The sequence below is a fragment of the Silurus aristotelis genome, assembly GCF_946808225.1.
Source record: "Silurus aristotelis genome assembly, chromosome: 6".
Classification (NCBI taxonomy): Eukaryota; Metazoa; Chordata; class Actinopteri; order Siluriformes; family Siluridae; genus Silurus; species Silurus aristotelis.
The window spans coordinates 2,531,331-2,598,304 of record NC_139579.1 but is presented as its reverse complement, the minus strand read 5'-3'; the positions used below and the strand labels follow the sequence as shown (position 1 = coordinate 2,598,304).

Below are 66,974 nucleotides of genomic sequence, written 5' to 3'. Positions count from 1 at the left end.
TGTAAGGGTGATGCTGATGTAGAAAGAATACAATTCTACAGCACCTAATTCTTTCATCATAATTGATTAACATCTCTGGACGAGAACGCAGCGCTCCTTTGCATTTAAAAAAGACTGTAATTCGGTAATTAGCTCCTCGGAGAACGCGCGAGGATCTATTTCTCCGGCGCGGAGAAGAAAGTTCAGCAACGCTTCTTCGACTCGAATGAAAGTTTGAAGTTCTTCTCAATTAGGGAAAGTGCGCCTTTGATGGTTTGAGATGTGGCCCGTGGAGAGGAGCGTAAAAGCCAGAGCTGGGTCTGATGAGGATCACGACGCGTTAAAGCCATTGGCAGCAAGGTTGGCACCTTTAGACAGACTTAAAAGAGAATATTAACAGGACGTCTCTTTGAAACGAGCGTTTTATTTTTTCTTTCCTGGAGGAAACGAAGATCCAGACGGCTTCACATTTTAATCCTACTTTATATTAGGAACGTCTAATAATTACGAGGAGATCGTAGGGGATGTGTTAGTGTTGCAGCTGAATTACAGCAGGAAAGCTCGTGGAGGTCTCTGTCTTCATTAGGACGTCAGGAGGTCTCTGTGACGTGGTTTTCCATAATAGATTTGCTTTCTGAATTTGGAAAGGTCTATAAAATGTAATCTTTTAATAGATCTGATATAAATAGACTTGACATGATCAGTAACTCTGTAGCTAGTAGGTAATAAATGTCAAATTCTAGTTATATAGTATAGTAAATCTTGAGCTTGTTAAATATATGTTCTGTTTTGGGGGAAACACTGAATGCTGTTGTGTCTGATTTCTGTCCAACAGCCAATAATATACTTTCAAATAAATTCACTATATGGACAAACGTATTGTAACACCTGAATTTTCCAGGCATATGTGGTTCTTACCAAAACTGTTACCACACAGTTCGAGGCACACAAATGTACAGGACGTCTAAGGATGCAGTAGACTGAAATTTTCTCTTTACTTCCCTTCACACAAACACGGAACCTGTTCCAGCATGACAATGCCCCTGTGCACAAAGCCAGCACCATGAAGATACGCTTTATATGGGATGGAGTGAAAGATCTCATTCTATAGAGCTCTCACTTCAACCCTTTTGAACACCTTTCTAGCTGAATGAGCGAAATCTGTCCACAAGCACATCCCAACATCTAGAGGAACATCTTCCCCAGAAGAGTGACGGTTATTCTAACAGCAAAACAGCAATCTTCTGGTCAGTTGTCCACAAACTTTTGTCCATAGAGTGTTGGTGTTAGTATCAGTGCACACAAAAGTCACTGCTGTGATCACGATCATGATTTGCTCATGAATTGTTTAAGTGAGTAAAGGGATTATTGAGTAAATAAGTAAAGATCCATATTTGAGTAAAGAGACAAGGCTCATGTTTATTTTTTTTTAAACCAGAACTAACCAATGATTACAATTACTTTTTTTTATGGAAAAAAAATGTTGTTATTCTTTTATCTATTTTATTTCATTTAGGATTTGTAGCTACACTATTGCCAAAGCTGCTGCTCTAGAAAAATTACACTTCATGAGAAATCACAAGCCAAAACTTATCATGCAATTTACATAAAATTGCCATGTGCCCTAAAGCAATAGGTTCATAAAGTCCAGGTTTTCGGGGAGTTTTTTGTTTGTATGCAGAAATATAGGAGAAGTAGAACACAAATAAAAAAAACGGTTACAATTTGAAGAGTTACAGTGAACTTTCTCTCTACATCAGCATCAAATAAATGCTTGTAACACTAACACACATTTTATATACTGTATGTGCAATCAATTCACAAGCAGCTTCCTTCAGGAAAACACACCACAGCCTCTTAAAAAGTGGGAAGTGCTAGCTAGGATATTGGACTTCTGATTGTAAGGGCCTTCCAACCCCGGGGCCCCTGAGCAAGGCCCTTAACTGCAAAAAGAAGTAAATGTGAAAAAAAAATTCCTGAGATTACCCTCTTCAGGAAGGAAAGTAGTGAGGAAGGAGAAGGAAGGCATTTTTCGCCGTTATCACTCTGACTGCCCCCCCTCTTTTTTCATCTTTGATGTTGCAGGCTAGCCTCTGCCGAGGAGCGTACAGTCGCTTCACGCCCTACTAAAGCCGAGACAAACGCACCGGCCACAATAAATTAAAGCGAGCAAACCCCTTCTTGTCTGACAGGCGAAACGACCAGCTCCCGACGGCCTCGTCACACCACAACACTAACGCACTGTTACGCCTGCTTGTGTGTGTGTGTGTGTGTGTGTGTGTGTGTGTGTGTGTGTGTGTGTGGGTGTGTGTGTCTGGTTTAATATGATGTCACTGGTTATATTGGTATACATCTAAATCAAACACAGTCCTTACACACCTGTTATTTCTATGACGACTTGCTCATTGGCTGTATATTTGATCTATAACACCATATTTAGAACTTCTGTTGTTTTTGTTTTCTAAAAAGTTTTTCTTGTAAACATTTTTTAGTCCAAATTTATTTGTAATACATGCATATATATATATATATATATATATATATATATATATATATATATATATATATATATATATATATATATATATATATATATATATGGGAAAGAGAGAAAGAGAGAAACTATCATTAGAGAGTCCAAAATAGTCAGATTATTTATAAAAAGTTAGAATTCAAAATTTGTAATCTTGCATTTGTTCTTAAAGAAAATGCAACGAATCATTAATAATTTGATATAATAGAGGTAAAGCTAAGAGAGCAAACCTATTGTTGAAACGGCAAAAAAATGGAGAAGGAAGAGAAATACTGAGCAGGGCAGTTCTTATTACTATAACATGCACAAAAACAAGAACTTTCTCCAGGTATTCCTTTTTTTAGCATATTTATTTTGAGAATAATCATCTGACAAGCTGACGTCCAGGTATTTCTTAAGCTCTATCATTTAATACATAATTATCACGAGTCATGTGTTATATTTCCATAAGGAGATTTCTGCTGTAATGTTCAGCAAAAAAAAAACAAAAAAAAAAAACGTGTTGCCAATTTGGGGATCGAAAAAAGCAGCCACACATCAGATGATTCTACTTTGTCTCATTAATTTATTAATTGATTGATTTTTTGTTTACTTTGTTTGTTTTATTTATTTATGTATCTTAAAACAAACCCTGCCTGTTGGCGTTGAGATATGCACATACATACAGTATCTAGAGTAGTTTAGCATGTAGAAAGTATAGTTTAGAATATGAATTACTGTAGGGTTCTAATTATATAAAACCAAAAGCATAACTAGTCATTAACAAAAGCGGTTATTAGCCACTACTTACTGACTAATTTCTGATCTCTAAAATAAAGTGTTACCAGCATTTCCTTAAAGATTTTTTCTATGCATTTTGTCTACAAAAAATTCAAAACTCACCGGAATCTTACCTCTGAGATTTTTCCTTGATCTTCTTTAGTATATTCCCATATCTCCCATTTTAAAATTCTTTTCAATTCTTTACCTAATCAAACCTTTCGATCATGCAAAAGATTGTATTACACTTAAATTACGAATACAAATCCTAAACAAGTTCCCAAATCGTTTTATTGAAGTATTTCTAGGATATTATTCAAACTGCTTTCAAGTATTTAAGCGAAAAAATATAAATAAGAGCTCAAAAAAAACATTCAAATGGCAGCTTATCTTAATCTACACTATCTGGACTTTATGGACACCTCTCCATAAAATTAGTATGTGCTTTTTTAACATCCCATTCCACATTTAGTTCCCATTTACTGTTATAATAACCTCCACTCTTCTAGATGTTCCACTAGATTTTGGATTGTGCTTGTGGAGATTTGTGTTTATTCAGCCACAAGGGAACACAAGCCACACCTACATTGATGTAGGTGAGGTGAGGAGGCCTGTGGTGCAATCAGAGTTCACATTCATCCCGAAGGTGCTCACTAGGGTTGAGGTCAGAGCTCTATAGCAGGAGATCTTCCACTAGAACTCATGTAAAATATATCTTCATGGAGCTGGCGTTGTACATGGGGATATTGTCAGGTTTTGTATCTTATAGTTCAAGTGAAAGGGAAATTTCATGTTCCCACATCCAATATCTTCCTACACAAATGCATGCCTCCATTTTTATGGAAACAGTTTGGAGAAGAACCACATATGGCTGGAAAAGTCAGGTGTTCCAATACTTTTGTCTGTTTAATATATGTTAATTTATCTGTACATTGAGGTTGGAGCACATTTTTGTGGAGAGGTTTCTTATTTGAGATGAAACAAAAAAGACAATCTTAAAGGGTTTTTTGTTTATGCAACATCATATCGCAGACACAAGATGGATTTTTGCGTCTCCATATACAGGATTATATATTACAATTTTCCAGCTGCGGTATTAGTTGTTCCCATTCTGGTCTTTATTCAAAGAACTGTGTGTGTGTGTGTGTGTGTGTGTGTGTGTGTGTGTGTGTGTGTGTGTGTGTGTGTGTGTGTGTGTGTGTGTGTGTGTGTGTGTGTTGCTGACCTAATGCAGTTTGATGTTTGATTAGAAAGGTCTCTTTTATATCTGCCAAGAAAAACACACACACACACAAACACACACACACACACACACACACACACACAAGCACAGAAGTGAATCAATGTGAGTCCAAACAGCGTACAGCTCCCAAAAGCCACTCAACTTCTGATTTAATTAGGCATTAATTCTTAACGGGCTAATCAATGCACTGAAGTGCTCAGTGTAGCAAAACTCCTGCATCTGTCAACCAGTGAGGAAAAAAAGGGAAAAAAGAGTAGATATGTATCAAATAAGCGCACTTTACACCTACATGTGGGATGCGTACATTAAATACAGAATTCCTTTTTTTTTCACTTTTAAGATGTCGAAGAGTCTTAAAAGTGAGATTTATGTTAATTTATGTTAACAAATATGTGGATCACAACAGATGGCAAGAAAAATTTTGTATTTCTCCAAAGTGTGTATTGGAGACCCAAAACTGTTCCAGCATGACAAGGCCACAAAACCAGCTCTATGAGATACAGTTTACATGGTTTGGAGTGGAAGATCTCCTGCTATAGAGCTCTGACCTTAACCCTGAACACCTTGGGGATGAATGTGAATGTTGACTGCACTCCAGGCCTCCTCACCTCACCTACATCACTTCCCAAATTTACTAACATCCTGGTAGCTGAATGAGCACAAATCTCCCCAAAATCTAGTGAAACATCTCAAAGAAAAGTGGAGGTTATTATAACAGCAACGGGGCCTAAATATGGAATGGACTGTTCAAAAAGCTGATACCAATTTAATGACCAGGTGTCATTAAATGTGTACAATAGAGTTAATTTTTAATGAAAATATTTCATTATAATTTTCACTTTATTATTTTAGTAGACAGTCTTCACAAGAAAATAAAATTTTTTTTCTTTCTGGTTTCATATATTCAGCATATATAGATGACTTCATATATTCAGAAAGAGAAAGAAAGAAAGAAAGAAAGAAAGAAAGAAAGAAAGAAAGAAAGAAAGAAAGAAAGAAAGAAAGAAAGAAAGAAAGAAAGAAAGAAAGAAGTATTTTGTAGTTTCCAGGTAACAGCTTATGCAACTAAAAAATAATTAAAGTTTGAAAAAAATCTTAATGAAGTCAGCATTTTGAAAACACACTCAGACGCACTGTGTACAGCCAACGCTGGAGAGGGTCCCAGAAAGCTGGGAATCATAGAAAGACACATTATTGTCCAAAATTGTTTACATAATGGCACACAATGGATCAGAAACAGAAATCAGAAGTAGATTCAGATCCTAATAAACGATTCCTGAGAGCGGTGAGAAGAATTTACCTGAGACAACATCAGAAAGAAACCTTGCATATCAGAGTGTATATCAGGGTGAATATGAGTTATAATAATTGTAAATCATTATAAAGTGTTTTATACTGTGAATAAGTCCTAACTCCTTCAGGATAAGAAATGAGATCCTGTTTATGAACACAGCAGCAGTTTTTAGCTTCAAACCAATAATATCCAGCTCAGATTAAACACTGAATCAATAATAAAATTTGTTTTACTAAAGGAACCAGTTGAGACAGGTTTCTATTACTTTGCAGCTCTTACAGAAACGAACAGGACTATATTGACTGAATATATAGTACATGGCAGGTTCAATATTATGTAGTTTTTGGCCGTACCCTTTAATCACCAATCATCCAAAACAATAAAGGGGCCTCTGGAGCATCAATAGATGATGTGACCATCCACAGAGTCAGGGATATACACACTCGAAACACAACTCCATCCCTAACAGCACACCTTTCTTCCGATATTTAATGCACTACAGATTCTGATGAGTAAAGACATTTAAAATCTGCTGGGTTTTATTTCTTAATCAGAGTCAGCATTTCTCCTCCACCAGTGCAGTGATCGCAGGCACTTCCCAAACGAACCCTTCATAATTCAGCAGCATCATTTAGTTACGGCCAAATTTCATTTTTTTCTGTACTGTTTTTTTTTTTTTCTGTTGACCGAGGAGTTAAATCATTCAAGACGTTTTCTCCACCTCAATTTATTTTTCTGTCTTTTTTACATGGAAGAAAATGGCAGGGTTAGGGTTACAAAAAGAATCCTGTTTTTTTTCAGTGTATATCACTACTACATTCTGTCTGTTCACTCGTACATCTGTGCAAAAACGAAGGCTGCTATTGTATTGAGCCATGGAAAAAAACCTAAATAAACAATGTATTAATGTTTTATTTTGATACCTGACCATTAAATTCAGTCATGTACATTTTACTGTCCAATGAACCAGCAAACGGGTTTAGTTTTTTTTATTTATTCAGGTACATCTAAAAGTATATATTTCACAGCTATATCTGACTCTGTTATAAAGTCTACATATCAGCACAGGTATAACGTATCTACTAATCACCTCCTATGTAAAAAGAGATGTATAAACTCTGGGTCTTTTGAAAAAAGCACTGCAGGCTATCGTGTTTACTTCACTGTTATCAAAAAAAAGTTAGGAAAAAACATTATTTGAAGCTTGTATTCATAAACCATTAACATCCATTCTTGGAATTTTTTAGGGTTGGATAAACAATGTAGAATATGTACTTCTAATAATCTTAAAAACATTTGAGCTTCTTTTTCCATCCTTTTGTTTTTTTGTTGTTTTTTTTTTTTGGGGGGGGGGTCTCCTTCTTTCATTTATTTGCTGGTTTATTTATCTATTTTTTCTTTCTTTTCCATTTTATAAAAAATTCCGTAATCCTTTCTTCCATCATTTTTTTAAATAATTGTAAATCTATTTTTTTTTTTTTATTCAAACCCTACAAAGAATTATTAATGATTTATTGATACATGATTCAAAGAGAGATTCAGGAAGAAAACTTTCTTGAAAAAGCAAAAAGATGACGATTAAACAAAAGCCCATCGTGTTGTGTATATAGAGTTCTGTGTACATGCTGCATATACTGCTAATTCTATTATCAATCTTTTATATGTCTCTATTTATTCTATTATGGATGTATTCAAATATTTTTTTTTATCTGATATACAGGACACACATCTTGATTAAGGTGTCGTTTACATTTTTTTTTTTTAAGCAGATGAAAATTCTGAAATTCTGTTTTCAAAACAAATCTACTATTTTTATTTTTATTTTTTGGGAGTTGTGATTGATTTAATTTACATATGGTTGTAAAATTCTGTTACACCTTCTGCATTTTGTTTATCTTAAGGATTGTGATGTTTCTACAGTATATGTCTCATATAAAAGTAAACTGGATGGATTTCATGTGAATAAAGAGGTTAAGGGACAGAGTCGTCACTCGTTAGTGTTTCATTAATGATGCTTTTATGGAGGGTTATTTTGACAAATGAAGTAATTTAACATTAAAAAAAGTTTGTCTAGAAAATATTTTTGATGAAAATTTGTTTGAATGTTTGAAACCCAAGTTTAAGATGCGTCCATGTGGATGGTATATGGCTGTTCAAAGTCTGGATTCCTGAGCATTGGGGAGCTGGTGAGTGCTCTCTTGAGGGTCCGAAACAACTGCTTTGTTGGACCATAGCACCCAATCCAGATTGGATTTCCTGGTGAGATATGTTTGGAATATACCTCCAAACATAACCTAGTCAACCTCAAAACATACCTGCTTTTTGTAGTGGAACAGGACCCTTTGACCACTTCAGATTCATGGATTGGTCATCAGTAGATGATGATTTTGACCAATATACATGTAGTTGTGAGCATTCTGTGAAGCCTGAAGGAGAGAACCTGGTACGTCCAATGGCCAATGGCAGTGCAAAAGACTTGTCTGGTATCACCTGGCCACATAACTTTGGACTGCGTGTTTTGGGAAACACAGGGAAAGTTTTTTTCTGTGAAGCAGGCGCACCAGTAGTTTGGGTATCAGTCCCTCCAACAGCGATTACTCCCAAAGAAACTTTCAATCCAGATCTAGCATCTCCACAAGTGCAGGAGACTCACACATCTTGACCAGGAAAAAGACCGGTAAGGGTAACTGTGCTCTTTCAAATCGAAGAAAGCTGGAAACGTTGTGCGATTTACCACCAGAATTTGGGGAAAATCATGTATTTTTTGGATGGAGAATGAAGGACAAATAAAGCAAGCTAAGATCTATTATGTGATGTGGAGCAACAAAACCACACACCCCTGACCTCCAGTGATTGTAGTGACTGTCTATTTATCTGTTTCTTTTACTTTGTTTCTTAAAAGTATTTTTTTATAATTTTTTTCCTTCCAAGATTCAAACTTATTTCAGCTGATGTTCATTTAAGCATTTCATTTTTTTTAAGTTTTAATGCAGTATAGAATTCTCTGTAAATATGTAAAATTCTCAGCTTCACCTGATGTGTATTCTATTTTTCAGTAAAAAAAAAATGCAGAGGAAAAGAGAGAGAGAGAGAATATGTGCAGCGCTCGGCAACAGACGGTGACAGAAGAATGATGGACACATCACAACCAGAAAGCCAGAAATGACCGAAAAGCAGATGGGTGTGAAGAAAGAAAAAAAAAAGAAAAAATAACAGTAATGTGAAGATGAAACAGCCTGAACGAGAAAACAGAGTCCGGTTTCACAAAGCATTTTATTTTTCTATATTTTTCTTGATGCAGAAAAGTGTGTTTGAGAGATATAAATATCTGCGTACACATATATACACATAAAATATATGCTGAACAACAAAATGCCATCAGAACACAGCTGAGAGAACAATGGCAAGCTTTTGGCTCCGCCCACACCATCGATGTGAAAATGGATCACAGCATTCAGACCCACAGCCAAGGTCTTGTGTGGAGTTTTGATCAGTCCATTTCCTGTGCCGTGATGTCACTCTGTCCTGTGCTTTTAATCCTATAGCACTTCCTGGATGCAATTCTGTGCCCTTTTTCTTACACTGATCTAAGAAATTCTCAAAATAATCATCGAGTTGTGCTTCCACAAGGTTCAGAAAAAAAAAAACCTGCACAATAAGACAGTCATTAAATGGACTTTAAGGAGTGACATTAACTTCATTCTGGCTGAAACTCTTGCTCATGTCAATGTTTCTACTGTATGACAAGAAAATCAACATGGAGATATCACATTTTTTTCTAACTTTGTCTCCCATAATGCAACAGTGGTTGTTTCTTCTAAAAAAAAATGGCTGCCCATTGCCTGCCATGCCACATCTCCTTTGCAAAAGCTGCCCCGCCCTTTCTTCCTTCTTCCCAATGAGCAAAGATCCGGACCCACTTCCTGTTGCTGATGTCATGACAATCTTCCTGTTTGCAAACCTGCTGACTTCCTGTTGAAAAAGAAGGTTAGAACACTGGAAAACTCACTCTGTGTTCCAGCACTGTTTTGAAACACACTTAAGGTCTTAATGTTAATATATATACAAAATCTTTTCGTATACATGTAGGCATTTTGAACAAAATTGTGTCTTCACCTTACTATGAGGTTGTGTGTGCTTTTTATTTTTAGGATCCCATTTCACATTTAGTTCCCATTTGCTGTAATAATATTCTCCACTCTTTTGGAACGATGTTCCACTAGATTTTGGAGTGTGCTTGGGGAGATTTTTGGTCATATAGACACAAGTGTGTTAGTAAAGTCAGGTATTGATGTAGGTGAGGGTGAGGGTGAGGACTTCTGGGGTGCAGTCAGCGTTCACAATCATCCCAAAGCTATTCAATAGGTTTGAAGTCTGGGCTCTATAGCAGGAGATCTTCCACTCTAATCCATGTAAAGCATATCTTCATGGAGCTTGCTTTGTGTACAGGGGCATCGTCATGCAGGTTTGGGTCTCCAAAATCAAGTGCTACCACATCCAAAGACTTCCTATACTATTTGTGTTACCTGTTTGAGGAAGAACCACATATGGCTGGAAATGTCAGGTGTTTCAATACTTTTTTTTTTTTTTATATAGTGTATATTATTTCAAGTTTAAATGCATTCAGATGTCTATGATGACTCAGCAATTTATTAGCAGTTGGGTTTTTTTTAGGTAGGAGGGGCTTATTCTGTCTCCCCTGTCAATCATATTCTTACTATCCAATCATGCAATATTGTGGGTTGGTGTGTGTTAGATAGGGGCAGACAGCACTTTCCTCTGTGGGTCTGTCTTCCAGCATGCGTGGGTCTGTCCTCCAGCATGTAAGATTTGTCTGGTTTCATGTGTCTTGAGAAAGCATTTGTACACCTCACCCTCACTAGTTGTAGGCTGTCAGATAGTGAAAAACTGGTGGAACAAATTGGACTGACATCTATTGTGACACAATGAGTCAATAAAAAAAAGACCTCGAATATCCTAAAAGGTCTGAAATGCCTGCATGTCTGGAAAAGAAAGGTTTGAAATACAGTGTGATGCCAAGAATACACAGTCCACATTGTGAGGAAAAAAACAGATAAAAGTGTGTTTTGAAGGGGGGAAAAAAACAGTGCTTGAACGCAGAACTGGATTGTGCTCTTCATTGAGACCGTAACCTTGAGATCTGACGAGGCTTTACTTCTGCTGTCGCTGTTTACTCTCTCTTTCAACAAACCAGGTACTTCCAGCCAGAAGCTAAGCTACACCGTGTAAACGATGACGTTTTTTTTTTCCCCAGTGTAAACAAAATAAATAAAAATGAGCCCTGATATTAGTATTATTATTAAATATATCTATGACTTCTGATGACTTTTATTAACTATTATTCAAAATTAAAAACCTCGTATATACAAGATGCTTCCACACAGTAACGTAAACAAACACACACACACACACACACACACACACACACACACAGCTGACTGTTACGACGTTTTGTCGTTTTTATCCAAAATGAATTGTATTAAAGCATTTATGGGGGTTTAATCGATGTAAAGTTTGGGGTGAAAAAATGTGTTACAATAAGATTAAGAAAAATGATGTGGGAAAACTGACATTTGTGTGTTTTGAGTTTTTGAATATGGCGATCTGAAGAACGTTTGCTGTGTGTATGTAGATACAGTGTACACTGATGTGTGTGTGTGTGTGTGTGTGTGTGTGTGTGTGTGTGTGTGTGTGTGGGTCTGTTCCTGATAATCTCCATATCTCACTCGTATAGATGTCATACATATATAAGCACACACTCATGCTTTTTTGGTTGCAGTTTTCCCTAATATCCTCACACACACACACACACACACACACACACACACACACAAAAGAGTGTGAGAAAAAGTTGTGAGAGAGAGATTTTTAGTTTTAAGTCAGCTGTATTATAAGTGTAATATAAACTGTACCTGGTTCACTGACCCTTTCTTCTCTTGATATTTAACGCCACTTATTCATATGTAAATTCAAATTTATTGAGTCCCTGTTCTGTACTTTTTTTTTCTGACTGAAGTAGATATCAACATTTAAATCATTGACTTTTTTTTTTTGTTGATAGAATAAATAATCATACATGTAGCAGAAAATCCATATTTAACATCTGATATTTGAGTGCTGAGTGATTTATTTATATTTCAGGTTCATTTCTTCTTTCTTGATATTTAACCTACATGGATTTACAAAAGGGTTACACTCGTGTTATTGGAATTAAATCAAATTTGAGAATTGATTTGACCTTCATGCCCTGAAAATGTCATTCGTTAAAGATTTAGAGATGAAAATGTAACAGTCTCAGTTATTCACTTTATCTGGATTCTAGAATCTTTTACATCACAGCTCTAAAAAGAAAAATATCTACATTAATGTATAAATGTGTTTTTTTTTTGTTTTTTCTTTACTTACTTTCTAACTTCTCCTTTTGCAGTGTTGATGTTGAGTAAAGAGCTTTAACACTACGGCTCAGAAAGTAGTTTGAGTTTCTTTAGCAGCAGCTGCACATCAAACACTTGTACTGAGGATCATTTACATCATTATTCTGATTATTTCAATATCTATTTTTTTTTTTTTATATAGTCATTTTTTAAGTTAAATTAAATATTGTTCTTCAATTGATAGATGAGATTAGAGATGTGAAGTTTGGCCCGGTGTCAGGACATTGTTTGGAATAATTGGGACAAATTGTAAAAATGTGTATTTATTCCTGACTTAATTGTTAATTTATGGTCTAGTTTACTGTATACGAAGTGCAGCAAGTGTTTTTAATATTTATGCAAAAATTTTAAACCCCTTTTAGTGTCTATGTAAAGCTCAGGAAATGCTCTGAGTGTCCATAGAATTAAATATGGTTTCATTATGAGAGAGAGAGAGAGAGAGAGAGAGAGAGAGAGAGAGAGAGAGAGAGAGCAAGAGCGAGAGAGAGAGAGAGAGAGAGAGAGAGAGAGAGAGAGAGAGAGAGAGAGAGCAAGAGCGAGAGAGAGAGAGAGAGAGAGAGAGAGAGAGAGAGAGAGAGAGAGAGAGAGAGAGAGAGAGAGAGACCGCATTCCCCTCTGGTTCTCCTGTACAGTCTGTTCTTTTGTATTTATCATAAAAAAAAATTATTCTGTAAATAACACTCTTTTCTCCCCCTCTTTCTGTCCTTCTCAAATTCTGTATTTTGTTCTATATTAATAAAGTTTATTTATAAAGATTTATAAATAAAGTTCTCTCTTTTGTAAATTGTTCCTGTTAAATAAAAAGGTTTTAAAATTCAAAATATGTAAAAATGGATATATAATGAAAAGAAATATTTCTTCCTTTCAGCCTTTTTTTTCTCTCTGTGCTTCAAACTTTGTGTTATTCCTCTTTCTGTAAAGATTTATCAAGATGCATATTATTATTATTATTATTATTATTATTATTATTATTATTATTATTATTATTATTATTATTATTATTGACATTAAATACGCTTGTCTACTTCATGCTCAGGTGTGCTGTTTGTCACTCCAATATTTACTGTATAGTTAAACAAAAAACAAAGTAAAACAGGATATCCTGATATACTGTAGGGTTAAATTTTTTGCATGAAATTATTTAAAAATGTTAAGATTATTGAAGACTGACATGTATCTGTGTCACATCTCAGATCAGCTGCACGAGCTTCAGACTGGTGGACTGGAAAAATAAAAGACAATTTTACGACACTTTTACTGTAATATCCGCTGTAACAGCTCATTGCATACCAATAGTCTGTCCTAATCATGGTGTAACAGTGAGAGGAAGCAGAGGCAGAGGGTACACAATTTCCTGTAGACAAGTTTTATAAAAGACCAAAAAAAAAAAAAAAAAAAAAAGAACCCGGGAAACTGCGACCTCTGCTGCCGAGAAAGAGAAATGTCCCGCGTTCACACAAAATTCACAATATGTAATTTAATACACAAACGAAGCTCATTTTACACAAATAAAATTAGCTACTTATCCGACGGCGTGTATCTGGAAAAATAGGAGTTGCTTATTTTATTCTGTTGACGATGAATTTTATATATATTAATTCATGTAACTTCTACATTGTGCAGTTTTGTTTGGGGTTTTTCGGGTAGTTACACACCCTGTCCAGCAGATGTCAGTATGTGGCGTTCATGCATTCATTTTCAAAAGGCTTTCGTTTTGTTGTTTTTTTAATAAAGGGATTTATTTATTCATTCATTCATTCATTCATTCATTCATTTATTCCTCTAAATATTACACAAACAATTAATGGCCCCTAAAACAATTGCAGTCATTGTTAATTATTATTAGTACTTTAAATTTTTTTTTTTGCTGAATTAGGAAACCCACATTTTTTTAGAGAATATCTACATGCAGTTACACTATTTCTCTACAGTAAATATCACATGCTATTCCTGCATTTGCTTTTAATCGTGGTGAGATTTTCTCCCTTCATGTCCACTGAATCTAAGCTGTTTTGCACTTTTTTCTTCTTTTTTTTCTCAACACAATCTTTATTAAAATTATAGAGTGAAATAAACAGCAATGGTTGAAAAAAATAAATATTTTATTTGTATAGCGCTTTTTACAATGAACATTGAAAAGCAGCTTTACACAGAACATGTGGTGATAATAAATTAGTATGTTCTTTATTAGTAAGTTTGTGCCTGATGAGTGAGCCGCTGGCGACTGTGGCAAGGAAAAACTCCCCGAGATGGCAAGAGGAAGGAAGAACCCATCCTCATCTGGGTTGCACCGAATGTCCATTTGTTGCAGCTATACAATGTTGCAGGGTGCAGTGATTGTGATCAGAAGCAAACTTTCCCCTCTGGTTCTACGGTGTCTGTTCTTTTGTATTTCTCGTACAAATAATTTTCTGGATTATAAAGAAGAGTGAAATCATGAAACTGGTCCACAGCCGTCATCAGATCTCAAAGCGTTTGTCTTTTTGGAAATGTTCTTTACGAGTAATTCTGTTGTTGAAAAGTCTGAAGATACAAAACGAAATTGAAAATGTTAATAAAAAGGTCGGACATCACATACATTAGTACATACACACCATTTCCATACAAATCTGTAAATATAGTGTATGTTGTGTATGTATAAACAAACAACACAAACACACACGATCTTACCGAACTGTCTGCATGTTACTGCTGGTGGAGACGATTGTGTAGATTCTTCCTGCTAAATTATCGTCTATAGCATTGTGACTCAGGCTAAAGAACAGAACAAACATATATATAAATACAATGAGCATAATACTGTAGATACACACACACACACACACACACACACACACACACACACACACACACGCACACACGCACACAAACACACAAACACACACACACACACACACACACACACACACACACACACACTGCAAACTCACTCCAGGACAGCTGTTTTATGCAGGTGTGGGAACAGCAGCTCCAGGCCGTGCTCAGAGAGCTTACAGTGGCTGAGGTCCAGTTCTGAAAGACCTTCAGTAAATTCCAGAAACAATGTGAGTGATCTACAGGCCTGGAGGTCCAGAGGGGTCTTACTGAGGTCCAGCTCTCCATCCAGAGCCTGAGAGAGGGATCTAACATGCCTCACACACTCTGACTCATTTACCACACGAAGAAGAGCCAAGAACTGAAGCAACAAGGGTTTACTACAGCTGTGTTAGAACAAGAGAGAGAGAGAGAGAGAGAGAGAGAGAGAGAGAGAGAGAGAGAGAGAGAGAGAGAGAGAGATTAGTCCAGTGACATTAAAAAATAAAGATTCTACTTGACCTGGTTACAAATAAAAACTTAATAAAAGTAAATCATGAAAACTCATGTGTGTCTCACCGCAGTCTCACAGTATGTAGAATGGGGAAGAACAGGTCCAGTGTTGCATCTTCTATCTGACAGTCCTTCAGAATGAGTTCTGTAAGATGGTGAGAATTCTGGATGGCTGTGCTGATATCTATGCAGTCCTCAGTGGTCAGAGGCAGAACATTATCCTGTGTTTCTGTGGTCAGATCTAAACCAGTGCTATAAGAGAAGTCCAGTCTGTTCTTCAGAGCAGAGAAAACTGCTGTTGCTGCCCCCCTCTGGAGCTCAGAGTTACTGCAGCAGTGAAGCAACTTCAGCAGCAGGACCCTGTCAACACTGACAACAAAGAAGTATTTTTAATGTTACAATGTTTGTTTCTTTTATTAACAAGATTACAATCACTTATGTAGATCTTTTCCCTAGGTATTGTCCTTGTGAACACCTGAGTTACCTTAGCTGAGAAACTTTGTTGAACAGAGGCAGAATCTTCATTAGGTCCTCCTCCTGTATGGAGGTCCACAGCAGGTTCAGACAGACAGATGTAGAGTGTTGGAGAGTGAAGTGCAGGGCAGTAGAGTGGTAGGAGTCCAGCTCTATATTGCTCAGGTTGATACAGCTGTGTGTTGAACTCAAAAGACCGGACACAGAGTCAGCAGATCGAGTCACATAGATCTCTCTGATGACTGACAGCAAAACCCTGGGGTTCAATCTGTGGAGGTTACAAACACATCCATCCATACATAAGCCTTCACCAACTCTGTATCTCTCGCATTCTCAATAACAGCTTTACTTAAACGTGCAGTTAACTTTTTACCGCATCTAAAATAGACAGATTTCATGTAAAAAAAAAAAAAACAAGAAAAAAAAAAAACAAGATGAACAGGACAAATTGGCTTATTACTATATAATGTTTAAAAGACAAAGATATATTTTATTGAATAATTTTACTTAATAATTATTTGTAAATACTATAGTGTTTTTGTATCATTTGATTAACTGAATCTCTCTCTCAAGATCCAAGGCTTGATATGGTTATATTTTAGATCAGAATTATACAGAAATACAGAAAATTATAAAGGGTTCACTAACATTTAAGCAGCACTTTATGTATTAGACACAAAATCCTCACTTTCAGTCGCATGTTGTATAAATAAATCTGTACATAATGTATGTATAAGAAGAAATTAAAGATTTTGTTTCTTAATAAAAGTGACTAAGATTAGCCTAAAAAATCCGTAACATTTTAAATTTAAACTCTTTATTTTTCTAATTAACCCAAGCAATTTCACATTTTATACTTAAAAATTTTAATTATATTAATTAAACTGTACGACTACACAAGTGGTTGATGTTTAAAACTAGAACCATTTAAAATTCTATTTAAAACTGAATACAAAAATATGGACAAATTATTATTATTATTATTATTAAATTAGCTTTCAAAATTACAAATGACCTTTCAATAATAATAATAGGGCACTTAGGACAATTAATTTTCATTCTCTGCTTATTAACATGTTTAGTATATAACAGGAAACATTAATAAACAAGGGATGAGGGTTAAAATGAAAAGATTCAATATTCAACAGTATTCAAAACAAACCTGAGCTGTGAGATGTAGGGCAGACACTGAAGGAAACTCCTCACTTTAGTCTCATGAACAAAAGAGTTTCTCAGCTCCACTGGTTTTTTCACGACCAGGAAAATACAAAGAGCACATGTGGTGGAGCCAATGCCAGCTTCTGTTTGTTCAGGTAAGTGCTCTGTGACTCTGTGCAAGCATGAGCAAGAGCAAACAAAACTTTCAGCTGTGTGTCCTACATTGTCCCTGTTTCATTACTGGGGGAATACACACAGCCTGTGTGTCGTTTGCTTGGAAGAGGAGCATGCTCGGTCGGCTCTCAAGGGAGTCGACTGCTCGCATTGTAGCCGCATGTCTATGCAGACTCTCCGCTCCCAGAGAGCACTCTTCAAGGACAGTGCGCCCGCTGTTCCCGAGGCAAAGCCTGGAGATGGGAAACCCCCTTTCTCACGCCTCACCTGCTGGTTCTAGCGCTCGTCCCCCGGCTTCCAATGCACGCCGGCGGTTTCTTCCCCCGGCACGTGCAGTGCAGTGCTCCACCTTTCATCCAATGAGAAGGGAGAAATCATGGAGACTAGCGTGCCTACGGATTCCTCCCAGCCTGTGCTGTATGAGGAGCTCCTGGAGGTAGTGACGCATGCCATGTCCAAGCTCAAGCTAGCTTGGCCAATTGAGAGACGGAAGCAGCGTGCACCCAGTAAGCTGAATGAGTGCTTCCTGCGCTTCACACTGGGCCTGCCTTTCTTCCCGGATCTGCACACTGAGGTATCCAGGTCCTGGGACAGCCCATATGCGGCCCGCCTCTTTACCTTTAGTCTTGCTGTATGCGAACGTAGATGGCATGGATGGAAGAGATGCTTGCTTTGCTATCTCTCCCTGCATGCAGCGCCGTCGCTTATGGCCCCGGTGCTGCCCACTAAGCTGTTGCGCTCCACTTCGGCTCTGGTGGGCAAGGTTTACGCGGCAGCGGGTCAGGCTGTGGATTGCCTCCACACGATGGCTGTGTTGCAGGCATACCAGGCTGAGACACGTCTGGCAGGCTTTCCCAGATGTGTCTTAGTGGGTTCTGCACACGGTAGAGATGGGCTACTCAATTCAGTTCAGGTCCTCTCCCCCTCGCTTCAACAGGGTGTATCCCACTCTGAGCAGGCTCTGGTCCTGGAACAAGAAGCACTCACTCTCTTAAGGAAGGAGACAATCGAGGTGGTCTCTCCTTTACACAGAGAGTCTGGTACTCCGTGGTTCCAAAGAAGGATGGCGGGTTGCGTCCATTCCTAGATCTACGCTCCTTGAACTGCTCGCTAATAAGGCTCAGGTTCAGGATGCTCAAGCAGGTCGTGTCTCAAAACAGTTTCGAGGACTGGTTTGTCACAATAGATCTAAAGGATGCATGCTTCCACATATCCATCCTTCCGGTTTACAGGAGGTTCCTGAGGCTTGCTTGCTTATCAAAACCGGGGCTTCCCATTCGGCCTTGCGCTCTCACTCCGCACCTTCACAAAGTGTATAGATGCGGCCTTGACCCCGCTGAGACTCCGGGGGCATCCGCATTCTAAACTATATCGATGATTGGTTGATTTTAGCTTGATCAGAGCTCCTGGCAGTCCGGCATCAAGATGTCCTTCTCACCTGTATGAAGTAGCTGGGCTCTAAAGACTAAACGCCAAGAATAGTATGCTTTCTCCAGTACAGAGAACCACCTTCTATAGTATGGGTTAGGGTTAGGGTTAACCCTAACCCTAACCCTAACCCTAACCCTAACCCTCTCTTAGTATGGGACTCGACCGTCATGCGAGTACAGCTGTCTCCCGCATGGATTGAAGCTATCCTCACGGCAGTCAAGAGAGTGAGAGAAGGCCAGTCACTTACTGTGAAGCAGTTCCAGAGGCTGCTCGGGCTCATGGCAGAAGCATGCAGTGTGATTCCATTTGGCCTCCTGCACATGAGACCCCTCCAGTGGTGGCTCAGAGACAGAGGGTTCTCCCGCAAGGGCAACCTACTCCGCACTATCAAGGTCTCGCGGCGAGCCCTTCGAGCCTTAGATATATGGAAAGAACCTGCGTTCCTGTGCTCCTTGTCATTGCGTAATGACCTAATTCTTATGTCTCTCACGTGGCACATAAACTGGCTGGAGATGCTGGCCATGTTTCTGGCTCTGGAACACTTACTTCCAGACCTGAAAGTTCACCATGTGCTAGTCCATCTCTTCCCGGTGGCCCCCTGGATGAACGGGCAGACCATGGTTAGTAGACCTAGTGTCCCTACTCTAGGGAGTTTACCCCTGGCATGGACAGTGCCTTTCTCTACCCCAGACTGGGGTATGTACCTAAAGTGCCCTCGGTTCCCCCACAACCCGTCGTGTTACAGGCATTCTATCCTCCTCCCTTTTAAGCCCCTGACCAGAAGAAGCAAAACCGACTGTACGTTCATGGAGGAAGTCGGAGCAGCTGTTTGTCTGCTATGACCCCTATAAAAAAAGGGCTACCTGCCAACAAGCAGACTCTCAGTAGGTGGATTGTGGATGCTTTTCTAATGAGTCCTCTGGTCTTCCCACTCCTTTTGGGGTCAAGACTCACTCCACTCGGAGTGTGTCAGCTTCTACGGCCTGGTACGCTTGAGTCCCACTTCAGGACATCTGCAATGCTGTGGGCTGGTCCACCCTGCTGACCTTTATCAGGTTCTATAACCTTGACCTTAGAGCCACTCCCGGCTCCTCTGTACTGAGCTCTGGTTGTGCTCTTTCACACTAGGCAGGGACTGGTCAGTGCGGCATGAATGGACTCTCATTCACAAAGCTTTGTGATGCAGCTCGAGTTCCTGAAAGGGAACTCAGGGAACTAGGGTTACATACGTAACCTAGAGACGATCTGAACCCAGGACCTCTCGCACCAGCCAGAAGCCAGAATCATACCCCTAGACCATTCTAATAGACACCAGAGCAGCCCAGTTGTTTATTTTAGCTGATATATTGCCATTTTCGAGCGCTTCATTCTGTGGGTCGAATGCTGTTTGTCCTTTCCACAGCTGCCTGTGGAGGATTTAAAAGAATACCCTGAGGTGTTTTCAGCATGTGTATTTACTAGAGCCCAAGTATGTAAGTTTGAAAACTTTATTGATCGTTCCAACTCGTTTTTATGATCTCCTGAGTTATCTGAAAAATCACTGTCTGTGCTAGTTCTGAACAGAAAGTAAGGAATGTATGCAGACTATGAAGTCTTTGAAGACTTTCAAAGTCCATATCATTTAGTGTTTCAGGGTGCTTGTTAGTGTTTTCACTACTCATTTAAATAAATGTTGCGAAAGTACTGTTTGGACACTGGCAAAGATTGGGATGGAGGCGTACCCCTAGTTTTATTTGTGGCATGTGAAGTGGTACAAGAATCTCTTTCATTTAGTCCTGTGGAGCTGGTTTTTGACATGCGGTACATGGACCTTTACAGGTTCTTAAACAATCTTTTACAGAGTTTAGGAGGGAATGTTATAGACTTGTATTAGTCTAAAAATGTAGAAAGTGTGGATTATGATCAAGAAAGAGGACAATAAATATGCCAAGTTAATACTCACAAAGCAAAACAAATAATATGAAACCTAATAGAAATATAAATTCATCAGTTAAAAACAGATCAATATTTTTTTTTTCATTGCTATTGCTCTTTCTTGGTCACAATTGCCATCAGGTAATTTGAGGAAATGATTACAGACTATAAAAACACTTAAGTGTAAGTCTATGGAGATTTGAGAAATTGCATAATTTTAACTGTTTAAAAACAAAACAAACCCAGGAGTCCAGGAGGATGTGACATAAATCATAACAGTATTTTATATCACACAAACACCTGATAAAAAAATTACTGAACATTGGTATATTAAAAAAATATGTTACATGCCCTACCCTTAAAAAGGGGAATGAAACACTAGCTAACAATAACAGTTCAGATTAATAATCGAGGTTGAATCTCAATGTAGAGCCATATTCCTGTCAAGAAACAGAATTTTACAGCAAACTAATCACAAATAATAGTCCTCCAATAATCCATTAAATTAGCAGCAGGTGGCATTTTACTGCTACAGGGTTTTATCAGTTGTGTTTATAGATAATAAGTATAGCCACGGGTGAGACTTTACTGGGTGTTTGTATTCTTCTTGTGGAGAAAATGTTCTACATATTGCAGTAAATTGATAACTGAAATTTTTTTTTAGATTTATTATTCAGATAGATTAAGGTTTAAGATCCATTCGACAAATGCTATTTTTCTTTCCTAAAAACCTCAAATAAAATTTTTTTAATATACCAATGTTCAGTAATTTTTTCATCAGGTGTTAAATTATGCAATTTCTCAAATCTCCATAGACTTACACTTAAGTGTTTTTTATAGTCTGTAATCATTTCCTCAAATTATCTGATGGCAATTGTGACCAAGAGAGAGCAATAGCAATGAAAAAAAAATATATTGATCTGTTTTTAACTGATTAATTTATATTTCTATTAGGTTTCATATTATTTGTTTTGCTTTGTGAGTATTAACTTGGCATATTTATTGTCCTCTTCTTGATCATAATCCACACTTTCTACATTTTTAGACTAATACAAGTCTATAAAATTCTCTCCTAAACTCTGTTTTTAATAACCAAACAGTAAAATTTAGAATAGTTTTAGAAAAATAGTTTACCTGAATTCTGAGATTTCCAGGAAAATATTTTGTGTAGAAAAACGTGGGCATTGTAAAATTATACATACAAATTGAAAATATTCATTACCTGAGCTGTGAGATGTAGGGCAGACACTGAAGGAAACTCATCACTTTACTTTTATCATCTGAGCAGTTTCTCAGCTCCAATGGTTTCTTCTGTGTTTGGAGTTTCATCACTTCTAGGAGGAGGGAGATGTTTATCTCTGAGAGAGTTATGGACCAGACATCAGGACCTGGTTGGTAAACTGGCAGCAATGCTGGAAGGACACTTCTGCCTGTTTCACTCTCATACTGCTTCACATGGCAGTAAAGATCCAGCAGGAAATCACTTTGTTCTTCGTTATTTGGCATAATTTTCTTCACTGTCTGCTGGATGTGTTGTGGTTGGTGTAGAGCTGCTTGTAGGCACAAATTCAGTCTAAATGTTCTACATCTCTTTACATGTTCTTTCTTTCCATGTGTAAGAACAGACCTGCAGAAAGTAAAAGGATGGCAATATTACAGTGCATGATGGGAAAGACAATATGTCAATGCCCCAATTTTAACCCTCATTCTCTTGCATTTACAGTCTCTTAAAGTTTCTAAAAGTGTCTAAGAAATTACAAACTATAAAAACAACACCAGTGGGAGCTACCAAAGTCTCTTCGGCTTATTGACAGTAATGTTGTAAAGCTGCACAGACTATATATTAGGAATAATATAAAAAAGGCATTAAAACCTTTCCAAGTTTGGCAGGATTTTCATTATGGGAATTGCCTGAAAAGGTTTTAACATATTGTCCAGATCAGATTTAAACACAATCATCTTCCTTTAATCTTAAAAAAATAATAAAATTATTAGGGATTGAAAATATATGCAGAAATTTGTTTTATTTTTTTCTGCCAAGTGTAATATAATCACGATAAAGTGGATTTCAGTAACATGGAGACCTTGGACAAACCAGCAGCAGTATTTATTTGAAAATTTTTCAATCATTAGTTTAAAAATGTACTTGATAAAAAATTCATGACCCCATAATGTCCTCAATTATATACATAAGTGTGACCCAACCTGGTGCAGAAATGAATACAGAGGAAGATAAGGATTTAAGAATAAAAGCACAGTGAGGGTTTGTGTTTAACTCTTCACCTGCATGAGTCTCACTCAGCCAATAATATGATTTTCACTAACACAACTTTGATATGTAAGTAAACTTATGTAACTGAATAAACCACACAGGAAGAGACGGCTCAGATTCCTCAAACCAATCTACAAGATGATGCCTTTTCTAGAACTTTACACTAAACTTTTATAACACATAGGAAGAGTTTCCTGTTCACTGCACCCAGTTTAGACAATATAAATAACATGGCATATAGCTTTACTTTTTAATACTACAATAAATAAAATATTAAGTTTCTTTTAATAATGAGCTTAATACCTGAGTTCTGAGATGTAGGGCAGACACCAAAGGAAACTCCTCACTTCACGCTCTTCTTCTGTGCAGTTTCTCAGCTCCACTGGTTTCTTCTGTGTTTGGAGTTTCAGCACTTCCAGGAGGAGGGAGACTTTTCTCTCCGAGAGTTTTATGGACCAGACTGAAACTGAGTTATAAACTGGCAGCAATGCTGGAAGAACACAGCTGCCTGTTTTACTCTCATACTGCTTCACATGGAAGTACAGATCCAGCAGGAAATCACTCTGTTCATCTTTATAATAGGGCATAATTATCGGCACTGTCTGCTGGATGTGTTGTGGTTGGTGTAGAGCTGCTTGTAGACACAAATCCAGTCTAAATGTTCTACATCTTTTTTTATTTTCTTTCTCTTCAAGTATAGAATCAAACCTGATGAAAAGGGAAAGGCTTGCATTATTACAGTGTATATCGTAAAAGACAAAATAGTTAATCAAGCAGTGTTGCTCTACATTTAAGGAGTTAATTTAACAATAAAAAGTGAAAGATAATCCTAGTTTTAGTGAAAATGCTGTTAGTTAAATTCTACCTTGTTAACTATACTCTTTAAAGCTCGCCCCTCAATCTAACCCTGAAGATCTGAACAGATTTTTCTCGTTGCCACTTTCTTTTACATTGCACCGAAAGGTAAGCTCTTTTAAGTAATGTATTAAAAAAATGTATATATTATGGGAATATATGTGCTAATATCAATGCATAAGTTGTACGCTGTCGAACTTTAATGAACCCAAGCACACCTCATTCTGCTTAATGAGGTACTGATTTGGTGATCACCTCAATCCAATCCTATTTAATGGGGGAAAAGAATAAAAAAGCACTGCTGTAATCAGCACTCTCGTCTAGCAATGTGGCCAACTGGATGGTAAAAAAGTGCTAGAAGTCTTTCAAAGGTAATTGGAAATTTAAAAACAACCAATAACATGCAGTGAAAAAAATTTTAAAGAAAAGTTTTGGGTAAAGAAAAAAGGCTCAATCTTAGTTTTACTGGCACAAGGATTCAGTGAGTATCAAGTTGCTTCTATTCTTAATATTTCAAAGATGGCAGTTCACAAAAACAAGCTCAAGCAACAGACACCAGGGACAACAAAGCTACAGCCTGGAAGAGGAACATTTGATCAAGATGTTGTAACTGATACATGCACCTATATTCCCATTATAGCAACACTAAAGGCAATTTAACAAAATCCAAAACTTACTTATTTGTCTAAACCTAGACATATTCCAAAGGAAGACATTTATGTTGACTTAATTGATACAGCATATTTTAAAAGTAACCCTTATTTTATACAGAAAATATGGTCAAATTGTTTGATGGAATCAACAATTTAGGTTTAAATACCATCCAATCCTGGTGCCGAAATTATTGGTGATTTAGTGCAAAGAGATGATAAACACTGGCATCTTTTGCTTTTACTTTTTGAATGTTAACATCATATTTTAACCAGTCCTAAAACAAGGCATGACCATTGAGCTTAAACATTTTATAATTGAACATCAACAGCTATTAAAAAAAGATTTCCTGTAAGAAATGTTTTGCCTAAGCATAACATTATAATACATTATCCACAGTGTATAAGAAAAATTGGACCAGTTCTGCACATTATGTATGTGCTATGAAGCTGAACACAATTTTTTTAAAACACAATTAAAAACTTTCAAAACATCACCCAAACACTAGCCAAAAAGCACCAATTATGTATTGGCATATACTGGTACCCAGTACAGATTGTCTTTTGGCCCTCAAGACTCCTTTCTATCTCATTTTATTCTCTTCAATAAATAATAAAAATAGTAATATTATTATAATAATTATAATAATTATAATAATAATAATAATAATAATAATAATAATAATAATAATAATAATAATAAAGAACACAGATTAGTCAGATTCCTGACACGTGTGTGATTCTCCGTTCACATGCCCTCATTCACAAACCCGCTGCCACAATCATGTTTTATAGTTTCAAACAGTCTGCTTTTTATATCACATTTTTAAATAAACTGTAAATACTTTTTCAAACTAAATACTTCAATAAAACTAAAAACCAATAAGTAAAACAAAATGCCTTTCTCTAACATTGTCCAGCTGATAGCCAGTAGGTTCAAATCGGGTAGCCTCCTAGCTAATTATAAATATTTTTTTAATCTCAGATAATGCCAGATTCCTGTTAAGGAACAGCATTTAGCAGCAAACTCATCAAAAACAATAGCCCTGCATCGATTAAATCAGCAATAGGTGTACATACAGTGCCACATTTCCATCATTTCAGTACATTGCCTGTTTCTCACAATTAATACATTTTTATTCATTGAAATGATTTATTTTGTTTGTAAACTTACACATTAAACCTGAGTTCTGAGATGTAGGGCAGACACTGAAGGAAACTCCTCACTTCACTCTCTTCTTCTGTGCAGTCTCTCAGCTCCATTGGTTTTTTCTCTGTTTGAAGATTCAGCACTTCCAGGAGGAGAGAGACTTTTCTCTTTGAGAGATTTATGGACCAGACTAAAACTGACTGATAAACTGGCAGAAATGCTGGAAGAACACTGCTGCCTGTTTTACTCTCATACTGCTTCACATGGAAGTACAGATCCAGCAGCAAATCACTCTGTTCTTCTTTATAATAGGGCATAATTATCGGCAATGTCTGCTGGATGTGTTGTGGTTGGTGTAGAGCTGCTTGTAGACACAAATCCAGTCTAAATGTTCTACATCTCTTTTCATATTCTTTGTCTCCAAGTATAGAATCAAACCTGATGAAAAGGGAAAGGCTTGCATTATTACAGTGTATATCGTAAAACAAAAAAGAGTTAATCAAGCAGTGTTGCTCTACATTTACTCTCAAGGAGTTAATTTAACAATAAAAAGTGAAAGATAACCCTAGTTTTAGTGAAAATGCTGTCAGTTAAATTCTGCCTTGTTAACTATACTCTTTAAAGCTCGCCCCTCAATTTAACCCTGAAGATCTGAACAGATTTTTCTCGTTGCCACTTTCTTTTACATTGCACCGAAAGGTAAGCTCTTTTAAGTAATGTCTCATCTCACTTTCTCCTGCTTATCCGGGGCCGGGTCGCAGGGGCTGTAGTCTTAGCAGAGATGCCCAGACTTCCCTCTCCCTAGACACTTCTTTCAGCTCTTCCGGGGGGACACCGAGGCGTTCCCAGGCCAGCCGGGAAACATAGTCTCTCAACACCTTGCCGGGAAGGCATCCAGGAGGCATCCGGAACAGATGCCCGAGCCACCTCAGCTGACTCCTCTCGATGTGTAGGAGCAGCGGCTCTACTCTGAGCTCCTCCCGAGTGACCGAGCTTCTCACCCTATCTCTAAGGGATCACCCAGCCACCCTGCGGAGAAAGCAAATTTTGGCCGCCCGTATCCGGGATCTTGTCCTTTCGGTCATGACCCAGAGCTCATGACCATAGGTGAGAGTAGGAACGTAGATTGACCGGTAAATCGAGAGTTTCGCCTTACGGCTCAGCTTTTTCTTCACCACGACAGACCGGTACATCGACCGCATTACTGCAGAAGCTGCACCGATCCGTCTGTCAAACTCCCGTTCCATCCTTCCCTCACTCGCGAACAAAACCCCAAGATACTTAAACTCCTCTGTTTAAGTCTGACTTACTGCCGGCAATGCGAACCAAGCTCCTGCTTCGGTCTTACAAGGACCGGACAGTCCTTAGTAAAGGACCCCGGACCCCGGACCCCATACTCCCGGAGCACCCTCCACAGGCCGCCGCGAGGGACACAGTAGAATGCCTTCTCCAAATCCAGAAAAAACACATGTGGACTGGTTGGGCAAACTCTAATGAACCCTCCAGCACCCTGTAGAGGGTATAGAGCTGGTCCAGTGTTCCACGGCCTGGACAAAAACCACACTGTTTCTCCTGAATCCGAGGTTCTACTATCGGCCGTATTCTCCTCTCCAGTACCCTGGCATAGACTTTCCCAGGGAGGCTGAGAAGTGTGATCCCCCTATAGTTGAAACACACCCTCCTGTCCCCCTTCTTAAAAAGAGGGACCACCACCCCGGTCTGCCATCCCAGAGGCACTGTCCCCGACCGCCACGCGATGCTGCAGAGGCGTGTCAGCCAAGACAGCCCCACAACATCCAGAGACTTAAGGTACTCAGGGCGGATCTCATCCACCCATGGTGCCTTGCCACCGAGGAGTTTCTTGACTAACTCGGTGATTTCAGCTTGGGTGATGGACGATTCCACCTCTGAGCCCTCAGCCTCTGCTTCCTCAATGGAAGACGTGACGGCGGGATTGAGGAGATCCTGGAAGTATTCCTTCCACCGTCCAACGACCTCCCCAGGTGAGGTCAATAGCTCCACACCTCTACTGTAAACATCATTGGTACGGCACTGCTCCCCTCTCCTGAGGCGCCGGACGGTTTGCCAGAATCTCTTTGAGGCCAGCCGATAGTCCTTCTCCATGGCCTCACCGAACTCCTCCCAGGCCCGAGTTTTTGCCTCCACAACCACCAGGGCTGCAGTTCGCTTGGCCTGCCGGTACCCGTCGGCTGCCTTAGGAGTCCCACAAGCCAACCAGGCCCGATAGGACTCCTTCTTCAGCTTGACGGCATCCCTTACTTCCGGTGTCCACCACCGGGTTCGGGGATTGCCGCCTCGACAGGCACCGGAGACCTTACGGCCACAGCTCCGAGCGGCCGCTTCGACAATGGAGGTGGAGAACATGGTCCACTCGGACTCAATATCTCCAGCCTCCCTCGGAATCCGGTCGAAGCTCCGCCGGAGGTGGGAGTTGAAGATCTCTCTGACAGGAGACTCGGCCAAACGTTCCCAGCAGACCCTCACAGTACGCTTGGGTCTGCCGTTTCTGTCCAGCTTCCTCCCCCGCCATCGGATCCAACTCACCACCAGGTGGTGATCAGTTGACAGCTCCGCCGCTCTCTTTACCCGAGTGTCCAAGACATACGGCCGCAGGTCAGATGAAACGACCACAAAGTCGATCATTGACCTACAGCCTAGGGTGTCCTGGTGCCACGTGTACTGATGGACACCCTTATGCTTGAACATGGTGTTCGTTATGGACAAACTGTAACTAGCACAGAAGTCCAATAACTGAACACCGCCCGGGTTCAGATCAGGGGGGCCGTTCCTCCCAATCACGCCCCTCCAGGTGTCACTGTCGCTGCCCACGTGGGCATTGAAGTCTCCCAGTAGAACGACGGAGTCCCCAGTCGAAGCACTTTCCAGCACCCCTCCCAGAGACCCCAAGAAGGCCGGGTACTTTACACTGCCGTTTGGCCCGTAGGCACACACGACAGTGAGAGACCTATCCCCGACCTGTAGGCGCAGGGAAACGACCCTCTCATTCACCTGGGTAAACTCCAACACATGGCGGCTGAGCTGGGGGGCTATAAGCAAACCCACACCAGCCCGCCGCCTTTCACCATGGGCAACTCCAGAGTGGTGAAGAGTCCATCCTCTCTCGAGGAGTGTGGTTCCAGAGCCCAAGCCGTGCGTAGAGGTGATCCCGACTATCTCTAGTCAGAACCTTTCAACCTCACGCACAATCTCAGGCTCCTTCCCCGCCAGCGAGGTGACATTCCACGTCCCTAGAGCTAGCTTCCATGTCCAGGGATCGGGTTGTCGAGGCCCCCGCCTTCGACTGCCGCCCGATCCGCTTCGCACCGCCCCCTTACGGTCCCTTCTGCAGGTGGTGAGCCCACGGGAAGGCAGCCCCACGTCGCTCCTTCGGGCTGAGCCCGGCCGGGCCCAGTTGGGGAAGGCCCGGCCACCAGGCGCTCGCATACGAGCTCCAACCCCGGGCCTGGCTCCAGGGTGGGGCCCCGACTGCACCATACCGGGCGACGTCACGGTCCTTGATCTGTTTTGTCTCATAAGGGGCCCCTCCTTGAACTGCCACCTTAACGTGGTGGAGGGGTTTGAGTACCCGAATGACCCCAGGAGCTATGTTGTCCGGGTCTATATGCCCCTGGTAGGGTCTCCCAAGGCAAACAGGTCCTAGGCGACGAGTCAGACTAAAAGCGGTTCAAAAAACCCCTTTTAAGTAATATATTAAAAAAATTAATATATTATGGGAATATATGTGCTAATATCAATGCATAAGTTGTACGCTGTCGAACTTTAATGAACCCAAGCACACCTTATTCTGCTTAATGAGGTACTGATTTGGTGATCACCTCAATCCAATCCTATTTAATGGGGAAAAGAATAAAAAAGCACTGCTGTAATCAGCACTCTCATTTTAAAGAAAAGTTTTGGGTAAAGAAAAAAGGCTCAATCTTAGTTTTACAGGCACAAGGATTCTGTGAGTATCAAGTTGCTTCTATTCTTAATGTTTCAAAGACGACAGTTCACAAAAACAAGCTCAAGCAACAGACACCAGGGACAACAAAGCTACAGCCTGGAAGAGAAACATTTGTTCCCCTTCAGGAACTCGAGCTGCGTCGAAATGCTATGGGAACGCCTCTGCGTGACCGCGCTCTGAACCACGTGTGTAATCTGACCAATAAGCTTTTGGTACGTGACGTCATCAGCGGGCAACGTCGCGTAAACAGGAAGCTGCGAGATGGACCAGACGCTAGCTCCGGTGAGAGAAGGTAAGCGCCGCAGGGATGCAGGGAGTGTGGCACGGAGACGCAGCGTCTCGTTCCCTCTGGGAACTAGGGTTACGGTCGTAACCTAGAGACGATCAAGATGTTGTAGCTGATACATGCACCTATATTCCCATTATAACAACACTAAAGGCAATTTTACAAAATCCAAAACTTACTTATTTGTCTAAACCTAGACATATTCCAAAGGAAGACATTTATGTTGACTTAATTGATACAGCATATTTTGAAAGTAACCCTTTTTGTAATACAGTAAATATGGTCAAATTGTTTGATGGAATCAACAATTTAGGTTTAAATACCATCCAATCTTGGTGCCGAAATTATTGGTGATTTAGTGCAAAGAGATGATAAACACTGGCATCTTTTGCTTTTACTTTTAGAATGTTAACATCATATTTTAACCAGTCCTAAAACAAGGCATGACCATTGAGCTTAAAAATTTTATAATTGAACATCAACAGCTATTAAAAAAAAGATTTCCTGAAAGAAATGTTTTGCCTAAGCATAACATTATAATACATTATCCACAGTGTATAAGAAAAATTGGACCAGTTCTGCACATGATGTATGTGCTATGAAGCTGAACACAATTAAAAACTTTCAAAACATCACCAAAACACTAGCCAAAAAGCACCAATTATGTATTGGCATATACTGGTAGACAGAACAGATTGTCCTTTGGCCCTCAAGACTCCTTTCTATCTCGTTTTATTCTCTTCACCCCTCACTAGTAAAAATAATAACAATATAATAATAATAATAATAATAATAATAATAATAATAATAATAATAATAATAATAATAATAATAATAATAATAAAGAACACAGATTAGTCAGATTCCTGACACGTGTGTGATTCTCCGTTCACATGCCCTCATTCACAAACCCGCTGCCACAATCATGTTTTATAGTTTCAAACAGTCTGCTTTTTATATTACATTTTTAAATGAACTGTAACTACTCTTACAAACTAAATACTTCAATAAAACTAAAAACCAATAAGTAAAATAAAATGCCTTTCTCTAACATTGTCCAGCTGATAGCCAGTAGGTTCAAATCGGGTAGCCTGCTAGCTAATTATAAATATTCTGAGTTTGAATCTCAGATAATGCCAGATTCCTGTTAAGGAACAGCATTTAGCAGCAAACTCATCACAAACAATAGCCCTGCATTGATTAAATCTGCAATAGGTGTACATACAGTGCCACATTTCCATCATTTAAGTACATTGCCTGTTTCTCACAATTAATACATTTTTATTCATTGAAATTATTTATTTTGTTTGTAAACTTACACATTAAACCTGAGTTCTGAGATGTAGGGCAGACACTGAAGGAAACTCTTCACTTCACTCTCTTTTTCTGTGTAGTCTCTCAGCTCCATTGGTTTCTTCTCTGTTTGAAGATTCAGCACTTCCAGGAGGAGGGAGACTTTTCTCTCTGAGAGGTTTATAGACCAGACTGAAACTGACTGATAAACTGGTAGTAATGCTGGAAGAAAACTGCTGCCTGTTTTACTCTCATACTGCTTCAAATAGAAGTACAGATCCAGCAGGAATTCACACTGTTCTTCTTTATTTGACATAATTTCCTGCACTGTCTGCTGGATGTTTTGTGGTTGGTGTAGAGCTGCTTGTAGACACAAATCCATTCTAAATGTTCTACATCTCTTTTTATGTTCTTTCTCTCCATGTGTACAATCAAACCTGCAGAAAATGAAAGACATTATTACAGTGCATAATGTGAAAGACAACAAGTCAATGCTCCAATTTTCACCCTCACTGACTTGCATTCAGTTATATAATGTTTCTGAAAGTGTCTGATTAAATATAAACTGTAAAAACAGCTTAAGTGGCAGTTACTAAAGTGTCTTTGGCTAATTGACAATAATGTTGTAAAGCTGTTTTCAGTGCACAGACTATATATTAGCGATAATATAAAATAGGCATTAACACCTTTCCAAGTTTGGCAGAATTTTCATTATGGGAATTGCCTGAAACAAGGTTTTGACATATTTTCCAGATCAGATTTAAACAAAAATCACATTTAATCTTAAAAGAATTATCAGGGAATAAAAATGCATGCAGAAAAAAAATCTTTTTTTTCTGCATGCAATTTTATTCCCTGATAATTCTTTTAAGATTAAATGTGATTTTTGTTCTTTTATTCCCTGATAATTCCAAGTGTAATATGATCAAGATAAAGTGGATTTCAGTAACATGGAGACCTTGGACAAACCAGCAGCAGTATTTATTTGAAAACTTTTCAATCATTAGTTTAAAAATGTACTTGATAAAATATTCATGACCCCATAATGTCCTCAATTATATACATAAGTGTGACCCAACCTGGTGCAGAAATGAATACAAAGGAAGATAAGGATTTGAAAATAAAGGCACAGTGAGGGTTTGTGTTTAACTCTTCACCTGCATGAGTCTCACTCAGCCAATAATATGATTTTCACTAACACTTAACTTTTCTATGCAAGTAAACTTATGTAACTGAATAAACCACACAGGAAGAGACGGCTCAGATTCCTCAAACAAGATGATGCCGTTTCTAGAACTTTACACTAAACTTGTACAACACATAGGAAGAGTTTCCGGTTCACTGCACTCAGTTTAGACAATATAAATAACATGGCATATAGCTTTACTTTTTAATACTACAATAAATAAAATATTAAGTTTCTTTTAATAATTCTGCATATTAGTTTGCACAATGTTGTTCAAATCAAAATAATATACTGTTTAGCTGTAGTGCAGAAAATACTAAAACTTATCTGAAAACTTACACAATAAACCTGAGTTCTTCGATGTAGGGCAGACACTGAAGGAAACTCCTCACTTCACTCTCTTCTTCTGTGCAGTCTCTCAGCTCCACTGGTTTCTTCTGTGTTTGGAGTTTCAGCACTTCCAGGAGGAGGGAGACTTTTCTCTCTGAGAGATTTATGGACCAGACTGAAACTGACTGATAAACTGGCAGCAATGCTGGAAGAAAACTGCTGCCTGTTTTACTCTCATACTGCTTCACATGGCAGTAAAGATCCAGCAGGAAATCACTTTGTTCTTCTTTATTTGGCATAATTTTCTTCACTGTCTCCAGGATATTTTGTGGTTGGTGTAGAGCTGCTTGTAGGCACATATCCAGTCTAAATGTTCTACATCTCTTTTCATGTTCTTTAACTCCATGTGTACGAACAAACCTGCAGAAAGTAAAAGGATTACAATATTAAAGTGCATGATGGGAAAGACAATATGTCAATTCCCCAATTTTAACTCTCATTCTTTTGCATTTACAGTCTCTTAATGTTTCTAAAAGTGTCTAAGAAATTACAAACTATAAAAACAACACCAGTGCAGCTAACAAAGTTTCTTCTGTTTGTTGAGCAGAATGTTGTGAAGCTTTTACATCAACACTGCTTCAACTTTGGCAGTTTATTCAATATGAGAATTGCTTTAAAAAACTTTTTAACATACTGTCCAGACCACCACATTTAAACAAACTCACCTGCCTTTAATCTTAAAAAATGGACAGTGATTAAAAATACCTGGAGAAGAAAATAATAATTTTTTTGTCAAATGTAATATGATAAAGAGGATTTCAGTAACATGTTTACTGAACAAACTATCAGCAGTATTTATTTAAAAACTCTGTAATCATTAGATTACAAAAAATTGCATTTTTCCGGAGGTTTTGATCAAATTCATGACCCCATAACGCCCTCACTCCTGTACATAAGTGTGACCCAACCTGGTGCAGAAAAGAATAAAAAGGAAGAAGATAAGAATTTAAGAATAAAGTCACACAGATTTTGTCTTTAACTCTTCACCTGCATGAGTCTCACTCAGCCAATATTATGTTTTTTACTAACACTTAACAAACTTTTTTATGCAAGTAAACTTATATAACTGAATAAACCACACAGGAAGATATGACACAGATTCCTCATATTAAAGATGATGCCTTTTCTTTAGAACTTTACAATAATCTTGTATAACACAGTAAGAGTTTCCTGTTCTTCACTGCATTCAGAGTAAACATTTTTAATTATATACTACAAAGCTTTAATAAGTAAGAGAAGGAAGATGAGGATTTGGGGAAAAAGTCACACAGAGTTTGTGTTTAGCTCTTCACCTGCATGAGTCTCACTCAGCCAGTAACATGTTATTCAGTAAAACTTAAGTTTATATTCAATAAACTTATTTAACTGAATAAATCACACAGCAAGAGAAAAGACAGATTCCGCAAACTCATATAAAAGATGATGCCTTTTCTAGAACTTTACAAAAAACTTGTACAACACAGAAATTGTTTCCTGTTCTTTAGTGCATTCAGTTTAAACATTTTAAATAATTTAGAAAAGGTTTCTCTCAATATAACAAGAAATAAAATATTAAGTTCAGATTCATAATTTTGCATATTCACTTGCACAATCTTGGTAAAAACTCAAAATGATACCTTTTTAGTTGTAGTGCAGAAAATACTAAAGAATGTCTGAAAACTTAAACCTACACATTAAACCTGAGTTCTGAGATGTAGGGCAGACACTGAAGGAAACTCCTCACTTCACTCTCCTCTTCTGTGCAGTCTCTCAGCTCCACTGGTTTCTTCTGTGTTTGGAGTTTCAGCACTTCCAGGAGGAGGGAGACTTTTCTCTCTGAGAGATTTATGGACCAGACTGAAACTGACTGATAAACTGGCAGCAATGTTGGAAGGACACTGCTGCCTGTTTTACTCTCATACTGCTTCACATGGAAGTACAGATCCAGCAGGAAATCACTTTGTTCTTCTTTATTTGGCATAATTCTCTGCACTGTCTGCTGGATGCGTTGTGGTTGGTGTAGAGCTGCTTGTAGACACAAGTCCATTCTAAATGTTCTACATCTCTTTTCATGTTCTTTCTCTCCATGTGTACGATCAAACCTGAGGAAAAGTAAAAGACTCAGATTTGTAGAGTGCATAATGTGAAAAACATCAAGCCAACGCCCCACTTTTCACAATCGCTGCCTTACATTCAAAGTGAATTCATATTTCTAAATGTGATTACAAACTGTAAGAACAGCACTAGTGGCAGCTAGCAAATATTCTTCTGATTAATGAAAGAAATGTTGTGGAGCTGTTTTTAGGGCACAGAATATACAGTGAGGAAAATAAGTATTTGAACACGCTGCTATTTTGCAAGTTCTCCCACTTAGAAATCATGGAGGGGTCTGAAATTGTCATCGTAGGTGCATGTCCACTGTGAGAGACATAATCTAAAAAAAAAAATCCAGAAATCACAATGTATGATTTTTAAACTATTTATTTGTAAGATACAGCTGAAAATAAGTATTTGAACACCCGAGAAAGTCAATGTTAATATTTGGTACAGTAGCCTTTGTTTGCAATTACAGAGGTCAAACGTTTCCTTTAGTTCTTCACCAGGTTTGCACACACTGCAGAAGGGATTTTGGCCCACTCCTCCACACAGATCTTCTCTAGATCAGTCAGGTTTCTGGCCTGTCGCTGAGAAACACGGAGTTTAAGCTCCCTCCAAAGATTCTCTATTGGGTTTAGGTCTGGAAACTGGCTAGGCCACGCCAGAACCTTGATATGCTTCTTACAGAGCCACTCCTTGGTTATCCTGGCTGTGTGCTTTGGGTCATTGTCATGTTGGAAGACCCAGCCTCGACCCATCTTCAATGCTCTAACTGAGGGAAGGAGGTTGTTCCCCAAAATCTCGCAATACATGGCCCCGGTCATCCTCTCCTTAATACAGTGCAGTCGCCCTGTCCAATGTGCAGAAAAACACCCCCAAAGCATGATGCTACCACCCCCATGCTTCACAGTAGGGATGGTGTTCTTGGGATGGTTCTCATCATTCTTCCTCCTCCAAACACATTTAGTGGAATTATGACCCAAAAGTTCTATTTTGGTCTCATCTGACCACATGACTTTCTCCCATGACTCCTCTGGATCATCCAAATGGTCATTGACAAACTTAAGACGTGCCTGGACATGTGCTGGTTTAAGCAGGGGAACCTTCCGTGCCATGCATGATTTCAAACCATGACGTCTTAGTGTATTACCAACAGTAACCTTGGAAACGGTGGTCCCTGCTCTTTTCAGGTCATTGACCAGCTCCTCCCGTGTAGTTCTGGGCTGATTTCTCACCTTCCTTAGGATCATTGAGACCCCACGAGGTGAGATCTTGCATGGAGCCCCAGTCCGAGGGAGAATGACAGTCATGTTTAGCTTCTTCCATTTTCTAATGATTGCTCCAACAGTGGACCATTTTTCACCAAGCTGCTTGGCAATTTCCCCGTAGCCCTTTCCAGCCTTGTAAAGGTGTACAATTTTGTCTCTAGTGTCTTTGGACAGCTCTTTGGTCTTGGCCATGTTAGTAGTTGGATTCTTACTGATTGTATGGGGTGGACAGGTGTCTTTATGCAGCTAACGACCTCAAACAGGTGCATCTAATTTAGGATACTAAATGTAATGTAGGTGGACATTTTAAAGGCAGACTAACAGGTCTTTGAGAGTCAGAATTCTAGCTGATAGACAGGTGTTCAAATACTTATTTGCAGCTGTATCATACAAATAAATAGTTTAAAAATCATACATTGTTATTTCTGGATTTTTTTTTTAGATTATGTCTCTCACAGTGGACATGCACCTACGATGACAATTTCAGACCCCTCCATGATTTCTAAGGGGGAGAACTTGCAAAATAGTAGGGTGTTCAAATACTTATTTTCCTTACTGTATCTTGTAGAAAAAAATGCATTAACACTTCTACAAGTTTGGCAGGATTTTCATTATCAGAGGAGCCTGAAACAGGGTTAAAACATACTGTCCAAACCACCAACTTTAAACAAAATCACCTGCCTTTATTCTAAAAAAATCTGAGATTGAAATTACATGCAGAAGAAAATAACTGAATTTGTTCATTCATTCATTCATTCATCTTCTCCCACTTATCCGTAATTCGGGTCGCGGGGGCAGCAGTCTAAGCAGATTCCCTAGACACTTCTCCGTGTCCAGGGATCGGGTTGTCAAGACCCCCGCCTTCGACTGCTGCCCGATCCTCTCAACACCGGTCCCTTACGGTCCCTCCTGCAGGTGGTGAGCCCACGGGAAGGCAGCCCCACGTCGCTCCGACGTCACGGTCCTTGATTTATTTTAAATAAATAAATAAAACATTTTAGGCTGTAGTGCAGAGAGAACTAAAGCATGTCTGCTAACTTACACATTAAAACTGAGCTGCGAGATGTAGGGCAGACACTGAAGGAAACTCCTCACTTCACTCTCCTCTTCTGTGCAGTCTCTCAGCTCCACTGGTTTCTTCTGTGTTTGGAGTTTCAGCACTTCCAGGAGGAGGGAGACTTTTCTCTCTGAGAGATTTATAGACCAGACTGCAGGTATTGACTGGTAAATTGGTAGCAATGCTGGAAGAACACTGCTACCTGTTATACTCTCATACTGCTTCACATGGAAGTACAGATGCAGCAGCAAATCACTCTGTTCTTCTTTATTTTGCATAATTCTCTGCATTGTCTCCTGGATTTTTTGTGGTTGTTGTAGAGCTGCTTGTAAACACAAATCCAGTTTAAATATTCTGCATCTCTTTTCATGTTCTTTAATTCCATGTACAGGGTTGAAGCTGAAGAAGTGTGAGAGACTCACATTAATAAATTGCACAACAAAGCAGACAACTAATAAAAACTTTGCAAGACCGCCAACATTAAACTCAAGTACTTTCCTGCATTCCAGAAAAAAAAAAACCATGAGAAAATGCATAGGTTGTAACTGGAAACTTTTTGCTGTCAACTACAATATAATTAGAATAATGTGTTTATTGTCAATAAGAAAATGAAGGCTAATATGATGAATAAATACTGAAATAAAATTTTAAATGAGAAAGACCAGTATAAAGATTTTACTAACAATGAATGCATCAATGAATGTACTGATTGTGTATTTGATATTGAATTTTTTGTTGAATGTTTCCAGTAATGTATATTTTTGCCATTACGTTACTTGCATTTAATACTTTTTTTTGCTTTTTCTACATTGTACATTAATACTGAGAGCCTGTTTCATCATACCTTTTAATGGCTTTTGGTGACTACTTGGGGATACATTTAAAGTTCTTGAGATTTTTTTGGATTGACTGACCTTCATTTTCCTTAAGTAATAATGGACTGTCTTTTCTCTTCACTTAACTGGATGTCCCTTACCATAATATGGAATTGTACAGTAGTTGTAGTAGCCCTAACAGGGTAACTGACTCTGTACTCACCCTTTCCTCTGCACAAAACAACTTATGGTCTAAAGCACATCAAAAAGGCAAGAAGTGTCACAAAATAATTCTTGACCAGGCACACGTGATTTGAAAACATTGGAGGTGACTACTTTGTGAATCTAAAAAATAGAATGCCATGAGTTTGCCAAGCTGCAATTAAAGATAAATTGTTGCTTCCTTGGACAATATAAAGTATAAAACCTAGGTTATATATCTAGGCTGTTTAACACTTTTTTGTTTGATACACAATTTCATGTGTGTTGTTACATAGTTTGGATAAATTCAATATTAATGTACATTGAAAATAATAAAAAACGGAAGGAGAAATTATGTCCAAGCTTTTGACTGGTAATGTTTAAGTAAATGCACCAAGAGGTTATATAAAAAAAGGATCCATTAAACAGTTATTACAGTTATTTCAAAACACAATTGTACATTGTCCATTCCTATTCACTCTGTCCATTTTTACTTTTTGTGTATCTTGTGTCTGTGTTTTTTTAATAAAGCCTGTTTATGTTATCTTTAAAATATTCAGTAGTACTTTAGTAGTATGGTCCATTAATAAAGCATCCTCTGATCAACTTCTTAAGGCAGTTAAAACCTTCCATCCAAGACTCACTAGTCAAAACCTTCTAACAAGTATATCCATAACTGATATTGGACACTTTTAATTTTAAGACTCCTATCGCTGCTGGTACATTCATGTGCTGCTATAACAGTCAACAACTTTCAACTATATATTACTCATTATATTTTTTCTGTCTAGTGGACGTTTATTGTTCTGTGTATTTAGTTGTATTATCTAAGCATTTTTTCTTTTCTTATTTACTGCACCATTGTACTACATGTTCTATCGTGGTCCCACGGAAACATACAGTACTGTGCAAAAATTATAAGCATTTTGTGAAAAATACTGTAAAGTGAAAAAATAAAAATAAAATAGAAAGTAAATTAACAAAACACAAATCCAAATCAAATCAATATTTGGTGTGACCACCATTAGGCTTTTAATTATTACTTCTGCAAACTTTGTACACAAAGTCAGGGATTTTGTAGAATCAGAGTCAGATGTATGATTAATGAATGCCAAGCAGATGCATCATTAATGATCATCAATTAAAATTTTCATAGGTAGGTTGAAACCCAGCCATTAACTGAAACAGAAAAAACTGTGTAGGAGACTTACAACTGAGGAACAGACAAAGTCTGCTACTAAGGTAAGGTTGTTAAGGCAGTTTTTTTGTCACAGGTCATGCACCACTGCAAGGCTTAATACAGCAACGAGACACAAGGTAGCCATGCCTCATCAGAAAGGTCTCTCTCTTGCAAAGATTTCAAAGCAGACTAAGGTTTCATGCAGACTAAGTTCTGTTCAAGCTATTTTAAAAAAGCACAAAGAAACAATGTTGAGGACCATTGTAGTTGACCAAGGACTTAATGCAGTGGATGAAAGACACATCGCGCTTACTTTCCATCAACATCTGTGGTGCCAAAAAATGGCAGGTGCTCAGGTCTAATGAGTCAAAATATAAAATTTTTAGCTTTAGAAGGAGGGAAGTTGTTTGCCAAAGGACTGGAGAGCAGTACAATAATAAATGTCTGCAGGCAACAGTGAAGGATGTTGGAGGTTTAATTTGTTTGGGGCTGCATTTCTGTAAATTAAGTAGGAATGCAATGCTGAAAAATACAGGCAGATACAAATGCATCGTGCGATACTATCACGGAGGTGGTTGGACAAAATGTATTCTGCAGCAGGACAATTACTATTCTAAGTCTTCCCAATTCTATGTAGTAGATGCATTTTTGTACTTCTTTACTTCTGAGACTTTGCCAGGTTTTTCCCACCCAGTCATGTTACTGGCCTGTTGCAATCTAATTATTTGGAATATGTTCCTCCATCCGTTTTAGTAACATTAAATTTTTAAGCCTTTGTTTTCCTCATACCAACTTTTGTGAGATGTGCTGCAGATATCAAAATTAATATTTTTCCTTACAATTTTACATTTCTTCAGTTCTACTGTCAATAAAATGAAAGTTATAAGGTTTGCAAATTATTCCATTACAGCATCTAAATTGTTTTCAATTGAGGTTGCCACAGTGTAGCAAGTCTAATCCTAACAACAAACCTATATACACTTCGTTTTTATGAAATTAACTCTTGTTATCTTCATACTGAGAGTTGTTGTGGATGAAATAAAAGTATTTAGTGGACAGTAAATGTTAACATCATGATGATGTTTCCTCTCTAACAAAGGGTAAAATGTATTGTGGTTAGAGCACAGGTCAGAATTCAACAGAATTCAAAGCTTTAAGATGCACAAGTTATGTTTGAGGTCAATTTGCAAATACTTATAGGAAATATGTGTTACTCTGTCAAATAAAATCATAGGTAATGTGGTTATGTCAATTTACTTTCTTCCTTTGTGTGGTTCTAAACAAGAGCTAAACTGTGAGTCTACTGCTGTATGTATTAAGATATAAAATGTGTGTTTGTATGCTGTGCCAGCGGGGGCATGGTCAAGCACCGGTTTGTGCAGATGGGGTGGAGATGAGGAAACTAGTGGTAAGGAGCATACATCTGATGCTGGTTTCTGACTAATGAATGTTCTCTGTTTTAGAAAACAGGAGAGAGGAAATTAAAAGAAGGAAGGAGCTGCTAGAAGAGAGTGGGAGAGACAGACACAAAGAGCTATGTGTGTGCACATGTGTTGAAAAAGCAAGGCACTGGAGAGTGTACTAGAAGCCTGTTGCCTGCCTTCCATTCATCTTACCCTAAGTCACGTCTACATATGCCTTTATAATGTTGCTAACCTACAAGTAAGGTCTTTATTTTATTGGTTTATGAGCGGTAAGTCCAACCTGCTCCTGTGTGTCAAAAATGCAATTTCTGAGCTAATATTGGTTTTCTTAACCAAGTTCTTCGTAAATCTTCACTTGACAACATGATTTTCATCACTCGTTAGCGAAGTTAATTGCTAATTCAGACCATGCTCTGAGTTATTCCAAAGATAACTTGTAAACAATGCCAGGGCTGAATAAACTTAGTTGATTTGCGGTATATGAATATTTTGAAGACTATATAAACCCATATTAACATAAGCATCGGGATTTCATTGGTTACAAGTAAGTTACGAGTTCCCATCTTCAGAGAAAGAGCAAGGGAGTAAGAGTTCCTGCTAGCCATCCACTGGTTGCGCATTGCATGCTATTTCATTATAGGATTCAGGTGCCATTATTTCAGTTTATTTTCCCACTCTGAAGTGTGACGAGATCAGTTGTTGTATTAAGACCGCTGTGTACTCCAGCAATGCCTTAGGCTTGCTACAGGGTGAATAATCGGAGTGTGTGTGAGTTCACACGCACCCGCAGAATATAATATCCGTTCATTTATTGTGTTCCTCAATGCACTTGAGAACTATGAACATTAAGAGTAGAAGTTGCTACTCTGAGATATTATGTCAAGTTGTCTTAGTGACAGGGACATTCAGTAAATCTGTCACTCAAGTCAATACATCACTGGTGTTATACGGTTTACATTGTGAGTTAAAGGAATGGTAAATGTATGATTTATTTAATTTTGAACCTTTGATTATTTGTATTACTTTTACTTTTCTTAATTTTTATTCTAATTAAACCCATTACATTTTGCTACTCATTACAATTTTTTTGTTGTTTTTCCATTTGTGGAGACCTTTAGTTTAACTTCAATAAATTACAAACACGAATATCTTAATATTAACTACAGAGTCAGTCCAACAGCAAGCAGGACATTTAGAGAGTAATAAATGATGGAAGAAACTCCTGACTCTAACTTGCCACAACACCCATGGCCTTATTTGCAATATTTATTTGAAAAAGTTTTTTGGCTCATGACTTCAATAGATAGTGTTTGACTTAATTAAATTGTTTGACGTAAAGAAAATGTTTAATCAAACTTAACTGAACATTGAAGTGTAAAGACTCTCATGCAAGTCCTGTCATGTCTGCTAATTCTTTGTTAAACTATCTGTAATTTGTTTGTTAAAAGCAATGTCTTGTTAACACGTTTTAACAGAAAGTAAATGGTATCATAACCAGGTTTGGATACAGTACACACGAGCCAGTGAGTGTAAAATTAGGATGACATAGGAGTTATTGGTCCAAATATCACATTCGGGCAAGTATAAATTTATACATATATTTGCATGCTATAAGGTTGCTGTTAATATTTTTTTATATTCTTTACTGCTAAATAAGAGTAGTGGTTAAGTGTTTTATATAATAGCAAATTGTGTCTGTTCATTTCCAGGGTGACCTTAATCTTAGGACAATCCAAGACAGTGGACATTTGAGGTCTAGGGAGAGGAATGGATAGTTTTTCAACCCTGGTGTCATCAAAGTTGTGAGTGGCAGTCCAGCTCCTGACTTAAAAAAAGATCACTTGCTTTATTTTGTCTAGCTGAGGATGGTGAAGTAACAGTAATATCAATAAATAATAATATAAATAAATGTTTACTTTTATAATTACTTTAAATGAATTTGACTTCTAAATTTAATTAGGTAACTTTCACAAAATCTCTTTACGAGCGTTATGTTGAATTACCCAGATAATTACAGGTGGGTTTTACTTAATATTAGAGCAGAAAAATTTAATTAAAATCTGTTTGTGCAAATTATGAGGAATTTATCAAGTAAATCTTGCACATTTTTTTTCAGTGTAGGGGAAAAATTTAAACATTATACGGGCCTAACAATGGGTTCTTCTTACAATGACTGATTTAATGACACTTTTGTTATAAGACATTTATTCATCTTAATAAAAATGTATTATTCTCAGTCATTTATTTATTGAGAAAAATTATTAAATATTACATAACTGTGAGAGGCAGAAGTATGGATTTGCAGTTAAATTAAAGGTTAAATTAGTGTCAATTTAAGTGCATAATGGCATGAAAGTAAGGACCTTTGAGAACCTCAAAAAAATCTTTTGAAAAAAGAGTCGTACTCATCAGGCTGGAAAGGGTTACAAATCCATCTTTAAAGTCTCCACAAATCCAGTCAGGCAGATTGTGTAAAAATGACAATTGCCCTCCCCAGGAGAGGACCACCCATTAAATCACTCAAAAAACAATATGCATAATAGTCTGCAAGGTCACAAAGAAACCAAGAGTACATTTTAAGCAAATAAAGTATCCTCTTATGTTGGCTAATGTAACGTTCAGGAGTGCACAATCAAAAAAACACTGAAATGCCTTGGTGTGCATAGCAGAGTTGCAAAGTGAAAGCTTCTACTCTGCAAAAAGAACAATGTTTAAAATTTCTCCAAGCCATTACACAGGACTGATAAACAGTTACCAAAAATTGTTTACTTGCGATTATTACTGCACCAGAGGGTTCAAACCAGATAAACAGAAAAGGTTCACATACTTCTGCCATTCACAGAAATTTAATATTGGATGATTTTTATTAAATAAATATAAGTATAATATTTTTGTCCCATTTTTTTGACTGGGTTCACTTTGTCTACCTTTAGGACATGTCAAATCTGCTGGGTTTGGGTCAGACATTTAGAAAATTCTAAATGGTTTACAAGCTTTCATCACTGAAACACAGTAAATTTGTTATTGACTCACTAGAGAGCGCTGATGTGTGGCAGCCAGGAGAACACTTTGTAAACAAGATGTGTGAGCTGTCCTGGGTCTTGGTCACAGTGTAAATGGAGATTAATATTCTCTGAATTTTGGGTTATAATTTTTCCAACTTGCTCAAGAACATCTGTAGGACTGCTCATTAGTATGTGAATCTTATATCCACATAACTGAAAGAGATGTATACGATAAACCATGTTCTCATACTTTAAGGCCATTGTCCAAACCTGACATAGTGTTGTTGAAAAATGCCTGTAGAAAAGAAACAAAAGTAAATTAATGTAATGTATATTTGTAAATACTGTATATATACACATGCACTATATACACAAACACATACATACAATATACATATTTTAACTGGTGTATATTTCAATATACACCAGTTTTAAAAAATTATAAACTCTTCCATTAGCACTATGCGCAATGTACCTAAATCCTTCAAACTGGCAGATATCAACCCCCTAATTGAAACCTGACCTTGACCCATGTCAGTTGTCCAACTACAGGCCAATATCAAATCTCCCCTTTATATAAAACATTTTAGAAAAGGTTGTAGCACAGCAGTTATGCTTAGTTATGACCAGGGCTTAAACCATGTGACGTTTATTGAGGGTTTGGGAAGGAAACAGAGAAGGGACAAGCGTGGGGAAAAGTATAATAGAAAGTAACAACCGAAGCAAAATAAAAATAAAAAAACAAGGCAAAGTAACAACCCAAAAGACAAAAAGCAAAAGAAAAGAAAGAGTAAGCAAGGGGAAATTTACAAAAAAAGCTGAGCAAGTTTGAGGAAAAAACTTGGCAAACAAAAACCTAAAAAAGAACAAAGGAAGTCCAACCGTTTGGTCCATGAGGCGGGAAAAAAAAGAGGCGGATACTGACATCTAGCGGTAGCACAGGGAAAAACCTTGACACAACCAGACGATTGCCATGAAGAATGGCAGAAAATCCCCCAATCCAAGTGTGCAAATCTTGTTGCATAATACCCAAAAAGACACAATGGTGATTCTACTAACTACTTCCCCTCAGCTACTGTTAGAAATTTAGGTATCATACTCGACCCCTCACTATCCTTTGATGCCCTTATCCATAATCTGCCCACATTACCCCAATATTATTTGATCTTCACTGGCTGCCAGTCTCATTACACATAAAATATAAAATCATACTCCTCACTTATAAGGCACTAAATGCTCTTTCCCCTCACTATCTTTCCGATTTTCTCTCATCCTATGTTCCTTCACGATCACTCCGGTCTTCAAATTCTGAACTTCTTTGTGTACCTAGATACCGTCTATCCTCTGTGGGTGGCAGATCCTTTTCTGTCATTGCTCCAATACTATGGAACTCCTTACCCATTGCACTCAGAACCATTACCACTTTGACTGAATTTAAATCAAGGCTTAAGACTCACCTTTTCAACCTCCACTATCAGTCAATGCATATGTGTTAGGGGTCCTTCATTTTTCTGAAATGTGGTGTATGTTTCATGTACTATGTAGTGTTCTATCTCTTGTCCTGTATGTTTTTATGTCTATGTTGTCTCTGCTATTAACTCATGCAGCTGCATGTGATCCTTCGTCCTGGGAAAATGTCCGACGAATACGTTTATGTATGTTCATTATATTTCATCTGTCTTGATATACTGAAATATTGTACCTTGTAAAGCGTCCTTGAGCTTGGGAAAGGCGCTATATAAATTAAACTTAGTATTATTATTATTAATATTATTACTGAGTAATGGGTCTGAATACTGTACATGTGATAGGGTTTTTTATTTTAAAAAATGTACAGAAATTACTAGAATCCTGTTTTCACTGACAGTAGATTATTGAGAAAAGATACATTTTAACTATTGTAGTATCAGGCTGCAACATTAAATAAAAAAAATAAAAATAAAGGAAGTCTGAATACTTTCCGAATGCACAGTATATATATGGGTAAATACGAGGAGATTAGCAAAGAAGGCTGTAAAAAAAGTCTTTTTTGTTTGCCATAATACTGAGATGTTAAGATTCTTTATTGGTAAAACCCTTAAAATAATATGATTTGAATGTACATACCTTAGATATTGTGAACATTTGAGAATTGTCTTCAGCCCAGACAGGGACACTGAACTTTTCTCCAAATTAAGATAAACCTGTTTGTTCCTGGAGTTGCTGATTACATAGGACACTGCACAGCATGTGTAAGGGTCAAGATGTTCCTCAGAAAAATCAAGACAATAGTCTATTCTTTCCAGAAAGGAGCAGCAGAATTCAGGTGACTGAAATTCATACAGACACTGGCAAATAAAGGCAATGTCAACATCATCTGGCTGATCACAGAAAAAAGTGTTTAAGACCTTCTCAAAGAAAGCATTGGTATTTTCCTTGACTTTGTTCAATGAAAAGAGACCCTCCAGATGGGAAATGCTTTTCCATGAATCTACAATTCCACAATTTCCATGTAGTCCACACAGAAAAGGAATTACATATTTCATGTGCTGAGTATTTTCATTCTGAAACAGCTGAAGGACCTCGTCAAGTATTTCTGTTTTTTCTAGAAGCCACAGAGCAGAAAAAAATTCCTGCATTGTGTTGTGAGAAAATGCACAAAAGTGCTTATTAAATGCTGGAGCATCTGAAGTAGTCTTCAAGAAGGTATGAGCAATGACATTTTCATCATAATCTAACTCCAGGTTAATAGTTTTCAATTTGGTAGCATTGAAAGCACTCTCAGCTAAAGATAATACCATATCCCTGTAGTTCTTATTGTATCCACCTAATCCATGCAATTTCTTTAAACAATGACTAAAAATCCACATGTACATCTTACTAGCAGTGCACAGTGTCTGCGCTTCTTTAGCAGTGTTGTTTAAAGTGCAGGCTGCCACCATAAATGCATACATAGGAATATGGCAGAGACTGAAAAGTGCAGGATTGTTTATCACACTGTCTACTAAGTCTGGATCATCAGTCATTTTGTTAAAAAAATCATAAATTGACTCTTCACTGAAGCCTTGAACATAGATTGTGCATGTTGGCCAGTCAGAGAATTCATACTCTACTTCAGACCTGCATGTTGCCACAATCTTTGCTTCAGGCAGAAGTTCATTTTCCATGATCTTCAGGAAAACTGTGTTGTCCTGAAAATCTCCATCGATTCCATCAAAAACAATGGTGACCTTTTCAGAATATTCTTGAAGATATTGCATAATTTCTTCAGCATTTTTTTTCAGCTGCGGTTTTGACATAAAAAATGTGCTTAGCAATAGCTCTTCTAAGGTATCTGCAGCTGAGGTGTTTGACAGTGTGTTTTCATCAAAGTAAAACATAAAGTCAAGGTTTCTGTCGTTTCTCTCTGCCCAAAGATGCAACATTTGTTTAACAACAGTTGTCTTCCCAATTTCAGGTTTTCCTACTATTAGAATTCTTTTCTCCCTGCTATTAAGCAACTCCTCAGGGGTTTTCCCCTGTGTGTCCCTTGGTATGTAGGCCTTCATCTTTTTTGAACGAGTCTTTTTAAATTTCTTGCTCTTGAGTTTGATTTTGTTATATGGTGTATTCTTTTCTGTGTTTGTATCCAACACTAAAGGAATAAATGAGACATTTTCTTGTATGTTTTCTCCATACAACTGCAGGCTCTTCTTCCAGTGTTCAGCAAGAATTTGACTTGAAATTTTCTTCATAAAATGTTGCAGCTGATGACATGAGATAGGTCCTAAAATAACCACATGTAATTAATAATCATTAAGTTAATAACCATTAAGTAAATAGCCATTAACTTCAATAACCATTGCTATGTCTGGAGTGAATTTCAGTGTAACACAGATAATCTGCTTATTACATATTACAGCAGCAAGCATTAGTGCTCTGTGTCTCCAATGTTTGAATCATAATGATTTCTAAGAATAGGTAAGAGTACTTCTGCTAAACTTATTTAGTAAGTTCTCAATATTTTCAGATGACAAATATATCTATGTGATTTGTTTTTTATAAAAAAAAAAAAAAAAAATTTTTACAATCTAACCTTTAGTGTGCCTGTCAAAAGTTTGGAAACACCTAGCCTTCTATGTTTTTTAAAAGGCATGCTCATTAGGTAATGTAACATTATGCAGATTTACTTGAACCAAACAAATATACAAAAGGTACAAATGGTAAGGAAGAACTGTTTGCTCTCTAGTTATAGCTTACAAAACTGGGACAAATGCTTCTGGTGTGCATGTTAAAAAGACATTGAAAGGGGAATTTTAACTGACAATCAAATAAAGCCAAGTTTAGTTTGAACCTTTCATCTGTGGTTGCAAATGTAAATTTAATGGCAGTCCAACTGCATAATAGTGTACTCGGGTGCAGGAATTACACCCGGAAAATAAAGTGCTCATTTTGCTACTCCTATCATGTCATTCTAAATTGCTCCCAAAGTGGCAAGGACCCTTTTAGGTTATTCTCCTAAAACTGGCTTCCTGGTTGCTGGCTTGCAAATAAAGCTTTCTGATGTGTTTTTACCTCTACCTAGACACATACATTTCATACAACACCCTATTGTGACTTTAGGTGTGGTGTTGCACAGCCACCTATTCTAGCTACCCAAACACAAAAAAAGATGGTTTGGGCTCAAATAAGGGCTATGCTTGACATGGAGGAAACCCACAGCCCAAATTTGGTAAGATGGTAGCAATTGCAGCCTGCCTGAGATCCGATACCAAAACATAGGTGAGAAGGTTTCTGGGGCAGGCTGGCTATTGTCGAATGTTTGTGCCTAATTATTCAGATGTTAGTAGCCCTCTGAATTGACTAAAAACCTAACACCTGATGCAGTCCAATTGATGGAGTCATGCCAGCAGGCTTTCACTCAGGAAAAAACTTCACTCTCTATCAAACCTCTTTCATCTTACCTAGACTTTTCTCTCCCCTTTGTTTTACATACAGATGCATTGGTCAGGGGGCTGGGGGCCGTGTTGTTCCAGATGGTGGAGCGGGAGGAATGCAACATGCTCTACATCACCCACAAGTTCTCAGTGGGGAAGAAATTATACAATATATTATATAAATCATTAATAAAGACACTTAATTTTGAAATTTAATTGAATGTGGCATATAAAATCATGTTCAGTTCAAACCCGTTGCCCACCTTCTATTCTTCCTCCCTGAGCCAAAAGTCTTCAGAAAAGGAATGTGTATGTGTTTAAAAAAAAAATTAAAGTCTAGGAAAATCCAAACTTTTAACAGGTACTATAAGTGTAAACATGCAACATTACTATCCTGAAAGCATAACAAAAAATGAATGCCAAGCATCTTTCAAATACTTTTTTTTTCACAACTAACAACTGTAATAACACAATTAGGAAAAATCTAAAACTGTGCCAACATAAATGAATTAATCCTACTTTTGATACATTCATTATTAATCCATAGTAAATACAATAGTTTTGTAAATAGTTATTAGTATGCTTATATGAAACATGCTTACCCTGAATATTATCTTCATCCTCATCTCTAAAAGAAAACATGCAGATCCATGTATGTAAATCTGGAGCCTGACTAGATGAATTTGGATCTGGCAGAACCGATTTTCTCTCACGGTCCAGTATTCTGAGAAACTGATAGCAGGCCTCCTCACCCTTGTTTAAGACCAAGTCCAGTATCTTCCTGGTTTTTTTTAAACTTGTTGTTTCTGTCTCAATTTGATTAATTTCATTGTCACTGAAAACTTTCCGTTGTTGAAGTTTTTCAAAAATAAGAGGTAGGTCTTTTAGTTTTCCAACCAGGTTTTTAACAGCATCTTTGAGATATTGTTTTGCAGACTGATTTGAAGAAGCCATATTGATACAGTCAGTTCTTCAGCTTCATAAGCTTACTGAGATATCTGAAAAATATAATAGTACATTTAATTAATTATAATAATATATATATATATATATATATATATATATATATATATATATATATATATATATATATATATATATATATATATATATATATATATATAAAGCTCAAATACCACTGACTGACTCACTCACTCATCATGAAATCTCAAAAACCACTAAACGGATTGCTATGAAATTTGGAACATACCTTCCTCTTGGGTCTTAAGTGCTCACTAAGAAAGGGTTTTGAAAAATTCACCCTGGATCGCGGCTAACGAAAAATGCAATTTCTCACGCATTGTAAATTCTTCGAAATAACAGTACGGATCCTAATGAAACTTACAACATTGTTTCTTATTAGATGTTAGATGCAAGATAAAAATTATTTTCAAAGTAGTTTGCCCTGTACTACAAAGGGGTAGTACGTTATTTGTTGACGTTACGTTCTGATCTCTGATCATCCAGTCCTGCTCAGTGCTTACTGCTTATTGCCATATTGCTTAGCGTTCTGCCTTCCGTAGCGAAGCACGGGTATTTTCAGCTAGTAAATAATAAATGTAAAAAAAATTATACATAAAAAAAGCCTCAGAAAAAAGCCTTTTAGAATGCCAGGTTATTGTTATGTAAAAAAAATATATATATATATTAAACAGCCAGCCCAACATGCCACCCTGAATTTGAAATTACAACATATAAAAATGAAGGAAAAGCTGTTACTATACAACGCTTGGTTTGTTCTGGTACATTATACAGCTGAAATGTAGATCAATACACATTTTGCATATAAATGCAATATTGACTGCTTGAATGTCATGTGATATTGATTATCATTTCTTACAGAAAAGTAGCACATTCATAACTTAATATTAAGCAATTTTCAACATGTTTAAGGATTCGTTAAAATTGTTCTATTCTAAACGTATATGTTGGAATTTGTGGTGCTGATTTTCTCTTTATTTCACCTGTTAAAAAAAAATAGAACTTATTACGATTATTTTATATTAATTTTAATTAATCTAATTAAAATATTCAAAATAATCAAACTAGTGTAAAACTACTGAGTTATCCTCGTATTAATAAGTATGTAAAAATATGCTTAGGTTTAAAGGGTTTATTTTCCACGCATAAGAAATTCTTTAGACAATAAGATAAAGAGCACGTGCGCTGCTTTCACTTTCTCAAAACCGAAAGTAAACCAAAAGTAACCCGTGTCCCTGCTCACAGCGAGGAAAAGTTATAGTTATATGGAATTTATTTATTACTGATACTTTAAAACTTACCGAAAACGTGTAACTTCATTGGTTTCAGGCAGACGTCTTTGATATGCGGAAATAACCCTGGTGGGAGGGTTTGCTGAATGTTAAAACAGACTGTGGTTATCAGGAGCTTCCGTAAACGAAGCCTAGATCTGTGTACGGGTTTCTGATCGTCGATCAATTAAAGCCGTCTACAAATAATCAACGATCTGTATTTTCTCGCCGCCAACCGTGAAGTTCAAGTGGCGCTAATTGGTTAAGCTTCGTCTTTTTCGTCATCTTCTTATTTTTCTTCTTCTTCTTCTTCTTCTTCTGCTGCTGCTGCTTCCTCTTCTGCCGCCACCTCCTGTGGTTCTTCTTCTTTTTCTTCTTCTTCTTCTGCTGCTGCTGCTGCTTCCTCTTCTGCCGCCACCTCCTGTGGTTCTTCTTCTTTTTCTTCTTTTTCTTCTGCTGCTGCTGCTTCCTCTTGTGCCGCCGCCTCCTGTGGTTCTTCTTCTTTGAGCTTTACTACGGTGCATTACTGCCACGACCTGGCTAGAACCGAATCTTACATATAGAGTACAGTATTTATTTGGTTTAGCCCAGTGGTGGACGAAGTATACAAACCATATACATACTATGACCTTTCCTTCTATATGTGGTTCTTTTTCAAACTGTTACCACAAATCTGGAGGCACTCAATTATACAGGACATCTTTAGATGTGCTATAATAAAATTTTCCAGTCACTTGAACTTAGAAACATAAACCTGTTCCAGCATGGCGATGCCCCTGTGCACAAAATGAGCTCCTTGAAGATCTGCTTTATATGCTTTACAAGATCTTGAGTGGCCTGCTATAGAGCTCTGATCTCATCGCTACTGAACACCTTTGGGATGAATGTGAACACTGACTGCACCCCAGGTCTCCTCACCTACATCAGTACCTGCCGTTCATAACACCCTTGTGGCTGTTGAACACAAATATACATAAGCACACAACAAAATCTAGTGGAACATCTTCCCAGAAGAATGGAGGGAATTATAAGAGCAAATTGGGACTAAATGTGGAATGCAATGCTCAAAAATCACATACTGTACTTATGACCAGGTGACCCAATACTTTTGGCAGTGTAGTTGAGTAAAAATAGAGATACACTCGGTAAAATATTACTCCAGTAATAGTGAAAGTGCACCCTTTAAACTTTCACTTGACTAAAAGTACAAGAGTATTTAAGTAAAATGTTAGGATTTATTACGACTATAATGTTCCTCTTATTCCTTTTCTTATTGCTTATTCCTCTTATTTTTGTCACAAGACTTTTTGCTTAATCAACTCAGTTTATGTAAAAAGACTTTAATGTGACTCTCAGCACACTGATCTATTAATAGAATGATATTAATGAGTCAAACACTGATTTATATCTCTTACAATTATCCTGAACCCAAAACCTTCCTCACCACATCCATAAAGCCCAATCTTAGCCTTCCTCCTTTATTTGTGTCTGGCAGCTCCATGTTCAGCATTCTTCTACCGATATAGTGACTGTTTAATTCCTATCAATTAATGTATGCGTAAATATATATTAACGTTAATGTTAGTCAGAGATTAGGATTCAGCTTTAAATCATTTGAAGTGCTCGTTCTTAAAATTGCACTTTCAGAGATGCATAGAAAACTCGCTCTGGTCACCGTGTACAGACCCCCAGGGCCCTACGCTGATTTTCTTCATGAGTTTGCTTGTTTTCTCTCAGACCTCTTGATCAGCTTTGATAAAGTGCTGCTTGTAGGAGATTTTAATATTCATGTAGATGATGCAAACGATGCCCTAGGATTATCATTTGTCGATTTACTAAACTCTTTTGGAGTTAAACAAAACGTCACCAGACCAACCCACCGTTTTAACCACACACTAGACTTAATAATATCCCACGGAGCAGACGTCACTGATATAGATATTTTACCCCAGAGTGATGACATCACAGACCATTATCTCCTACTGTACACACTACCGGTAGAGCAGATTAACCGTGTTTCACCACGGTATCGACTTGGTAGGACTATTATTCCAACCACTAAGGACAGATTCATAAATAACCTGCCTGATTTATCTCAGTTTCACATTAAACCCATAACTGCTGATCATCTTGATGAGATGGCGAACAACATAGACCTTATCCTCACTAGCACTTTAGACACTGTTGCCCCCATCCGGTTAAAAAAGGTTCGAGAACAAGCACCTGCACCTTGGTATAATAGTCATATGCATGCCCTAAAGAGAACAACACGTAATCTGGAGAGAAAATGGAGGAAAACTAAATTGGAGGTATTTAGAATTGCGTATAAAGACAGTATGCTTAGCTACAGACAGGCGCTAAAAGCTGCTAGAGCTAAACACCTGAGCAAACTCATAGAAAATAACAAAAACAACCCCAGGTTTCTTTTCAGTACAGTCGCTAAATTAACAACAAATCAGGGATCTGAAAAATGTGTTCCATCACAGTTTAGTAGTGAAGACTTTATGAATTTCTTCACTGAAAAAATAGATAACATTAGAAAAACAATTGTGGCAGTTCAACCTCTGACAGCATCTCCCGACACAATCGGGACACTCCCTACACTGTTTTACATGTATAGGACAGGAAGAGCTGTATGATGCTATTATGAAAGCTAAATCAACAACATGTCAGTTAGATCCAATTCCCACAAAAACTACTGAAGGAAGTGTTATATACAGCTGGTGAGCCTCTTCTCAATATTATTAACTCCTCACTATCGTTAGGTCATGTCCCTAAATCCCTCAAGTTAGCAGTTATTAAGCCTCTCATTAAAAAACCTAATCTGGATCCAAGCACGCTATCGAATTACAGACCAATTTCAAATCTCCCATTTATGTCTAAGATTTTAGAAAAGATTGTCGCTGCCCAGTTATGTAACCACTTGCAGGAGAACAATATCTTTGAAGAGTTTCAGTCAGGTTTTAGGCCCTATCATAGCACAGAAACTGCTCTAGTTAAAATCACTAACGACCTGTTTTTAGCTTTTGACCAAGGCTACATCTCCCTATTAGTTTTACTAGATCTTAGTGCTGCGTTCGACACTATAGATCATGATCTTCTTCTCGATCGCTTACAGAATTACATCGGTATTCAGGGACAGGCATTAAGCTGGTTTAAATCCTACCTGTCCAATCGTTACCATTTCGTAGATTTAAATGGAGAGCTATCCAGGATAATGCTAGTAAATTATGGCGTGCCACAAGGGTCAGTTCTAGGACCCCTGCTTTTTACAATATACATGCTTCCATTAGGAAATATTATTAGAAGGCATGGAATTAGCTTCCATTGTTATGCTGATGATACCCAGCTATATATTTCATCCAAACCAGGCGATACAGCTCAATTAGCTCGCATAACTGAGTGTGTTGAAGAAATAAGAGATTGGATGACCCATAACTTTCTGCTATTAAATTCTGATAAAACGGAGATTTTGCTCATCGGCCCAAAAAATAGTACACAGAAGCTCCAGCATCTCAGCCTGCATTTAGACGGTTGTTCTGTAACTACTAGTTTAACGGTAAAAGACCTGGGAGTTATTTTAGACAGCAACTTATCTTTCAAAAATCACATCAATCAAGTTACAAAAACAGCCTTCTTTCACCTCAGAAATATTTCTAAGCTAAGAAATATGTTATCTATATCTGATGCAAAGAAGCTCGTCCATGCGTTTATGACCTCTAGAATAGACTGCTGTAATGCATTACTAGGTGGATGTCCTGCATCATTAATAAACAAGCTTCAGTTAGTTCAGAATGCCGCAGCAAGAGTTCTTACTAGGTCAAGAAAATACGATCATATAACCCCAATCTTATCGTCCCTACATTGGCTTCCTATTAAGTTTCGAATAGACTACAAACTACTGCTACTCACTTATAAAGCACTAAATGGTTTGGCTCCCATGTATCTATCCAGTCTTTTAACACGCTACAATCCGTCACGCTCCCTGAGATCTCAAAACTCTGGGCTTCTAGTAGTTCCTAGAATAGCAAAGTCCACTAAAGGCGGTAGAGCATTTTCACATTTAGCTCCTAAACTCTGGAATAGTCTTCCTGACAGTGTTCGGGGTTCAGATACACTCTCCCAGTTTAAGTGTAGATTAAAAACATATCTTTTTAGCAAAGCCTACACATAACACACATCACACACATCACATCACAACCTTGTGCTCCAGAATATATGATAACATGCACATTATCAACTTGTGCTGTTAATATCATGAACAGCAGCTACGCTAATTCCTCTCCACTGCTTCTCTTTCTCTCCCCATCCCGAGGCATCCTGAGGTTTGGCCAGCTCCAGTCACGTCCCACCTCGTGAAGATTATGGACCTATGGATGATCATGGAGAAGTAGATGCCGAGTGTTTAAAAGCCCTGGCATGGAGAAGCTGATGCTGGATCTATGATGATCACAAATTGTTCTGTATTGTTGAAAGATTTATGACCAAACTCTTGATGTCACCCATATGAGGATGGGTTTCCCTTTGAGTCTGGTTCCTCTCAAGGTTTCTTCCTCATATCATCTAAGGGAGTTTTTCCTTGCCACTGTCGCCACGGCTTGCTCATCAGGGACAAACGCACACCATTCACCTTCACTGTTGTTTTCTGTAAAGCTGCTTTGAGACAATGTCTGTTGTGAAAAGCGCTATACAAATAAACTTGACTTGACTTGACTTGACTTAACGATTAACCTCATCAGTCTCAATATTATTAAAGTATGTGCCTCACTGAGGAACAGGTCATGCGACTCTCAAAAAGATGATCCTACTTCAGTATCTTTAGTTTACAGTGAGGATTCTCCTGTAGAGCAGAAAGACACTTCACACCTAAGTCTCCTATTTTATTCTGAGACATATTCAGGTCTCTCAGGTGTGAGGGGTTTGATCTCAACGCTGAAGTGAGAACAGCACGGCCTTCATCTGAGACACCACACCTACACAGCCTGCAGAGACACAATTATATTTTTAAACAACACATTTACAATGACACAACATTACAAGACAAGTACAATGTACAATTGATGATGAACCTAAAACATCTGCTTCAGTCTCACTATTAGAAAATGTGTCTTCCTGAGGACTAGGTCATGTGACTCAGAGATAGCAGCTTACCACAGTCTCTCCAGTTTACAGTGAGGATTCTTCAGTATGGTAGAGAGATACTTCACTCCTGAGTCTCCCAATTTATTCCCAGACAGATTTAGGTCTCTCAGATGTGAGGGGTTTGATCTTAGAGCTGAAGTCAGAACAACACAGCCTTCATCTGAGACACCACAACTATGCAACCTAAAGAGACACAACACCACACTCTTTAATAACACAGACACTTAAATAATCTACATTTTATGGACAAAATGTTGTGGACACATGACCATAACAAGTCTTTTAACGTTCATAACATTTGTAGGCGGTTTTAGGGGAGAACATTCATCTCCCTTTTTTTTTTTTTTAATTATTGGCTGGTAACATATTCTGCTCACAGCTTGTAAGTTAGAAGTCAGATGTATATGTAATTCTGTCCTCCTCTCAGCATAAGGTTTAAAAGTATGCTATTGGGACAACTTGTCTGTTCCCTGACTTTTAAACGTTTCATTTTACAGTAAATACAGCTGTAACTGCTATAATAAGATTAAAATAAACAAATATAGAAATTAATAAAACATTTTGTAAATTTAACTGTTACTTGAGGTTAATGGACATTGGCTGAAATGGCAATTTGGAAGACTCCAAGTGAGTACATGTTTTGGCAAGGGGACTTGGTCAATCAGTCAGAGAAAATGTCACCTGTCACTTTACCAACTGCTTAGGAGGAGTCTGTTACAAATCATCAGAATGCAGTGAGAAAAAAAACATTTTTCCTACTTCAGGACATTCATGATGAACCTAAAACCTCTGCTTCAGTCTTACTATTAGAGTAGTTATATTAATATATACTATTAGACAATGTGTCTTACAGAGGACCAGGTCATATGACTTCTGAGAGGTGATCTTACTTCAGAATCTCCAGTTTACAGTGAGGATTCTCCAGTACGACAGAGAGACACTTCACTCCAGAGTCTCCAAGTTTATTCTGAGACAGATCCAGTTCTCTCAGGTGTGAGGGGTTTGATCTCAGAGCTGATGTCAAAACAGCACACCCTTCTTCTGAGAAACCACAATTACTCAACCTGCAGAAACAACAATGACAATCTTTAATATCATATTTGATCTTTAACATTTTTATAAGATTATATTTACAATTAATGTACTGTTTCAAACTTTCTCATAAATTAAAATTCACAGATTACAACAGCAGCAAAATTAGAATGAGCCAAAAAAAAAAACATCAAAATATAAGAAGAAGAAAAATATACAAATGCAGTAAAAAAAAAAAAAATTACAATTTGGATGTATAAGCATAAGTAAATAGACTTCTTAATGGAGAACTTAATTTAGTTCTATTAAAAGATTTGTATGTGTGTTTTTATATTATACTATTCCTACAGATATACGGCAAAGGAGGAAGGAAGTACACATTGTTAAACATTTACAATATACAATATACAAGGACATTTATACAAGTGGTGCAGTGAATCAAATGCAAAATGAAGGAGCTGATGGTTCTTAAAAAAGGTGTTCAGCTAAAATCTTTATTAGTGAAATGGTTGTGAAGTTGGGGGTACCCCGAGGGATTTCGGCATGAGAGTTAGCCTCACCCACCCCGCTAACGGTAATGTATCCTCTGATGTGGTAAAACAAATAAAGCCAATTGCGCCGCAGGACAAAAAACATATTGTAGCTGCATTAAAATCTAATAAAAAATAATAATTAGCTACAAAATTATTTGTTCACACATTTGTTTGCCAAACATTGGCGTTCATTACATCCACAGTGAGAATTAAAAAATATAGCATTAACTAGGTGGCAAAGCTGATAGATTCATTCTTAATTTCTGTTTCCACAATTTAAAAAGTCCTGATCCTAAGTGCACTATTTACACAAGATAAAATATTTCTATGAACAAATAGCCTCAGATTCAGTCTTGCTGAGGAGAAGGTAATTTTAACTTGATTATCTTACCACAGTCTCTCCAGTTTACAATGAGGTATACCAGAGAGAAACTTTACTCCTGAGTCACCTAGTTTATTCTCAGACAGATTCAGGTCTCTTAGGTGTGAGGGGTTTGATCTCAGAGCTGAACTCAGAGCAACACAGCCTTCATCTGAGACTCCACAACCATATAAACTGCAGAGACACAAAGACACACGCTTTAATAACACAGAGAGATATATACACTAATACACTGACATATCCACTGATATACACTTTATGGACAAAATTTTGTGAACACCTGACCATACGATTTGAATGTGCTTTTTGGGAACAATAAACATTGTCTTTTTTAAATGGCTGGTTACATATTCTGCTCAAAGTTTGTCATAAGTAAGATTTATATGTAATTCGGTACTACTCTCAACTTAAGGTGCAAAAGTGTGCTATTGGGACAAGTTGCCAGTTTCCTGACATTTAAACGATTAATTTAGCTGTAAATGCAACTGTAACTGCTATAATAAGATTAAAATAAAATAGAAAATAAAAGAGATTAATAGAACTGTAAACTGAACTGTTAATTGGGGTTAATAACAAGTGGCTGAGATGGACTACTAGAAAACATGTCTTACTGAGGACCAGGTAATGTGATTTAAAAAGAGGAACCTACCACAATCTCTCCATTTTACAGTGAGGATTCTCCAGTATTGCAGAGAGATACTTTACTCCTGAGTCTCCTACTTTATTAAAGGACAGATCCAAATCTCTCAGGTGTGTGGGGTTTGATCTCAGAGCTGAGGTCAGAGCACCAAAGCCTTCCTCTGAGAAACCACAATTATTCAGCCTGCAAAAACACAATATGACACTCTTAAACAACAAATTTCCATCTTAACCAGTATAATTAACAATAAGTAGTTTCTCTAAACTGTGTGTGGTTTTAAACTATCAGCGGATAAAGCTGAAAAAGAACAGGCCTGATTTTAATCAGAGTATAAAAGAGAATGAATGAATAAGTAAATAAATCAATGAATGAAGGAGAAAATAAATAAAGGAAGGAATGAAAAGATAGGTGTAATCGATGTCTTAATAGAGAGAATGCAACATCTATAGTTACTACTAGTTTTGTGGTTTATGGATCTCTGGATTTGTTTGATTAGAGATGCTTGACTCCTGACAATATGACAGTTATTGAGACATACACCTAATTGTTTACTGCATGGAAATTGAACATATGTAATTTAATTAGATTATTTAATTGCATAACTTATCCTGAAGGAATAAGGATTTTGTATTGCCTAATTGCTATTTTACTTTTCTACATGACAGAAAACATATGACATTTGCTGTGATAGTTTGCATAATGATCTATGAATGTTATTGTAACTTTCAAAGAGATGATCATACCTCAGTGTCTCCAGTTTACAGTGAGGATTTCCCAATACTTCAGAAAGACAGTTTGTTAGTTTACTCCCAGACAGGTCCAGTTCTCGTAGATTGGATGAGTTGCAACTGAGCACAGAGGCCAAAGCTTTGCAGCTTTTCTCTTCAAGTGTTACATGCTGAATACTACAGAAAATAAAATAACACATAAAAAATACACTAGTGCAAAATATTTCATATTGAATACTTTCTCTTTACCTTTAAATTGTATTAATTGTATTTATTAAATGCTAAAAACAAAACCTGCAGTTATGTATTTTTTATGTAACCCAAATACTGCCTCAAGATTAGCCCAGTAAGCTTTTTTTCTTATCCAAGAATTCCTGAAGCACTTAATAAATACATTGTATAAATATGATTATAAATGAGTATATGTAAAAACAATATTTTTTAGTTATTTAGTTTTAAATGATGATGGTTCTAATCGAGATGTGTTTTTCACAGAAGAGTTACAGCTCTTGTAATTATTAATAAATTATAAGACAAATAACATGCAATAATGTATTTATATAAATAAATTGCTTCCAGGACTGGACAATGTACTGTAATATACTGTTCTATTAAATATAATAGTGAAATGTAAAAAATATCTTCACTCATTATAGCTTATTTTTATTTCATATGATGCAAACCGGTACATTGGGCCAGCATGTTTACATTGAATCCTTCTTATGTCTTTTTTCCTTATGTAAACAAATTTTCACATTTTGTAGCACAGTCATATTCACATTTACTTACATTGCTTTACTGGATGCTGCAATCACAGGTATCACCTTTACAAGGACCAAATTTCTTATTTTCTCTTCACTGGTATATTTTCTTAGGTCAAATTCCTCCAGCTCATGTTCGGATGTCAGTAAGACAAACACCAGAGCAGACCACAGTGAAGAGGAGAGTTTCCTTTGTTTTCCAGATTTCAGGTACTGTTGGATTTCCTCCACTAGAGAACTATCACCCAGTTCATTCAGACAATGGAACAGATTGATGGTTCTCTCTGCATGATGATCCTCACTGATCTTCTCCTTGATGTACTGAACTGTTTCCTCCCTGCTCAGAGAGCTACTTCCTGTGTGTTTTATTAAAGAATGTAAGAGATTCTGATTGGTCTCCAACGAGAGTCCCAGAAGAAACCGAAGGAAAAGATCAAGATGTCCAGTCTCGCTGTTTAAAGCCTGATTCACAGCACTCTTATGAACACCTAAGATTGTATTTTCATTTATCATATAATCAGGGATCTGCATTTTAGTGAAATTTAAAAAATGTGCAAAAACCTCTGATTTGGACAACTTGTGCACAGAAAAAATCTCTGGTTTCGAGGACCAGATCTCTACAAGAACATTTCTCTTTTCCTTCATGAAGGTCAGGTGCACATACAGAGCTGCGAGATGTTCCTGAATGCTCAGATGAACAAAGCAGTACACTGTACTCTGGTGAAGCCCAAACTCCTCTCTGAAGATCTGCGTACACACACCTGAATACACTGCTGCTTCTGTCACATCAATGCCACACTCTCTCAGGTCTTCCTCGTAGAAGATCAGGTTTCCTTTCATCAGCTGCTGAAAAGCCAGTCGTCCCAGTTTAAGAATCGTCTCTTTATGAATTTCCTGCTTCTTTAAGTACTTTTCTCTTATGATGTTTGTCTGAATGATGAGGAAGTGTGTGTACATCTGAGTCAGAGTTTTGGGAATCTCTCCACTTTCTGATTCACCCAACATTCTCTCTAGAACAGAAGCTGAGATCCAGCAGAAGACCGGGATGTGGCACATGATGTAAAGACTTCTTAATGATTTCAGGTGTGTGATGATGTTATTGGCCAGGTTCTGATCACTGATTCTCTTCCTGAAATACTCCTCCTTCTGTGGGTCACTGAATCCTCGTACCTCTGTGACTCGATTGACACACTGTGAGGGGATCTGATCAGCTGCTGCTGGACGGGAGGTGATCCAGATAAGAGCAGAGGGAAGCAGATTCCCTTTGATCAGGTTTATCAGCAGCACATGAACTGATGCTGTTTCAGTTACATCACACACTGTCTCTGTGTTCTGGAAATCCAGAGGAAAACGATACTCATCCAATCCATCAAAAATAAACAGAGCCTTTTCCATTTTGGACTTTTCTATTTCTTTTGTTTCTGAGGAAAAGACATGAAGGAGCTTCACCAGACTCAGTTTTTGGTCCTTCATTAAATTTAGCTCTCTGAAAGAAAGTGGAAATATGAAGGGGATGTTCTGGTTTGCTTCTCCTTCAGTCCAATCCAGGATGAACTTCTGAACAGAGATAGTTTTTCCAATACCAGCGACTCCCTTCGTCAGTACAGTTCTGATAGGTTTGTCTTCCTCAGGAAAGCACTTAAAGATGTCATTGCATTTGATTGGTGGTTCCTCTAATGTTTTTCTCTTGTATGCTGCTTCGATCTGTCTCACCTCATGTTCTTTATTTATGTCTTCACTCTCTCCTTCTGTGATGTAGAGCTCTGTGTAGATCTCATTCAGGAGCGTGCGATTGTCCTGGTTTACTCTCACGCTATTTATACACTGAAACTTCTTCTTCAGATTAAATTTATACCTTTTCTGGAATTCATCTACAACAGCAGATTCTGGGTTGCATCTGTGATAGGGTGAAGTAGAAAGACATAGTGAGACATTAAGTTTTATGACCTAATAATTAAAATAATTCAATAATTTTAGTGCATTAACTTTTGAACAACACAATGCTAAATACACAGTTCCTATAATGAACAAAAAGAAACATTGTGGAGCTGGATGGAGAAAACATCTTCCACTGTTTTTACTGTTTTAGCCTGCCAGAAAGGTTCACAGGTATCGAATTTCTTAACTTTATCCAGAATTATACTACATGAAGGTAGGCGATCAGTCCATATTACATAGAGGCAATTTAGTTGTAAGTCGATCTACTGAGGTGTTTTTTGGTTTGAAAAATGTCCTTATTATTAACGACTAAAGTAGTGGCTCTATTCTGTAATGACAGTTAAGTAAATTTAGAGTAATTAAAAACCTTATTAAATGTAATTTTGACCTAAATAAATTACTAAAACAACTATAAGTACTTTGGGATATTACCTGTGCACAGATAAAGAATCTCCATTTCTAAAGTTCCAAGGAAGATCCATAGACATGTCACTCTTCATGGATACACAGCTGTGTTCTGGCAAGTATCTCTTTCTCTTGATTTTACTGTAAGACATTATAAATGGTCCTTTAGTGATTTATTTACATCTTAAACAGTTTTTGTGATTTACGTATTCATTTATTAAAGACTTTTTAAATGTTCTTTTTCTACATATACTGGCTGAATATTCCAGGTACAAACAGTGCATGGAAAAAAGTTTACAGCATGGTAGGTATTTTAGAGAAATTCCCATAGACACACAACTCTTCATAAAGACAACCATGGATCAGTGATCTACCTGCCTGGATTTTAATACACATTAACAACATTTTTTACATTATACAGATTCAGAAAGTCGTTTTGACCTGAAAAAATAATTACTAAAACAACTACATATGACTATAATTACTAAAACTATAAGTACTTCGGGATGTTACCTGTGCACAGATAAGGAATCTCCATTTCTAAAGTTCCAAGGAAGATCCATAGACATGTCACTCTTCATGGAGACACAGTCTGAGTGCCTTCTCTGGAGTTCACTATACAACATTATAAACATTGCTTTAGTAATTTATGCTCTACATATTTCAGGTAATTATGATAGGAAAGTTGGTATTTTACCCCTTCTTTGAGGAAGGGGTCAAAACAGTCCTGTGCATTTTTATGATTACAGCTGAGTCATTGATCTCTGGGATGAGTTATATTCCTAGGAAACATAGAAACAAACATGTTGTAAAACCTAAAAAAAATTAATTCACAACCTTTATATAGATACAAATCTTGCTCTTTTGTTAATACAAATTCATATTCTTAAATTATTATTTAGTAATGATGCAATATATTTGGACAAACACACTTCTAATCATTAATTGATTCATTTTCAGTAAATGTTTAATCAAAATCAGGATCATGGGGGATCCAGGACACTATGAAAGCATACAGAAGGACATTAGAAGAAATACTTAACTATAAATGTGTTTCTGTTTTTTTTCCATTTAGTTGCAGAAGCAACATATTTTTTATTGTCAAAGAATTCAAACATTGTTAACAAAAATGTAAATTGAAATGAAAAGTAGAGAATATAAATGAATTAGCCCAATTTGAAAAAACTAAGGAGCGGCTTCATGTCTCTCATTAAAGGTCTCTGATATTACAAGCATGTGGCTGTATTGCTTGAATATCTGTATTAGGAGTTACTTTATTGGGATTGTTTCTATGTTAACATTGTAATATTTGTAAGTTTCACTGAACTAGACAATTTTGAGAGTAATACTGCAATCGTTAAAGCAGATTAGAGCACCACTTTCAGGAACGATGAAAAAAAACCCTGAGAGCACATGGTTTAAAATCACCTCATGATCAATTCCTACACTTTTCCACCACAATAAAAAACATTTTAAAATGTCAAAGTTTCGCTTTAAAATAATTCAGCCATTTAACATTTCAGATTCACATAAAGAATAAAACAGGAAAAAATAACTATACAGCACACATCTGATTAAATAAATAAATAAATAAATAAATAAATAAATAAATAAATAAATAAATAAATAAATAAATAAATAAATAAATAAATAGACTTCTCTCTCTTTTCCACTTCCTTATAGTCACTTCTCTTATTGCTACATTTTTACTTCAATAAATTGTAGACATTCAGTTTAAAAGAAATCACTCACTCACCCAAGTCCTTGTTTATGTTCATCTCAATTATCGCCCTTAAAATTCCTCCTTCCAACTGTTCCTCAAGATGAGTCAGAGGCTGAGAACAAATACTTTCACTTTCGTTTTTTTCAGAAACGTGTGTGTATATATATATATATATATATATATATATATATATATATATATATATATATATATATATATATATATATAATATATCGACTCTTTTATTTAAGCTTAAGCTTAAGGTTTACTGTGGATTTAAGTTTACCGACAGGAACACATTTAACGGATCCTTTATTTATTTACTGAATACAAAATTTCATTCCGGTTACATAATTACAACTTTACATAAACACGTTAAAACGGAAGGTACGGCAGTGGTGTTGGTCTACAAAACCTACTCAGTTTTATTTACTTTATCTAAGCACAATATATTTTATATTACCCACTCCTATCGTCTAAACATAATACAATTAAATAACACTTACAAAAACCGTGAAGTTCCGAATAAAATGTCTTGCGCAACCGCCCTTCTTTTCCGCATTTCGCAGATATTGTTGTGACAGAGCGCGCATGCGCATCCGCACCGAAGGGAATAAACCAACTGACGTTGGTCCCCGCATGACCTATTGCTGTTTACGCTCTTCAGTGCGCATGCGTATAATATATTGACCCATCTTCTTTTATATCCCTCAGCAAATGTGCAGTTTCCTCCCTCTCGGGCAAAATAATTTAAGTAATGCAAATTATAACAAATTCCAATTAGAACTTTAAAAATAATGTTTCTCATATTCTCCTTCTCTTCTTTTTCTCCTTCTCTTCTTCTTCCTCTTCTTCTTCTTCTTCTTCTTCTTCTTCTTATTATTATTATTATTATTATTATTATTATTATTATGTGTAGTAGTAGTAGTAGTATCTAAACGTACATGTTTCACATGACTTTTTTGTTTTTATTAAGAGCTTAAACTAGGATATAAAGCAAGAAAACAAAAATAAAAACAATACAAAATAGAAAAAATATATATCTTGTATAATCCATAGTAAATAATGTATATTTTAGTGCAACAAGGTTAAAGATATTTTTGTATTTACTTTTAAATTCCTTTTTGTCTCTAGCAAATAAACATATTGATTAAAAAATAGAGTAATTGTAGTCATTTCTGTTACATTAATGCTGTCTGGAGCTTTGGAGAGTTGCATCTTGGGCAGGGTATTTACCAAGGTTTGGTTATGCAGCATAACCAAAATAGTATTTTATATCTCGTGTTATTTCAAACGCTGCTTAAATCCTTGATCCTCACTTATGGAGTCTGCCCAATTAGTTAAGGAAATTTACAAAACGAACTGAGGAGACAAACAAGAGGATGACAGGTTATTAAATCTGAATAATCAGCAAGAAAAAAAATAGCAAAGCACTTAAAAAAGAAATATATCATCATTATCAATATCCATTCAGCTTAGAGATCTTATAGATGTGGCCATCAAGTTCCTGAGCTTCGCCTTCATTCTTTGATGTCAGAGCAACATCATTCAGACAGTCCACTTTTTTTTAACCATCATTGTTTGTACTGTCAAAATAAAAAAGGTAATTTAAAGGTAGAATATAAAGATTGCAGTGTTCAGGTCTATGCTTCTCTCCCTGAAATTAAGACTGCTTTACTCAGGCGAAAATAAGAAGATCCAACAGTACTGCACCCAATTAGGAAGCTCCTAACGAGACAGACTCGACACTCCACCATTACAAAACCATTGCATTTCTTTTGCATTTCTTATATTAAAATAACACCTAATGACACAGCAGTGTTTTAACACATAGAATTCCAAATGTTTTTACTTCGTAACTATGCTTAGATGGGTTTTACAAATTTATAGTTTCTTGCCAATTTATATTTTGACTCTGAAATATTTGGGTTTGTGGGACTCTTGAAAAACCCGAATCTAAATAACTGATCAACCATCTACGCATAATCGATCAGTGGCTTCATTCAACATTCAAAAACAGTAAGAGAGTAAAAGGAAACGGAAGTAGACACATATGCCTTATTTTTATAGTGTTTTGCTGTGCACACAGTCATTGCAGAACAGCCATTTTCTTCCAAACAAAAGACAGACAATGAAATTCCTATTTACTGGATGTTAGATTGAAAATATATTGTGCACTTTAGGCCTTTGATCATATTTTGAATTGTAAGATTACACTAAACCTTGGATGAGTGAATGATTAGAGAAAATTTGTAAATAAACAATAATGAATAAAATAATTAATGTTATGATACAATAGAAAAGCAGTTTTTTCCTTTTATTACTTTTAAAATTATATTAAAGACTTAGAAATTCGATTTAGTTCTTAAATGGCGACTCAACAGCAAATTAAAAAATCAATGAACACAGACTGTTCTCAGCACTAGACTCTTGGTAAGGTCTTGGTTGGTAAGACAACAGTATGTTAGAATATATTTTTGGAATGTTTCTGGTAGGGGAATAAAGACATGACATGTGGTGCACAATGAACGGCAGAATATATATTGTGTTCAATCTTCATTTATGATTTTATCTATTAAAAATAAACTTCCTACACTCAAAGTAACCACAAACAAACCAGCAGGTCATTAGTGCAAGTACATTAAAACAACATCAACTCTATTTTTGTAACTTGATGTGTTTGATGTTATTGATTTAGAATTAATATTTCAACAAATTTGACATTTTAAA

At 37.1% G+C, this 66,974-nt stretch overlaps 4 protein-coding genes across 5 annotated transcripts in view; 1 reads left to right on the top strand and 3 right to left on the bottom strand.

Moving 5' to 3' along the window:
• The window catches only part of rbfox3b (RNA binding fox-1 homolog 3b), a 172,168-nt gene extending 169,758 nt beyond the window's left edge, over positions 1 to 2,410 (top strand). Inside the window, 1 exon segment of the mRNA XM_083545423.1 lies at positions 2,065 to 2,410. Coding sequence (XP_083401549.1) covers positions 2,065 to 2,109 — 45 coding nt within the window. The 3' untranslated portion in view covers positions 2,110 to 2,410.
• An 11,937-nt stretch (positions 2,411 to 14,347) lies between these two features.
• On the bottom strand, positions 14,348 to 16,350 carry LOC310728217 (uncharacterized protein). Its single transcript, XM_083545418.1, has 5 exons — positions 16,054 to 16,350; positions 15,636 to 15,938; positions 15,194 to 15,463; positions 14,934 to 15,017; positions 14,348 to 14,786 (listed from the first exon to the last, which is right to left on the bottom strand). Exons 1-5 carry the CDS (start codon positions 16,338 to 16,340, stop codon positions 14,723 to 14,725), a joined length of 1,008 nt encoding a protein of 335 aa, XP_083401544.1. The 5' UTR covers positions 16,341 to 16,350; the 3' UTR covers positions 14,348 to 14,722.
• On the bottom strand, positions 16,346 to 51,385 carry LOC310727733 (uncharacterized protein; the record flags this gene model as incomplete). Its single annotated transcript, XM_083544478.1, has 12 exons — positions 51,349 to 51,385; positions 50,991 to 51,299; positions 49,311 to 49,706; positions 45,920 to 47,558; positions 43,842 to 44,108; positions 37,174 to 37,587; positions 34,458 to 34,868; positions 32,737 to 33,147; positions 31,238 to 31,648; positions 25,672 to 26,085; positions 21,943 to 22,347; positions 16,346 to 16,421 (listed from the first exon to the last, which is right to left on the bottom strand). Coding segments are annotated over exons 3-12 (4,800 nt in total), but the record flags the coding sequence as incomplete, so codon positions are not given.
• A 4,299-nt stretch (positions 51,386 to 55,684) lies between these two features.
• Positions 55,685 to 64,863, bottom strand: LOC310727205 (NACHT, LRR and PYD domains-containing protein 3-like). Of its 2 annotated transcripts, XM_083543427.1 has the most exons (12): positions 64,751 to 64,863; positions 64,278 to 64,356; positions 63,219 to 63,303; positions 63,035 to 63,136; positions 62,549 to 62,662; positions 60,207 to 62,075; positions 59,433 to 59,594; positions 58,699 to 58,872; positions 58,059 to 58,223; positions 56,993 to 57,166; positions 56,112 to 56,285; positions 55,685 to 55,942 (listed from the first exon to the last, which is right to left on the bottom strand). In XM_083543427.1, the coding sequence occupies exons 3-12, from the start codon at positions 63,254 to 63,256 to the stop codon at positions 55,765 to 55,767; spliced, it is 3,150 nt and encodes a 1,049-aa protein (XP_083399553.1). In that variant the 5' UTR covers positions 63,257 to 63,303; positions 64,278 to 64,356; positions 64,751 to 64,863; the 3' UTR covers positions 55,685 to 55,764. The 2 variants fall into 2 exon arrangements, with proteins under 2 accessions (XP_083399553.1, XP_083399554.1); XM_083543428.1 differs by lacking the exon at positions 62,549 to 62,662.
• Positions 64,864 to 66,974: the final 2,111 nt, after the last annotated feature.

Excerpts from the sequence above, each read along its gene's own strand:
- LOC310728217 (XM_083545418.1), bottom strand. The coding sequence starts at position 16,340 with ATGGATGGATGTGTTTGTAACCTCCACAGATTGAACCCCAGGGTTTTG. Across the intron at positions 15,939-16,053 it reads AACAAAGTTTCTCAGCTAAG|TGTTGACAGGGTCCTGCTGC; the intron begins GTAACTCAGGTG and ends CTTTGTTGTCAG. Across the intron at positions 15,018-15,193 it reads CATAAAACAGCTGTCCTGGA|CCTGAGTCACAATGCTATAG; the intron begins GTGAGTTTGCAG and ends TCTGTTCTTTAG.
- LOC310727205 (XM_083543427.1), bottom strand. The coding sequence starts at position 63,256 with ATGCACAGGACTGTTTTGACCCCTTCCTCAAAGAAGGG. Across the intron at positions 62,076-62,548 it reads GATTCTTTATCTGTGCACAG|ATGCAACCCAGAATCTGCTG; the intron begins GTAATATCCCAA and ends ACCCTATCACAG. Across the intron at positions 59,595-60,206 it reads GCAGCATCCAGTAAAGCAAT|TATTCAGCATGTAACACTTG; the intron begins GTAAGTAAATGT and ends TATTTTCTGTAG.